The sequence below is a fragment of the Oxyura jamaicensis genome, chromosome 1 (genome assembly GCF_011077185.1).
Source record: "Oxyura jamaicensis isolate SHBP4307 breed ruddy duck chromosome 1, BPBGC_Ojam_1.0, whole genome shotgun sequence".
Taxonomy (NCBI): Eukaryota; Metazoa; Chordata; class Aves; order Anseriformes; family Anatidae; genus Oxyura; species Oxyura jamaicensis.
This window is the reverse complement of record NC_048893.1, coordinates 174,375,320-174,446,837: the sequence shown is the minus strand read 5'-3', so window position 1 is coordinate 174,446,837 and position 71,518 is coordinate 174,375,320. Positions and strand designations below refer to the sequence as shown.

General features: G+C 46.4%; 1 protein-coding gene and 1 long non-coding RNA gene across 4 annotated transcripts in view; both read left to right on the top strand.

The window, feature by feature from the left end:
- TSC22D1 (TSC22 domain family member 1) overlaps positions 1-1,233 on the top strand; it is an 86,047-nt gene extending 84,814 nt beyond the window's left edge. For all 3 annotated transcript variants that reach the window (XM_035322506.1, XM_035322509.1, XM_035322516.1), the window contains one exon: positions 1-1,233. This exon is cut by the window's left edge and continues 205 nt beyond it. In XM_035322506.1, the coding sequence (XP_035178397.1) occupies positions 1-56 (56 nt within the window). In that variant the 3' untranslated portion in view covers positions 57-1,233.
- A 31,965-nt stretch (positions 1,234-33,198) lies between these two features.
- LOC118164763 lies at positions 33,199-34,877 on the top strand. Its single transcript, XR_004749662.1, has 2 exons — positions 33,199-33,870; positions 34,323-34,877. It is a non-coding gene; the product is annotated as an uncharacterized LOC118164763 (long non-coding RNA).
- The last annotated feature ends 36,641 nt before the right edge of the window (positions 34,878-71,518 follow it).

Below are 71,518 nucleotides of genomic sequence, written 5' to 3'. Positions count from 1 at the left end.
CGACGCAGCAGCAGCCCGCCCAGCCGGCATCACAGGGATCAGGGCCTTCAGCGTAGCTGCCCGTGGCGTCGCTATCATGACTGCCGGCCCCTGGACTGCCTGGAGCAAGAAGGACTATAGCGGGAATCTGCCTGACATCCATTTCAGCACGCGTCACAGCCTGGACTGAGGACTCCGTGCCCTGCACGCATCACTACGAGAGGCTTCCCGCCCGCCCACCGCCATGTTACGCGCTCATCTCTCCCTTTCTTCCCTCCCTTCCCCCTTTGGCTTGAAGGAGTCTTTGTTCTTAGGTTGGTTTAATAAAATAAACTTCTTCCAGAGAATTAGCACAAGTACACTGGGGACTGGAGCAGCTTCTGCAAATGGCTGAGGAACGAAGCTGCATGCCTGAATATTTTTTTTTGGTTTGTTTTTAAATCTTCCACTCATCCAGTGATGCTACTGATACAAGTGCTTTTCAAGCTTGGAACGCGTGAAGAAATAGACTGGAGTTTAAAAAAGAAAGGCAATGGCTCAATCCCCATAGAGCACCGGGGTTCCAAAGTGAGGACTGGTGCATAGGATCTGAGAGGAAGAGGGAGAAAGGTAAACTCAGTGTTTAACACTTAATTGTCACCTGAAACCTTAAGTGCAAATACTTGCACCGTTTTCTGCAGCAGTGGACAGGTGCATAAAGCTGTATTATATATAGAAGGCAGGTAGGTGACACACAGTTGGGTCATAGGATAATTACAATGAAGGTTATTTGCCTACTGTACATTTGTGTATTTAGTGTAATTACTTTGTAAAATAGAAAAACTGTAACTATTTAGTTTGTACAGATTGAAGTTTAGTTGTTTCATTGGCTGATCTGAAAAAGTTTGGAAAGTCTTTTTTTTTTTTTTATGCTACATAAATAAGAATGCACCTACGCAACTGTTCAGAATTTGGCAGATTTATGCTGTTTGTGTAACTTCTGAAGTTCCCTGGCTGCTGATTATCTTGAAGTAAATCTTTGTTCATTGTAGTTTGGTTTAAGACAGGAAAAACCACTCCAAAAATTATTATCAAACCCTGCTAGCAAAGAATTAAAAAAAAAAAAAAATTGGATTTCCCAGTATGGATTTTTGCATATGATCTGTATAGTAGTATGCATATGTTTTTGTGCATGTTCTCTAAACAGTTGTAACACGTCAATGTATTTAACTGTTGCACTTGTCAACTTTCAATAAAGCATACAATGTTGATAAATCACTGTTTGCATATTGTAATGATGTCAGCTGCGGTCACTTCAACATGTTGCAATTGGGCTCTGTGAGCTGAGAGATGAGGAAGTGGTGTGGAAGTGCCAGGAGCACCACCGGGTGCTTTTTGTAGCTTGTGAGTAGAAGAGCAGGAGCACGGACCCAGCAGCGAGCTGCAGCAACATGCTTTCTGAAGCTTTTGGTGCTTAGACCGGGCTGAAACGTTGGATGGCCGAGAATACCTCGCTTTCACACCCACAGCTCTCAGCTTGATTGTTTTTCTGCAAGTTGAATTTGTGCAAACTTGGTATTAATTGTGCCTTGTGGGATAGTGGAGTAGAGTTTCCAAGTTCTTCGTGGAGATGAAAGCACTTTCAGTTTGGAAAAAACGTTTATATCCTCTTCAGTAATCATAATTAAAATATAGCTGAGCCAAAACCTACAAAGCTACCGGTGAAAGGCTTGTAGGTAACAGCAAGACAACAGCCTGCAACTGGGGTAGCAAAGGGCTTTGCAGTTTTACAGTGGATCCTGGGTACTACAGTATTCCCAACTGATGAAATGAAATATGAGTCCTTTACAGACTGGTAGGACAGTACTTTGCCATTGAAAGCACCACCCTAAAAAACAAGTGCAGGAATTTGACTTAAAATGTGAAGGTTAATTATAAAGTTGTTACGGAGTCTTTTGCAGGATAGCATGTAGTGAGTATTGGTGAACATCAGAGGTACAGTTCCTGGGGAACAGGGTTACTGTGGATAAATGTGTGTAGCAGAGAAAACAAGAGGGCTGTGGGCTCAGAGGCGGGAGAGACTTGTCTTTCTGTGATTTAGAATTAAAGAACTAAATCTTGCTTTTGGGTTCAGATCATGCAGCAGTTCAGGCACTGCTGGGCTGTGTTACGGCACACGTAGCTGCGTTCCTTACCCTTGCTGGGATTAGTATATCAAAGCAAGTGCCTATGTCCCTGTGGGAATGTGAACTTTAATTTGTAGTTTGCATTCTCAAGGTTTCAGTATATAATTTAAAAGTATCCTTAATGAGGAAACAACAGAGAGAGAAGCTAGATTTTTTTTATTATTATTTTTTTTTAATGGATTAAGCTAAAATTAGAAATTGATGATAGCCTTTGTGGCAGAACAGCACTTGAATTATCTGGGCCTGACAAAAGGAATGCTAATTTTGGTGCTTTGTAAGTGGCTTAATTGTCTCCAGTTGCCTTTATATTCTGAATGTCTCTTTAGCACTTCCAGGCCGCAATGTTGAGTGTATAAAAAGCCAATGTTAACGTGCAGATAAGCTTTTTCACCCACTTCGCTCACCCAAATTTGCAAATAATTGTTTTATGTTTAAAAACGAGATTGACCTCTGGATTGATTTCTTCTTTGTTTAGAGAACAGCCTGAGCATGTCCTAAATCCAGGACTGTTTTTCAAACTGTTCTTTAAGACAGCGTCTGGGAGTTTGAAGGCTTTAGGTTAGGTAATACATCGATAATTTTAGCATGCTGTGCTTCAGTGTTGGCAAATCCTGTCATTTACTCCTTGGTGAAGTACTGTTTTAATCGCTTTTAAACCAGGGAGCCAGCTTTTGGAGCTGTTTATTAAATTGCTAAAGTTAGGCAGAGAAACTTTGTTGCTGAGGTTATTTTAGCAATCCCGCTGTCAAAACTGAAGGCTCCCTCTGTGAAACAGACTGAAATTGACCAAAATTTCACTTGGGACCAAAACAAAGGGTAGGCATTTCAGCTTGGTGTGCTGTAATACTTCTGGAATGAATTGTTTTGATTTTTGCTTTTGTTCTATAACAAATCATTTTTCAGAGCACTTTAAATCAAATGGCTTCAATAGCCAAGAGTACCATTTTTTTTTCCCCACTAGATTTTTTTTTGTTGTTGTTAAGAATTCTGAAACGCTCAGGCTTTCGTCCACAGTGAGAATCAAATTAAATGTAATCTGTCAGGCTTCCTAATCTCTGCCTATCTGCCGCTCAGTGACTCTTCAGGCTATATTCAAAGTGTTTGTCATTTACCTTCTTGACATTTAGCCGCACACTTGCTTTATTTTTAACAGCACCATGATGAACTGATGTAAGTGAATTATCGCGGAGCACAACTTGCTGTTTTTCTCTAATTGCTTTTAAAAAAAAAAAAAAAAGGCAAATAATTCTCAGGCAAGTCCAGCTTGTCCAAAATGAGGGCTTTGTAAATAGCTGGGGAAGAGAAATAGGCTTCCATTATGTGTCTGAAAACTGTCCGGAGAGCATCCAGACGAAACCTCCCAGCAGCAGCGCAGTAAGCGCAGGGTCTTAGAGATGCCTCTCCCTCATTCTTACGGAACAAATCCGTGCCTGGAAGGCAGCTTCCCCTCTTTCAACTAGAGAAGGAGCCCAGCGAGGCTATTTGGGAATGACCACCCTTGAATTCTGTAGCTCCATGGTGCGTGTATGGAGTTTAATACAAAAAATATATCTATTCTTTGTGGGGTAGAATAGCAGTACTTGAGCTCACTGACCGAAGGCATGCTCGCTTAGCTTAATGTAGCGTCTTGAGTAGTAGCAGTTGGCATCTGAGATGTTGAAATACTTCTTGCTTTTCTCTTTGGGATGACACATTTTAACTTTCTGGAGAGTTTTCTGCTGGGGTGGACCTGAAACAAATTGCAAGTCTGAGGCTGGAAGCTGGAAGTTCACCCAACTCAGTCCCTCTGGTCAGTGTAACTTCAGATGTGCGAAACTGAGCCGAGGCCGGCTGCTGGAGGGAGGTCCTGGGAAGTCTGGAACAAGCTCAGGAGTTTTAAATGCATGTTTGAGGATACTCGGAGAAACGCTTGCCGCTTTTCCTGCGATGAGTAAGCAGGGCTCTTCCTACTGCATTTACTTTGTGCTGAGCTAGGCCAACAAACAACATGTTTGAAAATCCCATGGCAAGGAGTTTCCAGCAGACACTGGCAACTGCCCTCCTGAATCAGGGTCCAATTTCCAACAGGAGCAAGGCCAAGCTCAACAATGAAGTTAAAAGCCAAACCATGAATAAACTAACTTCCTTACATTGTAAATACATCGGAAAAGGGCAGCAGTTCAAAAGGGAAAATGAGCAAACCTCCAAGGACTTTCCTTGAAGCTCAGTCCCAGGTTGTTGTTGTTGTTCATCGAGATGCCCCCGGGAGAGTTGTGCAAGGCCAAGAGGCGAGAGAAAGTTCAAGTAGGACGTGGCCGAGAGGCCCCCAGAACGTAGTATGACTTCGGTTTGTGTACAGCCAGCTGTGGAAGGGGAGTGCAGTCCTCTGAAACCGTGTTCCTGAGCTGAGCCAGGTTTTTAGGTCATCTTGAAGTTTAGCTTTGATTCTTCAGCTGCGTTGGGTGGGGGTGGTATTTCAGTGACGCGTATGTGGTAATATGCATTGGATGTGGTTCAAGTCATCATGAGGGGAAAAAAAAACAACAACCCATAATGCTCCGATTTAGTTTTCTAGTTTGGGTGGGCTGGGAGCTGTTCTGAAGTTCTCCCTCTTGGGAGCTCTGAAGGCACCATAAGATCTCAGGAGGCTGAGATCGAGCGTGTGCAACCTCAGGGCGAATCCACCTGATTCTTGGAAGCGACAAAAGGACAGAGCAGAGAAATTGCCAGACTCCAAGAACAAAGTAAAGAACAACAAACATATCTGGCCTTCCCAACAGAAAGCGGATCTGTTGTTCATCAAGGAGTATGGGAAGGGAAGGGGATGAGTTTATGTGTGGAGCATTTAAATGACGGTCAGCTGCTTTCCAGCCCTACGTGTATTCTGTATCTCTAGGAGCTGGAAGCTGGGTGTTTGTGCTGAGCTGTCGAATCTCAAAAATAAAAAAAAAAAAAAGAGTCATAATAAAAATAAGACCTTGTTTAAAGTATCTGCCTGCTTTATGCTCCCCGTGGAGCCTGCAGTAAATGGTCATTCCTCCTTCCATTAGTTTTATTACTGAGAACAACAAGCCTGTTCTGCCTCTTTGCTGCTGCTTTAATCAAAGCTTTGCTCCCAGATAGCCATCAGAAAAGACATCTGCAATTCAATTAGATATGTGCTTAAACTCGTGATCTCCCTGAAACTGGCCGCGGCCAGAACGCCGCCACGGCCTGCAGGGGCTCTGCTCCCTGCCTCGTCCGCAGCCTTGTCCTCTTGTCCCCCTTGTTCCTGGCCTCGTCCCTGCTCCTGGGGCACTGACCCCATGGTGATGGCCTACAGAGGCTTGCAGCCAGGTCCTGTGTCTCATGGGGGGCTGTTAGGAGTTTTTCTTCCTCAGAAAGCAGGGGAGGACCTAGAAGATCACCACCATCAGGAGCCACAAAATCTGCTTTATTAGCGTACGGAGAGTGGTTGCTGCACCCTTTGCATGGGCACAAATACACAATAAATCGATGGGAACATCCGTACCAATACAAGTCTGACTCCTTCCTTCTTAAATACCTCAGTCTTCAGGCTGTAAATGCGTGTCCCCCATGCCACATGGTCTGCCTCCAGGGCCACCATTGCCTGCAGTGACCCCATGAGGTGACCGAGGGGAGGCCCAAACACCTCCTGGGCAGGCCTGACCACCAAGCGTTGGTGAGGAACAGCTCCTCTGAAAGATTTCCTTCATCTTCCATGTGAGCTCGTGCCTAGAGATGAAGGTGCCCTCCAAGTGGTGTCAGGCTGGTCCCCAGGCACGTATCACAGCCTTGAAAAATGCTCTCAAGGAGGCTGTGGAGTGCTTTAATGGTCTCCTTCAAAGTGTTTCTAAGGGCTGTTTCTAAGGCTCGCAACGTCACAAGTGAAAGCAGTCAGGAGGGAGGTTTGTGTGGGCTCCTTTTGAGAAAAGGTGCTGTTGACAAAAACCCCAAACCAGAAGAGAAGCGAAAAGCAAAGGTGGGCAGCAAGAGCGCGTGTGGCTTGCAGCTCGCTGCAAGCTGTGCTGCCTCAGGGAGCGGCTGTCTTTGGTCGGTGGGGAAGGAGGTTGAACACTTACCTGGGAGAGAAAGGAAACGGGGATCAGGGCAATGCATCTGCCCACCGTGCTGATGGATTGGGGTTGCTGTACCAGCAGATCTGGGGCAGTGTGGGGGCTGCTGTCCCCCACCACAGTGGTATACCTGGAGATCAGATGTATCTGCTTTGAATTTGGGGATGCATTTGCCATTTCCTTCAAACAGCGTCATGGCATTAATCCTCCTAACTACAGTAGGCACTGCTCCACCCAGGATTTCCCACGAAGTGCATGGTCATGCTCGGGAACAGGACTGGGGGATCATGTGGGGGTGAAAATACTCAGCAATGCCTTGGTAAGTGCTCCGCAGTCATGGCCAAAACCCTTCTCTATCCGCCCTTTACAAGGGATCCACCCTCACTGGGACAACAAAAGTGCTGAGATGAGGAGAGAAATGTAGATATTCATAGGTGGTGTAGGAAAACGTCCCCTAGCCCTTCTCCCCATCTCCATAGGCTTCAAATCCAGTTAGGAACAGTGGTGAATCAGGTTTAGTCATGTTCTTAATGAACACCAGCTCCCCTTTTAATGGGCTTTTGTAAAGGATCCGAGCCAGGACAGCCCGTTTTCTCAGGAGGCAATTACTCCTATTTACTTCCTAAGTGCCATAAATGAAGGCACTCCGGATTTCTGAGGAAGAGCAATAGCTGTATTGCCAGGGCACGCAGGGAACTGAGGCAGCTCCACCCTGTGACGGGTTACACCTAAGTCAGGGCTGGGGCTGCTCAGGTAGATCAAAGATTCAGGAAGACTGTGGAAGTGATCGTATTCTGATGTGACCTGTTGGATGCCAATACCCACGTTGGAAAAGCCATAGGTGAGCGGTGTGTTTTCTCCAGCTCTGGACTTCTACTGGCCATTGGTGCCCTTGGTAGTCTGAGAGTTTTGGGTAGCCCAGGGAAAGTGGCTTTGCCCACATTTTTGGTTGGCCTTGGTGCTGCTCTCGTCCATCCTCTTGCTTGAGGTGCTATGCCCAGCCTCGGAGGTGGTGGCAACAGCACTGGTGCTTCCACAATGGAGGTGAAAAGTAGCAGGGTGCTAAATGAAGTTGTCTGCAGGACAGTTGCATCCTTCTCTTTTTCTCAAATTTAAGGTAAGCATTTGAATTAATTGGGGAGAATGAGCAATGCAAAACAAACAAACACACACACAAAACCCAAACCACCAAACCAAATAAACAACAAACACCCTGCAGAAGGAGAGGGCAGTTCTGTAGATGGTGAGTTTTGGTGGCTCTGGTCATGAAAATCTTGCCCCAGCCCAGCTTGGGGGGAAGAGAGAGCCCAGTTCATTAATGAATTCATGGTACCTCATTCTGGAATCTCTCTGGGCTCCCCAGCGTTCACACTTACTCTCCAGCGTAGTGGTACCCCTGGAGCCCAGCAGTGGTGGTGATCAATGCTGACAGCCCACTTGTGTTGATCAGATGTTGCTTTTCCTCTCTGGTGTGCGTTGTCTGTCCCTTGCTCCCCACCCTTGACATTCTGGGTAGACTCTCGTGGCTAACGTGGTGTCCTCCACAGGTCTCCTCTCCCCTGCTTCGCCGCTGTCTCCAGCTCATTCCATTACATAAAAGGAGTAATCTCCCTCTCCCTGATCTGGAGAGGGCTTTGGGCATTGGCATCCCTTATTAGCATTGATTTTATTTGCTTTTGTGGGCAAGTCATTAGAGGAGACATCACTAAATGGGTCACTTTCATTTCTGTGCACAGTTTTACTTTCTCTCTCTCTGATGAGAGTGCAATCCTGGCAGGGCTGGGAGGCAAAGCCAGCCAAGGCAAGGCTCAGCCGAAAGCTGCCCACCCTTCGGAGATGTTGCGTGTGACCCTCACAGACATCGATTTCTGTTTTCTTCCTAAAAGGAGTGAATAGGAAAATAACCCTTACTTTTGGTCTGAACCTTCACAAAATGCAGTTTATAGCTATGATTAATTCCTTAGCTTGCCAGTGAGGCTACAGGCAACGTGGCAACACACGTATATATATCAGCTTTGATCTACGTTAGGACACCCAGGACGCACCTTCGGTGTTGCTAATTTTTGATGACCTTATCATAATGCCAGATGCATTTGATGTTCCCATTAAGGTCTGAGCTCCTGAAATTGTGTTGCCTCCAAGAGGCTTTTACCTTCTATTAACAATGAGTCAGCTTCCAGCCTTTGGTTTCCGGGGAAAAGAGTTGAAAATACCAATGAGCTGCAACGCACAGAGCCAGAACCCCCTCCCCCCCCCCCCAAAAAAAAACCAAAACACCACAACTACACAAATTATTTCTTAAGATTAAATGACACATCAGGGCCTTGATTTACGCAGATTCTGGATGCTTTTAGAGCACTGAAACTGTGTTGGAATGAAGTTTCTGCCCCCGTGCTCTGACAGTAGCACAAGCTGCCATTGCTGTTGTGTCCTCTGGTCCTGCAGTGAATTAATTAAGATTAAACAGAAATACAGGATTGGCCTTCCCTCTTCCCAGAATGGGGCTGAAGGTTTTTTTTCTTGATGGGCGACAGCTTTGCGATATTGAAGGTTATGCCAGGTCCTTAATCTTCAGTATGTTTTATCAATTTCTCTATTAAGGAACATTTTTGTACCCACGGTGTTTTGTCCTGTGACTCACTATATGCAAATATTCGAGCTGAAACACGAATCGCTTTTGTAGACTCAGTAAATGAGTAAATGATCACATTGCTCAGGATCGTAAAAAGAAATTCAATCTTAAGGAAGGAATAAAGGTTGTATTTTATTTTATTTTTTTTTTCCCCAGAAAATTGGAAGAGGAAAATATCTGCTTGCTTTTAGCTGTGCGGACAGGTGGGGAGGAACAGCTTCAACCTGGTGTGTCACAGTAGTGCAGCTGTACCCAACCTCACAAGGCTAGGCTCTGCTTTTGCCTCCGAAGCGATGGCATTCGTTCATTCACCCCCAGAGGCTCTCTGGAGTGCTTTTATTCTAGTGTCTGCAGTGTGGGCATTGCACCTTGGTGGCTTCCCACTGTGCCACCAGTGGCGAGGGCAGATCTGAGTGTGACCCTGCTGACCGCAGGTTTTCCTATATCTCAGGCTGAGTTTTGCAGCGAAGGGTCGAGAGAAAGCACTGACTTCTTTTGTTCTCTGGAAACCCACCAGCTAAATCAAGGAGATGGAAAAATAGCAGCAGCCATTTCCAACAGCAATTACCAGCCGCAGGAACAATCCCATCCCGAGTCCCCTCCATGTGCTGTGGCCTTTGCAGAACTACAGCAGGAGTGTATCGAATGAGACGAGCTATTATTTGAAGAAATAGACCTTTTCCTCCCCCATAAAGCTGCTACCTGTCTCTAGCCTGCCAGGAGACTTGGTTCATCCTGAGTGTCCCAAAATGTGTGTTCAGGGAGGTTTCCAAGAGGACAATCCCTCGGACAGCTGCATTCTACCATCAGCAGGATGATTAAGCAAAACAACCCAACCCTGTAATTACACGTAGGCATTTCTCATGTACCGTGGTAAGTCTGGCAACTGCTAATAAAGGTCTGTATTCACATGGGACTGCTCCATCTGGAAAATGGCTGTGTAGGCAGCCTGTTTCTTCAAACCACGCAAATAGAGAGGCAGAATATACTGCACCTTGCTGCTCCGACAGATGCAGCCCGGCCAGGCTAAAACAAAGGGCGCTGCTGGAGCAGCTAAATACGAAGCTCTTCCTCCACTGTTTGCTTAGTGGGGGCAAGGCACTTCAAAGAGGAGCAGTGGAATAATAGCCCAGTCCTCGCGGAGATGCCTTTGGTTCTTGGAAAGGCACAAACGTTGTATGAAAAGCTGTTCTAAGAATAGATATGGCAAATGACACATTCGGGACCTGGTTACTGCGCGGTGTACTTCGGCATGGTAACAGGAATGCTGTTAAATGCTGCTGTTAGGGATCACAGCTATCTAGCCAACAGGGGGGTTTATGAAGCTTGTGAGATGCTGGGATGGGTTGGATTCAGGTGATCTCTGCTGTGTTTCAGAGCAGACGCTACTGGCCAGATTGGGCGAGTGCAGGGCAGAGACCTGCTGGCCTCCCGGTGCTGTATTTTGTCTGTATTATTTCTGTGATGGCTATTACACCTTGGCCATGCCTGATCCTCCCTAGTTTTGGAAACCAGGTAGGATTAGGAGCTCCTAGATGGGAGCTGAGGTACATGGGGTGGCCTGGGTGCTGAACTGTACTTCTCCAAATGGTGCATGGACTCTGTTTATAGAATCACAGAATGGTTTGGGTTGGAAGGGACCTTACAGATCATATAATTCCACCCCCCTGCCATGGGCAGGGACACCTCCCACCAGACCAGGTTGCCCAAAGCCCCATCCAGCCTGGCCTTGAACACCTCCAGGGATGGGGCATCCACAGCTTCTCTGGGCAGCCTGTGCCAGGGCTTCACCACCCTCTGAGTGAAGAATTTCTTCCTTATATACAATCTAAATCTACCTTCTTTCAATTTAAAACCATTGCCCCTCACCCTGTCATTAAAGGTAGTGGTAACAGGTCTTTGTCTTTCTCATAAGCCCCTTTCATATATTGGAAGGCCGCCATAAGGTCTCCCTGGAACCTTCTCTTCTCCAGGCTGAACAACCCCAACTCCCCAAGCCTCTCTGCACAGGAAAGGATCTCCATCCCCTCAATCATCTTTGTGGCGCTCTTCTGGACATGCTCTAACAGCTCCATGTCTTATTCTGATCTCATCCACTCTCAGTGTACCAGAGCAAGGTCTGTTGGTAGGCATTTCTGACTTGCTGTCAAGCATCTGTTCTCTTTAGGCCACAGCTTCAAAATATTTTCGCCGGGGAAGAGACAGGCTCTCTGGGACTTGTGGCTGTCTCTTCCCAGTCATTTCCCTCTCTTGGTGAAGAGGGAAGCCCTTGGGCACATCGGGCTGTGTGGTCTCCTGGGTCATCCTGCACGCAGGGCTGTGGGGGAAAGGCAGGAGCTAATTAATAACCCCATGGAGTACTGAAGCATCACAGGCAGTAGGAAGTGCTCTGATTTTTGCCTGGAGAGGAAGGGGAAAAGGTGCTAAAAGACAAGCAGTAACAACAAACAACCTGTGGAAAGCAGGTCCTCTTTTTGGAGTGGAGAAAATGCTGAATTCTCAGCTTTCCAAAATAAGTGAACTTTGCCTAGTGCTGCTGCACTTCTGAACACAGTCTTCTGGGAAGAAAAGCATGGAAGTGGTGAATTCTGAGGCAGCCCCAGGGAATGAGACATCCGATGTGAACTCATTTCTGCTGGTTTGCAACACCCAACCCACACGTCTAGCCTCCCGGTCTGGATTTCTGTCCTTTTCCTCTCAATAATGATTTATTGTGTATTAAAATACTACCATTGAAATGGCAAAGTGTACAATACTGTGGCTTTTGTTTCCAAACAGCCTGCTTAAAAAGGGAGAAAACGAGCTCGGGCCCAGTGTTTCTCGAGCAGCCTGTGCCGTGCAGATGCTGGAGAGCCATTCTGGGGACAGCGACCTCCCGTCAGGGGAGGAAAGTAGGCCCGAATGTGAAGCGTCCTGCATTTGGCCACTGTTTGTGCTGCACATACTGACACAAAACCCCGGTGTGGTGGCCGGGGCTGCATGCTGGCTGTGCTCCGTGTGTTGACGCTGCACCAGCATGGCTTTAGTGCTACAAAGGCTTCCCGTGACGAAACACCCAAAGCCCAGTACTCCCTGTGGTCTCTTTGTGACCCTGGGCTGTGGGATGCAGGGCCTTCAACCCGAGCCTGGCTCCGAGGCATGTTTGGAGATGTTGTTATCCGGGGAACCAAGGACTTTCTCTCGGAAGGGTTGAGTGCTGTTCCTCGAATGACGCATCTGGGGTGTGGGATGCGGTGGTTTGCACGGCCACTGCCACAGAAAACCTCACTGCTGCAGTGGGATGCAACCTTTGTCTGACTTCTCTGACCGAGTCACCCGTGTTTCCTCACAATCGTTGTATAGCTGAGAACTGAACTTTGGGCATCTGTACCTCGCCACCTCTTTCAGGGTGAGATAGCTTGCAGGTTTGAAGACGGGCTCTCCTTGCCCACGTTTCCTGCTACCAGTCTGTGCCCGCAGAGGACAGCCAGCCTCTTCAGCTGTGCCTGCCCCCAGAGAAAGCTGGAATGGCAGGCACAGAGAAGACCTGCTTTCTGGGGGAGGAAGAGGAGCTGGTCACCTTCACCAGCTCCCCATGCATCTCCCATGTCTGGGGCCACATGTCCACGCTCACGCGCAATCCTGTGCCCAGGTGCTTGGTGCTGTACAGAGGGGCAGACGAGATGTACAAGGCTACGGAAGAGCCCCTTTCCTTGTCAGCATGCAAATTGAGACAGAAACGACAACGTGCATGTTTATTTTCTCAGCGTGCAGCTTCAGTGTTTGTGTTGTTGCGAAGCCGTGGGCTCTCTGCGGAGAGAAAGCGTGGTGGCATCAAAGGAGAATGTGTGTACGAGGCCCGGTGGGAAGCGCCGTGTTTGGGAAACTCTGATGAAGTAATCCTGGAGCAATTAATTTATTTAGCAATGACAAAAAAGCCAGCAGGTGATCCTTTTGTTCTCTGACAGGGACAACAATCTTTTGTGCGTAAAAAGGCTTTCAGGAAAAGCTTTTTAAGTCGACTCCATCAGAATTTTTTCAATGCAGCGTTTTTGACAGAAGATACCGATTTGTTGAAAAGGATTACAAAAAAATGGTCAAAATGCTAACAAAAAGTCACGGTCACATAGCAGGAAGATATAAAAGGCATTTTCAATTCATAAATTGTTCATTTTAAAAAAATCTGGGATTTCACAATGATATTCTGAATGTTATGTATTTTTTAGGGATTTTTTTTTTTAAAGAAAAACATTACTGCTGACATGTCATGAAATCATCACAGTGCATAATAACATCTTATCGTTTCTAGCTCAGAGTGTTGCCTGTTTGTTGTAGGGAAACAGTTTGGCACCCGATCAAAGTGTCTCCTGCCCGTCTTGTAAAAAAAAATAATGTCAAACTTCCACTACAACACAGACAGGAGACACTTTGATCTAGAAAAGAAAATATGTTAGTGTTTACTAAGTGGCAGATGGTTTTAATAGTTTTAAAATGAAACAGGATAAAGAAACAAAACGGCACAATATTCTTATCTAATGCACAGTACTAATGAAATGCCACAACATGAATATAAGGCAGGTACAAGGCGAAGTGAAGGTAGGAAAGAGCATTTCTGGAGGGCGCCTTTCCCGGATGTGACTAGGTTGAAGCCCAGTGAGCAGGTCCTCGCACAGGGCATCTGGAAGAGGATCTGGGAGAACTTAACCACAGGCGTTGGGAAATGTTGCTCCTCACCTTTGAAACGGGACGGGGTGTTTTTCTGAAGGCCTGCAGCGGACGGGGTCTCCATGGGGCTGCTCCTGGAGCAGGGCTGGGAGCCACTTGCTTTGGGGTTTGTTTAAGAAGGGAGATGAGGTCCACTTGCTTTGGGGTTTCTTTAGAAAGAGAGATGAGGTCCAACAAGGGTGACTCTTGCAGCTGGCTCATTTAACATTAAAAAAAATGTAATCTACATGAGCAAGAATGTATATTTGGTGAATACATTTCTTGAGCAAAAAGGAAAACCAAAAGAGCTGCCCAGTGTGGCGTTTATGAGCATGAACTTGAGGTCATTAACCGTGGTACCCTGGGATCCGTGCCAGTAAGTCCTGAACCAGCGGACTGACTCAAACCATCAGGCACCAGCTCCGGGGGAAGAGGGTGCAGACGTCACAGGGTTGTGCACGAGCATTCGTTTGTAACAACAATAATATTTCTGAAAGCTCTGGCGTCAAACAGAAGGGTGTTGGAGTACACACTCAGTGTACAGTGTCCAGAAACAAACGCTCACAGAAGGGGTTGAGCTGCTGCCATTCCCAGGTCAGGCTGGGGCAGTCCCCAAGAGGAGGAGATGATATTTATGCCCTCAAAACCAAGGGTGCCAAAGCCTACAGTCTCTCCATCGGGAGAGGTAGATGCCACAGGGGGATGTTGAGCTGCACAAGGGCCTGATCCTGCCATCCTGCTGCGTGCCAGGATGCTGGGAGCCTGCCCCCACAGCCTGCAGGGTGCCTGAAACCTCTTTGTCGTGGGACTCCTTACATGTGGCTTTGCCAGGGAGCAAGGAGGGTTTTGCAGAAAGCGAGCCCATGGCTCGCAGAGGGTTACCACAGGAGGAAGTGCTGGGAGGAGGAAAGGCAGATTTCAAGCCCAGCATCAGCCAAAAAGCTGAGACTGAAGGAAGCTGCGCTGGAAAGGAAGAAAATAGAGGGGATTTGAATAGATCTGAGCCTGCTGAGAGGGATGAAGAGGGAGAAAAGCACCACAGGAACTAAACCGTTCCAGCTTCTTTCCGCAGGCAGAGCAAGGAGAATTCGTCACAGGAAACAGAGAAAGGGGCTGTGAAGGAGACAAGAAGGGCCACGGGGAGGAGGACACATCCAGGGGTGCTCCCAGCCTCCAGCCAGGCGCCAGACAAACCTGAGGCAAGCTGAGATAGGAGCGTGTCTGGCTAACATGCCTGGCTCCTGCGGTCCCTGCGTGTGCCGTGCTCTCTGTGAGCATCTGGGAGAAAGATGTTCCCCGGCCCGTGACTCAGAACATGCTGTAAGAGCTGTCAATCCCTCCCTTCCTGTGATAGCTGGATTAGCAAATTAAATAATAATAATAATAATAAAGGAAGGAGGGAAGCCACTGGATTCCCCAACCTGCCCCAGCTCGTTGAGATGGGCTTCAGTGGCCCACCACAGCCCAGGAAGATGAGGACACCTTCGGAGTGGTGGCATTGTGCTTCCACAGGCTGGCTTTCCTTCCCAGACACGATGCAAGCCTTAGTGTAACCCTGAGTGGGATGTATGGGCTTTAGCTGCAGATGTTTAACAATGAGCTACAGCTGAGCCCGTCACCCCCCCAAAATCCCCTTGATGGCCAGCAGAGAGGAGACATCTCTCCCCAGATCTGGATTACTTGGACCCAAAAAGAGTGCCCAGGAGCTTAAGCAGGGATGCTGTGAGTCAGGATGCCCTGCAGAGAAAATCTGAGGGAAACAAGATGATTGCTTGGAAACGTGCAAAGACAGTTTACTAGTAAATCTGCGAGGTTAATGAGGCTGTAGAGCAACACAGGTTGTGTTTGTGACCTTTGGTATTGAGGAAAGACATACAAAAACTGGCTCAAACCCACAGAAGGCTGACACGTGTAACTTTTGGGGTCACAAAGGGCTCTCCATGGGCATAGGTGAGGGGGGGGAGGATGGGAGATGTAGTGACAGGTGCTGAACGAAACAAAGGGAGGGAATTGCTCCAGGGGCAGATGAGGAGCAGTGGCCTGAAACTGCAGGGGAAAAGTCAATCAATCAGGTTAGACTCAGACTTCAAGCTTTTGGCAGGCCGGGTGGTTCTCAAGTCACCCACAGAAGTCAAGAAGTTTATGAGAACTAGGTGGTGACTTGTCCTGCAAAACACAGGGGTCGGCCAGTGTCATCTCAGTAGGCTTCACCATCTGTACCATAAGCTTCGTGCCCCTCATCCCCACACGCAGCCCCAGGACATGCCCGTGAGGGTGGCTGGGGTCCTGGGCTGGCTGCAGACACCACAGCATGGCCATTTGTAAGGGCAAGGGCCCCAGGTGAAGCTGGCTGGGACTGCATGGAGCTCGACCTGCGCTTCAGAAAGGTTTTCCACAGGTAGGAAGTGTTTTGTCTAAACACAGCCCCCCCCGGCTGTTTTGCTCAAGAGTGAAGTCTGACTTTCTGAGAGGCAGAACTAAACAGAGGTAATTATCAGTGCTGTGTTTTCGAGATGGGCCTCAAGATAATGAAAGTAATTCTGTTTCCCATGTGAAATTCCCATGTAACTCGCCGACAGCTGAGTGCAAATGGCAAACACCACTCGGGGGGTTCAATACCACAAATGTTTTTGTGCAGAAATCAATGCACTGATGGAGGCATCACTCATGGCTGGAAAAACTGAGTCAGCTCCCGCCCAAAAACCTAGCTGTGAGTTTTAGGAAATGTGGCTGTGTGCCTTTGACTTCTTTAAGGTGCAACATGCTCCGCTTCCACCTGCATCCTTTCCGTCTTTCATGCTCCAGGTGCTCTGGGCTGGATTTTGTACCACTTGTCCATGCAGGACCACGGTGGTGGCCCTGGCACTGCCACCTCCACCAGTGGTGTGATGAATGTGTGGGGAGGTGGTGTGGGAGGTTGCTTTTGCTCTCCCTGCCTGAGGATGCTCGGAACGACTGCATGGATTGTCTCGGGGAGGACCTTTGGAGGTCATCATGATGTATCAGGTATGCCTGTTTCTTCTTTGTTGAGGATCACAGTCAAAAAAAAAAAAGACAAAAAGCTCGCAGAAGACCAAGTACAGCTGTTAAAAATGAGGACTAAGCACAGAACCCAGCTTTGTTGAGCCCATGCAACTCTAGGAGGTAGTGAAGGGACAGACTTGCTAAAGGATTTATGCCAGCACAGTTGTTCTGCTATAAAACCATGATGTATCCAGCACCACTACTGGACTGCACGGAAAACAAATGTCTTCAAAATGTGCTTCAAAATGCGATTTTGAAAGGTGGAGCATGTTGGGAAGGTTATGTAGGTGCCAATATGGTGCAGCCTGGAAAGCTGGCCAAGTTCATCCCAGTTAGAAGCATCTTCTCCCAAACGTGGCAGTACGCGTGCAAACTAAAATCAAACCACAGGAGCAAATTTTTGTCGCACCCATCCAAATGCCTTGGACCTCCGTGGAGCTCCGAGAGCTGTCTCAGATGGAGGCAGAGACAGAGACCCTCCCGCAGCTGCCCAGGAGCAGAGGCCCACTGCAGTTAAAGCTTCCACATGGTTGAAGCTTGGGATGGAAAGGTACCAAAATGAGTGTTTTTCTTGTTTGTTTGTTTTCTGGAGCTTTTTGCTAAGCAACCAGCGCAGGTTTTGGAGCTATGTTAGGCTGGTGGTTGCTCTCCCCTCCCTGCCCACCCCTCAGAAGCTCGTACCTGGTCTGCGGGCAGCTAAACCAGCAGCTAGGTCCTGCCGGGGACTTCTCCTGTGGCCTTGAAAATATGGGTGGGGAGAGGGCAAAAAGGAGATTTCAGTTGTTAGTGCTCTTCTGCCCTTCTAGCTCATTTAAAAACAGAGGCAGAAAGACAAGATAAGGAACTCTGTGGTTTCAACTTCTAACCTCAAGCAGCAAACACTCCTCAAAAACAGTTTACTATGCGGTCACGTTGCTTCAGAGAAAGGATAAGGAGCCCAACTGAAGAAAAAGCAAGCAACCAACAATATGGTAATTGGAAAATAGTGTTTAGTCACAGAGGAGCTGTAAATACAATAGGGGATGCTCCGAGATCTGAAAGCTTCAATGGTTCAGTGGAGTTTCTCTCCCAGGAGGTTTCTATATTTTTTTTCCTCTCGCTGAGCTGCCTCACTCACTATCGATACAGGCACCTCCTGCCGACTCCTACTCCCAGCAAACAGCGAAATTGTTAAACCCTCCTCCCTCCCTCACATGCCATTAATTTCGTTCTTTCTTCAGCCCGCGCCAGGAATATATTTATGTGGACTTCGCTAAGATGTTGCAACCTCTATTCAGTTTATTTCAATTCATACAAGGAAGCAGGGCAAGGCAGGGTGCTGAAGCTGGGGAGGAACACAGAAAGGAGAAGTTCAGAAATTTATGGCCATTTCGGACTTTCATTTTCACGTGTACCACCAGCACGGTACTCACAGAGCAGGTTGAAGATTGAAAACAATAAGGAAGCATTAACTACCAATACTTTTTGGTATTGTTCAGTATATATTTAAAGTTTCCAATACTTTATTAAATATTAGTTAAGAATTAATATTAATCAAGAATTAATGTATTTGGCATGAATTAACATAATTAGTATAACAGTTACAACTCCACAGAAATAAAAACAAAGCACAAATGTTCTGTAAATGCAGATGCTGCCAGGACTGAGCTAGCAGCTTTCATAAACTGATACCCGTTGGACTTAAAGGCTACGTAAGAGGCTGCCTCCTTTCCCCCTGTGTCTAAAGAGTAACAGAATTCCTAGTCTGGCTTCCCTTTTTTTCCCCTTTCTTTCCATTTTTCCTTTGGGTGATGCTAGCCCCTACTTTTTCTCCCCTCCATCTCCCCCCAGGGACGGGGCTCCCGGGGCAGGTCCCTGCCACACCCCTGGACCACGGCACGGGGTGACATTCAGCAGCCCCCTTTGACCCGACGGGACAGCAGGCAGAGGAGGCACAAAGGTGACAAAAAAAGGAAACCTTTGTGCCGCTGGGGATGACTCCTGCTATTAGTCCCAGATGCTCAGAGCAGAAACGCTGCTTTGCACATCAGCAAGAGGCAGGAGCAAAGGAGAAAAACAAGATTCATTCCATTTAAAGCCAACATGAAAAGGAAAAAAAAAAAAAAAAAAAAAAAGCACCCTCAGGTTTTGTTATCAGAAGGGTGGTGGGATGCAGGAACACTGCATTTCCAATGGGTTTACAGCATTTGGATTTTTGACTTGCATTTTGTGGAAGGAAAACAAACGCCACGGGCTGGAAAACATCAAGAGCTGCAGTGTATTTCCCTTTAGAGGAGCATTTCAGGTCATCCCCGGAGCCGTGAGGGCGATACAACAGGGAAGCTAGATGGTGGCCAAAGGTCGCTGGGGAGAAACCCTGCTGCTGGGGGGCTTTGCTCGAGTAGCCCCCAGGGGACAGCACCCACATGCTTGTCCTTGTGAGCTCCTCTGCCTTGCCCATGGCTTCAATGAGCAGCAGGAGAAAAACAGACACGGGGTGTGTGTATATGTAAATACATAGAAAGACATACACACTTATGTGCCTTTTTTTTAATTTTATTTTATTATTTTTTTTTTTTCCAGGGTGGGGTCTGACACTTCCTCTGCAGGTTTCGCTGGGGCAGATGTACACTTTGCAGAGAACAAACAGCTTTTTCCCTCCCTTTCAAAGCAGGTGCCAGGGAGAAGGTATCGAGCTGAGACACCTTCCCTGCTCCGGCTGCAGGAGAGCATGCCTGCAGGTGTCCCCCAGGGACTGCGGTATTTATTTTTATTATAATAACCCTGGCTATTTATGTCATGTTATTTTATGTTATTTTACATTATTTTATGTTATGGTATTTTATTTAATTTTAATTTTTATTTTATATTTCATCTCGTCCGTCTCGTGGCACATCACCACCCTCTGATGGGCACTGCTTATTCCAGGGCCCCATGAGTAGGCAATAAGCCTATTGCGAAGGGCTTTAAAAATCAATCTGCCAGCCTCCGGGCTCCTTTCCTGCAGGCTCCTAGCATCTGACTTCGCTTTTGTGGCTGCTGCTGAGCCCTGAGCCTCATGTTTGGTGGACACCAAACACAGGACCTGCTTCTTGACCGTCATCGGCCTGTGCAGAGCCCACATGAACTAGGACTCCCCACCCACCCAGACCCCAATTTTACAGTTATCTGTTGCATTTCACCTGCCCTTTCGCTGACCACTTGCAGTTCCCACAGTGTGTCCTTGCCCTCAGATAACTTCTTATCAGCAGCAGGTTCTGCATCCTCACCCCTCACCCTTTCCCCAGGCCACTTAGGAAGATGCCCAGCAGCCGAGGGTGCTGTGCAGACCCCGTGGAAGATCCCTGCCATCACACCTCCCTGGTGAGAACCAGCTGTTTACTCCTGACCTCCATTTCCCGTTTTTCAGCCCATTATCTGTACGTAGCAGGACCCACTTTCTTATTTATGCCTGGATGGCTGTGATCCTGAGGAGATCTCTGCAGTGTGACCTCATCCTGAGCAGCTCAGGAGCTGCTGGGACCATGGGCCAAGCCTTGAGACAGCTGTAGATGTGCCTGCAGGTCCAGAGCCACCCCGCCTGGCTTTGAACACCTCCCTCAGGTGCCTTCAGCGGGAGAACATGAGCTCTAAGTCCCCTCTGGAGCCAAAGGGAGAGAGGGGCACCTCTGGGCCTTCCAAGGGGCCGATCTTTGCCCTTCATCTAACCGGGGGTCCTAAGGCTGACAGGGCTGAATAGCAAATGGCTGAAAACACAGCTTGTCAGGAGTCTACAGGCACACATATGCACATGTGCTGCTGGGACCAGCGTGGCTTCTGAAGAAGCCCAGGTGATGTTGTGGTTGGGATGGGGCTCAGGCCTTTATGGACTCGGCACGAGAAGCCTGTGCAGCACCTCTAATGGCATCCGACTTCTCTTCACGTAGCACATACCGGACAAACACGGCTTGTTTCTCTTCGCTCAGCTCCGGACGACGAAAATAACATGAAATGGCAACAATTCTCTTATTGTTTCACTTAATGATCATTTTCTTCTCCCTCCTCTCGCTGCCCCTGTGAGGGACATTTTGGCAGTTTGCAAACACCCCCCTGTTCACATTCAGTGAGTGTTACTGCAGGCATTTCTTTCATGTGACAGCTTGCAAAAAGGGATGTGAAAGCTTTCCTTCTTGTCTTCCTGGCCTTTCCCTCCATCATCTGACCCTCATGAATGCTATCCAGCAAACAGTTTGCCTTTCTTGCATGGTAAGATCTGGAAATAATTGCCTGCCACAGCACTTATTTCCATCAGTGAATAAGCTTGTGTAATCACACTGTGGTCTTTGCTCCACAGCTCATTTTCTTAACTCAGAAATGTGTTTTTATTCTTTTGCACCATTGCATATATTCTGTTTATCCCCACATTTCACCGTTGCCAATAAAGTAGGAAAATAAGGGATAATCACCACTTAAATGCTTTCAAACCAATGCCATGTGTGGGGAAAAAAAAATCCCAAACCAAGGAAAAAGTCCTAGCATCCTCGAAAGAATGTGCATGGATTGTGCCCCAGCCGAAATACCCAGTTTGTCTGATGGATCATATTAAACTCAGGGTCCTGACAACCTGACAAGCCACCTTTTGTTTCATCCCATCTCCAGCCACAGATCAAAGGTTGGCTCGGATCAGCGGCTCAGTAGTTACAGTTCTTCCTGATCACTTGTTTGTGTTTGATATAGCAAGCCCCGGGAGCAGGGAATGTCATAATTTTGTGCCAGTGTAAAGCTCCGAGGAGATTACTGATAACGATGATACACACACACATAATGAGCAGAGGCCGTAGTCAAACACGAGAACAACTGCTATCTTGATGGGGCTTGTTATCTTAAATTAAGAAAAAAACAGTTCTGGGGGGCGGATTTTACCTTTTTAATTTCCTGAAAATACAAGGGTCAAAGTGCTTCTTTTAAAATATGTGCCCTGAGAAGTGAACCTCGTTGGAGAAAAGGAAAGAGCTGTGAATTATGTGTGTGCTTTCTTTGGTTCATCCCAGGGACTGGCCATGGAAAACTAAACTGGCCACCACCAGAACATCATTTTCTTCACCCAGTGGACCCCAAACCAGGTGATCTGAGTGTCCCACCTACACCAGCGATGTTCCTGTGTCCTGGGATGGCCCCAGGGAATGATGTGGGTGTCCCAGCACACATCGCGTAGAGGTTGTTTCTACCTCCCCCCAGTTCCAAATCCAGGGGGTCTCAGGTGCATCTGCCCCACTTTCACACCTCTCAGCAGTGCTAGTGCAGGTTTTGTTAAAAACAAAGGAAGCCCAACACACAGCTCAGTGCCCAAGCCACTTCTTTAGAAATGTCTGGGCAAGCTTCTTCCATATTTATCCTACCTGCTAGCTGCTTTTAGCCACTCCACTTATGCAAAGTAGAAGTAAACCCGGGTTAAGCAGCTACTTGTTTAACAGATTTAATTTTATTCACACCTTGGGAGTGATCAAAAAGCAGGATAGCAAACCTGGCCTGAATGCATACAGGCGTTAGAGGTAAATGCGAAATCTTGATTACACAGAAATTGATGAGACTTTTCCTAAGAATTTCTCACCCACTGGCAACAGACCCACTGGCACCAGTCCTGGCATGAGACTCAACGTCAAGCCACAGTCCTAAGGCTGATCTCCCCAGGTGCTGGAGTTCAGCTGAATGACTGAAGCTGACAACTTCCAAGGATGAGGCTCTGCAAAGCAGATTTTCTCTATTAGCTGGCATTAACGTGAAGCCAAAGGAGTTATTCCCAGTATATAGTGGTTTAATTAAAATTAGCTGGATCATCCATTAGTGGAAATTAGCAAAGGGGAAAACGTCAGGGAGCTCCTTGCAGAGAAATGTGGGCAGCAGTAGGCTTCCCAGCTCCCTGGCTGGGCTAATGAGGTCTGCCACAGGGGCTGGCTCCTGTGGCACAGACATGGGGCAATAAAGTGTGGTCTGGGGCTGTGCTCCCAGGGAAACCCGCCTGCCATGCTCCCACGTCTGGGCTCGAGGCTTCTCCAGGTTAATAATAAACACAACCCACTGAAAGTGATATACAGGACACGTTTATTACCGTGTCCTTTAGAAGCAATTTCCTTTCTGCTCTGTTTTCTCACAGGCAGTGTAATTACCGAGTTAAGGAGAACACGGGGAAAAAAAAAAAAAAGTTTCCAGATTTGATCCTTCCCAGATGAAATGACAAAATTAATGAACCGGTGTATTCTCTTCAGAGATGTAAGGATATATACCTTGGGGGTAACAGCTGCATTTCAGCAAGTCTTCGAGTGAAGGGCCACAGTGAAGACAGCTCCATGTAGGTACAGCTTAGCAACAGCAGACTTTAAAATAATGACACCCAAGCCATTGCTTTGTGCCTATGTGGAGGGCAGGCATTGTGGCATACCCAGCTATGCTCTGCAAAACAAGCCCGGCCACTGCTGTTCTTCACATCCCCGAATGCTATTTATTTATAGAAAAATAGATATCGAGACAAAATCTTAATGCTGTTGAAGCAAGTTGGCCATTCACTTTGCTAGAAGTAGGATTTCCCAAGCACACTGCCTTGTCGTGGGTTGTGCAGGGGGAAATGCTGTGCATTTTGTGTTGTGTGTCCTTCTGTCCTGCTCTGCAGCAACATCGCCAGAGGTCTGTTTAACTTGGGGCCAGAAAAAAATCCCTCTACTGCAAATTGCTCACCAGCAGGTGCCCTAAGTCGTCTTAAGAGTCTCAAAAGCCAGAAGGCTGAGAGAAGTGTAAGTGAAGGTGTCCAGGCTGAAAAGCACAGGGAAAAGGCTGTAAGATTTCTCTGGACCAATGTGCCCAGTGAGAAATAGTTTCCATGCATGCTTTCAGCCTCTTCTGCTTGGAAAGAAAGGACACAGCCTTGAGGCACGATCCCTACAATGGGCTCTATGTAAGATGCTGCGTATAAGCATTTGTCAAGCTGCAGTGAGTGCAGGACAGCGTGGCGACGTGTCCTCATTCAGCAGCGCTTCCCATGGGCAATGGATCATGCTGGGAACTGGGCAGGCCACTGCTCGACGCTGGCAGACAGAAGCAATCCGAGGTGTCTGTGCTTTAACCTCTAAAGCCCCAAATGATTTGCCTTCTGACATCCTCAGAGGGCCTGCATCAAGTCTCTCTGACCATAGGGAGCAGGATCTGGGGGTTAAAGCATCCCCTGGAAAGTGCTCCCTGCTCCCCTTTTGCTCATAGCTTTGGAAGCTTTCAGGGAATGCTGCACAAAACTTGCATGTAGAGCTGCTAGGCAGGCAAGGGCCGTCCTTCAGCACAGCCAGCACAAGGGACGACCCCTCGAGCAGGAGGATCACAACCCCTCGGAGGGGTCAAACCCCTCTTCCCTATGGGGCACGTTCCCAGCTGGGTTTTTGGGGGCCACCGTCTGGTGGGGCTGGTCATGAAAGCTGCCCCCACTAGGGTGGGCATTGGGAAGCCCCAGGAGTGCTCTGTAGCTCCAAAATCCCTGGCATATAAACTTTTTTTTTTTGGCCAAACCAGCCTGTCCATCAGTCTGGTGCACAACTTGTGCTTTTCGCCAAGCCGCTGCGGTGGGGTTGGCGTGGATGGGGACGTTTACTGCAGCCGAGAGATGGGTACCCTGGGGTTGGTGATGCTGGGATATCCCCGCGCCGTGGGTCAAACATAAAGAAGTAATTATGGCTTAATCCTTCCGAGGCAGAAGTTAGGGGTCGGATTGCAGCTGGTGTAAATCAGCACAGCTCTGCTGGGGTCAATGGAACAAACCCCGCTTGTGCCAGCGCAGGCTCTGGCCTGGTGCCTCCCATTGTGCGCAGTCACAAACACCGCCGAGTGCCATGAAATTAGAAGGCAAGCTTAATAAAATCATATTTTGCATTGTCCTCAGCACAGGCAGGCTGGGAATGGCACCGCAGCCACGTATTGCCAGTGGCTCCAGCCCGCGTTGTTTTCGAGTCTCACCAGTGTGTGCGGAAATTAATATTAATACGGCTACATGGTGAAAAGTATTATTCTCAGCACTGTTCATTAATTTAGCCTTATAGCTAAACAATTCACTTCATTTAGCCTTATAGTATTTATTTTAATTCACACAGGGCACTTTCGACTACTTCGCAAGCTGAGCTGCTCTCTAGGCAGTCTTCCTGGGAGCGCAGGAGCTGGTGCCCAGCAGGGGCTTGCTCGTGTGCTGTCCCTCGGGGTCATGTACTAGCCTACTCCTCTTTCGCTAAACAAGAAAATGTGATTTTCTAAAAGCCAGTCATTTGCTGCCTGGGGTTTAGGTGCCTCCCTAAAAATTGTAATTAAATTTTGCATGTTCTATCTCAAACCCACTTGGTGTGATGTTGCTTGGGAAAGGTGTGATTACCTTAAAAACAGTAACAGCATATTTGGTGTTTAATCATATTACACTTCTGAGTTGCAACAGAAGCAACTTAGTGGTCCAACCGAACACTGGAGCTGAAAGAAAGCAAATTACATTTTACTACTTGGGAGTGTAATAGCCTTTATTCTTGCAATTACTCACCTACGTCTTCTCAGATTAGAGTTAATTACTGAAAAAGATAAGCTGTTCTTGCTTTCACTGCTCCAGCTCGGGCAATGCTGGATCAGTATGACACGGTGCATGTTCACTGCCCTTAGAAAGACATATTCTCAAGTGAAAATTGACAGAACAATTTCAGCAGACATAAAACCATCACCTGAATTTGCACAAGGGCCTGCAGATGCTGCTGCCGCAGAGTAAGTTTTTGCTCTGTTTTCTGCAAAGATGAATCGAGAGCGTGATGTTGTCTTAGAGACTGTGAGTGCATCAGTCCCCTCATGACTAATGCTTCAGTTTTATGGCCGTGGCAGACCCAAGGTGGCTCACTCTGCCCTTCCCTGAGCAGAGGGAGCCTCGCTAGTCCAGGTGGATGACAGCAGAAACCTTCATAGGCACACTTGGGATCTGTTAAGGGGTTGTCTGGCATCTGTGGATCCCGGTTTAATTTTTCTTAAGTTGGTTAAAGACTTTCCAAATGGAGGGGTTTCCAAGCAGCCCATGCTCAGACTTTGTCCCATGCACCACAGAGAACAACTTCATAGCTCAAGCTGGAAGAACCTGGGGTCTTCTTGTCGTGCTGGGTGAGAAGGGCATTCAGTGTCTGGGCCGCCAGGTCTGAACGGCGTGAATGATCCCAGCAGGTGTGTGAAGCTGAACCATGAATTCCTTCAGCAGGATTAATATCTGGACTTCAAGGAGTTATTCTGGCTTCTTCTGCCTGGACTTCTGGGTTGTTCTGGTGCTGGCTGCTCCAATCTGTCCGCCTCTGCCTTGGCCCATAAAGGTGTAGAGCAGAGCCCAGCTTTGTAAAACGCTTCGCTACTACAGGTGGGCCGTGCTCCCCAAGCATTTCTAAATGTCCTCACATCAACGTGCCTGGCTTCCCTCCCGTCCTCGTTTAAATCCCCCTTGAACACTCGCTCCTTCCTAGAGGCCTATAAATGCTAACCTATGTCAAGATAATGTCATTATCGCTACCGTCTATGGAGTAACTCATCAAGTGCTGAAATAAATCACTTTCCCTGGGGATTACTGCCTAAAAGCCAAATGTAATCAGTAAAGCTCGGGTTTGACAAGGCTGTCACAGATAGAATTCATTTACTAATGAGTTGCAGCCCGAAGTCCACATCGGTAATGTGTCTGTGGTTTTAATGAAACATTACAGAGACCTTCTTCTTAGCATTTGTTGCTTGTTAGATATGCTCTTTGTCAGATACGTCTTCCCACTCGATGGGAAAGTTTTTTTCCTCCTCTTCCCCTGGCAGAACAATAGGGCTGCGAAGGCTGCCCTGCTAAATACTGTTTTCTAAAATAATTTTTGTTCCTTTTGGGATAATGTACCCCTCCTGCCTAACCCAACACGCCAGCTCAACCTTTGCCTGGCCATGGAGCGACGCTTCTTCCCTTTGCAGCGATTTTTATAAAATAGTTTCTCCTGACAACTGCTGAGAGAAAAATAAAGGTGCTCTCCACTTACCCTGCTATCAGGAGAAAACTTGAATCATCGATAAGGATGGTCTCCTGGCAACCAGATGCAGACTACAGCCATAATAACAGCACTCTGGGAGTAAATCACTTAGTCTGGTGCACGCCAAGCCCCGCGCTCCAATTAACGGCGAATTCATATCAGCTCCATTGTCTGGCAGACACACGGTAACAGCCCTGGAGTGATCCTAGAGCACCATTTTGGGCAGCACGATGAAACTCGACTACATTCGGGTCGCCCAAAGACTAATCGTGTTCAAGAGGTTTGGCAGATGTCCTAAAGGATTCAGTAGAAAACCAACATTTTTTACCTTTATGCACCCTATAGAATGCTATAGCGAATTCTGCTCATGGAAGACTCCTAGAAGCTACAAAAATGAGATTCACTGTTGTAGGTTTTTGAATATTTTGCCTAACTTTCCCCATAGAAAAATAACTTAAATGCCATAAAGCGGAGAGTTCATTATGGCGCGGCATTTTTATGAAGAAAACTCATTCTCTGCAAGAGAATCATCTACTACATCATTGTTCTGCTGAAATGTAAGCAAAGGTCAAAAAGGATGAAAAATGATGTTTTTCAGTAGGTAATAGGTTAACCTGTGAAAAATACCTTCCCCTGTCACAGCTCACTACCTAAATCCATCACTCCTCAGCTCTGCTCCTTACTGTGAATCTCCTTTTCTCACCTGCTCCTCGTTTGGAAATGGGAGATCAGGGTTTCCACAGGGGAAGGAGGCATCCTCAGTGGCTTTTTTGTGTCCTTTTAAGTGGCATGCTAAGGAGTCCCCATAATTTCTCCGGGCTTAGTTGTAAAACGGGGGTGGAAATATCACAGATGCCCTTGCTTTGTCTGATTTTCCTAGCTAGTGTCTGGCACAGCGATAGTGCTGAACACCATTGGAACCAAATACTTGCAAGGCCATGCTAGAGGGGTTGTAAAGCTGGAGGGCTCAGCAAACAGAGGTGGAAATCATTAGCTGCATGACCATTAGTGCAAAGTGAGTCAGGGCAGACACATGGAGGCTTGATGAGAAGCCAGAGGTTTCAAAAGGAGGATTTTGGATACCTGCAAGGATCTCACTTAATCCCAAAGAATTCTCCAGGATGCCAAGGGAGCTAAAACAAAGAAATGGGTGTATAAATGCACTTTTATTCCTCCCAGATTTATGTATTCCTCACGCTTTCTGGTTAAAGAACTTATTTTTGGTTACAAACCAAGGTGGTGAGGATATAGGGTGCTTCAGGTCCTAAAAGGAAGGAGTCTGAGGAATGTTTGCAGTTGTGCAGAGATTATTTCATGGCAGCTTTCACATGGCCATATGAAGAAAAACTACTTAGCATTGCCCATAAACAGCAGGGAGCAAAGGACACAGGCAAGCCCATCCAAATGCCACCCATGAACCCAAGGATGATAAATTCTTCAGCCGAGACTCAAGAAGGAGCTCATGAGAGTAACTTCCCCGTCACTTCGGTGGCTGTACATGGGTCATAGAATCCAGCCTGGAGGTGGGTTTGGGCCCTGGGCCACCTCCTGCCCTGCTCTCTGCTAGGAGGAACTCTTGAGGGTAAGAGCAGGTGGTGTTCCTAGGCGTATGGAAGTGGAGGACCTGTAGGAGGTGCTGGGATAAGACACCCATTAGAGACCAGCTCTGCTGTCCCAAACCCACCGTGGTGATGCAAACCCATGCAAAGAGTGGCTGGTAGTTTTGGGATTCACCTGCCCACGTGCAGTCTGCCATGGAGGCACAGGACCAAAACACCAAATAGCATCTGGGCTGCAGAGAGGGAGGCCACAAGGAGAGGAAGCTCTCACCCCTACTCCCCCATTGCAGTTGCCTGTGTTATTAATTACCTGCAGGGAGGGAATTCACAAGTGCAGACATAAGAGATCTCTGGGGTCTCTGCAGCTCTTGCAAAAGCAGAGTTAAAAAGCCCAGAACATCCTTCTCAGGGCAGCTTTGGAGGTTTCTCTCTCTCTCCATTTTTCCCCCCCTTAAATTTCTATGTCAGCTTCTCAGCTGTACTTGCATATGTGGTACACATGGAGGAGGAAAAAAAGAAAAAAGAAAAAAGAAAAAAGAAATGTCTGGCGCCAAACAGGGCCTGCTGCAGCTTTTAACAGTCCTCTCCACTTACTATTAAAGTGCAGCTTTGCCCAGTGAAAATGCTGCTTTATTGCTGCAAAAATACTTACCAAAGACACGGCCCTTGGAGCACAGTCCTGGTGTCAGCAGGGAAATGTGCCACAAAGCAGACGGCTCCGGCGTGGTGTGAGCGGCAGCCAGGTCGTGCTGTCCATGCTGTACCAGGGTCACTGAGCCCTGATGGTGCTGGTGCTGGTGTCCAGCATCCCTGGGGCACAGGGAGCTGGTGGATGGATGGGTTTGGGTTGTTGCGGGAGAAAGTTATGGGCTACGTGGTGTATGCGCTGAGGTTTTCCACTAAATGCCCCAAATCTCAGGATGATCCTCCCCATGGCTTGTATTTTGCATGAATTACCTGGTAAAAAGATGATCCTGGAGAAGGATGGGCACTGCTTGGCCTCACCTGTTGCACAGGGAGGGACATTGCGGGCTAAAATCTTTTTATGACCATGGCAAACTACATGTCGGTGGGATGCGAGATGCATAAATGCACAGAGGGTGTCTGGCTTGGAAATGCGTCAGGGCAGTGCTGGGCACGGCGTAAACCTGTGTTGTGTTTTAGAGGTGCCCAAGAGCTGGGACCAAGGCAGGGCTGGCAGTGGGCAGCAGGGTGTCTTAACTCTGGTTGCTGGAGTTGGCCATACCCCTAGGGAAGAGGGTTTGCTTTTCAAGAGTTCTCTTGCCTGTGCTACCCGTGGTTGTTCTCAGCAGCCATACACATCTCACCTACCTGATGGCATCCTGGGTCACCTGCAATGGCTGTCTTCCCTCTTAAACACAGCAGGAGGCTGTGAAATGCTTCGTTGCCAGAGCTCAGCCATCTAGCTGCAGAGCATCTGTGACCAATATCCATTTTAAGGCATCCTGCATGGCCGTACAGAGCTTTCCTCACCAAACAGGATGCAGAATAGATGGGAAAGGGTGCACTCTTTTTTTTTATCTTTTTCTTGTCTTCTATGTAGCTTCAGCAAGCATATTCTTGTGTTTCCCATCTCAGATATGTACACCAGTGCTTATGCTCTAACCCGCTCTGTGACATTGTCATATTCATCTTTTCCTGTAGTGACCCTTTGGTGAAGACCTGAACTTTTTATCAGCCACAGCCAACTAAGATACATTTTTTTTCTGAAGTCATTTCAAAAATGGAAAGTTAAATTTAGAAGTCACATTTCATTGGGGAACCATTAATTGCAAACCATTAAATGGTGGCAGGACTGGTAGAAATAGGGAAAGAAAATAATGAGCTTCAGGTTTTTTTTATTTTTATTTTTTATTTTTCCCAGCATTCCCAAGCTTTCAGAACATTTTGCTCATGCTCAAAGTTACCTTTCTGGGGAAAAGAGAAGGACCCCCTCTCTTCAGAACAGTCTCTGGGAAACTGAGAGATTGTACGTTCAGTCACCCCGGCCACGCTGAAATTTCTGTGGCAACCCCAGGCAGAGGCAGAGGTGAAAAATATTGGGTTGGAGTGGAAAGGAATGAGCGGCTGTTCTCGGAGCATAAGAAAATAACACAGGTGTTAAAGTGCCCACCAGCGCCAACCCAAACAAAGGGTGGTCTGGTCTTAATTTTCCTTAGAGTTACAAGGGTGTAGTTTCTAGCTACAATACAATTTCTTTTCCGTAAAAATTTAGCTTAGGAATCAAGATTTTTTTTTTTTTTTTAAATCTGAAAAATTAACAAGTCCAGAGATTTCTGGCCTCACGTGCTTGGCAAATGAGGTTGAATTTAATGACATTAGCACTGAGTGGACAAATGGGACTAATTTGCAGTATAGTGGATTCCAGATATGTAAAAAAATTGCTGGTGATAAAGATTTATGAATACTGTGTTCATGCTGATGAAGTGCCTGGTTGTTGCTACTTATAATTTAATACTAGTTCCCCTTGGATATATTTTTTTTTCCATCCTGTGGCCTTTCTGGGAGCAGGAAAAGAAGGGGAAGAGAGCAAAGGGATTTGAAGAATGCGCGCGGGGTCAGGCTCCGCATGTGCTAAAGAAATAACGAATTGTTGGAGGCCACAGATGTTGTTAAATCGCACTCAAAATGTTCAGTACTTTCGTCCCAGCTGATACCATCAAGCAGCTGTTGGGATGTTTATTAAACACCAGGATGAAGCCGGGTGAGGACAACTGCTGGCCGGGGCACCATGCTGGTGGGAGATGCTTTCCTCCCTGGGGAGCCTGGTGATGCTTGGGAAGAGGTGGCTGAGACCCTCCTACCCTCCTGAACCTCCAAATAACAGAGGAACGGAGCAGTGGGGGGATTCCCTGCCTCAGCTTCCCAAGGCAAGGAGCAAGTTCTGCTGCCAGACCCTCGGCAGGGTTTGTACCCACTCCTTGGGGGGGAAGTGATGGGAAGAGAACTGTCAATCCCCTTGACAAATCCATGGCTCTATGGGGCATGGGGACTTTCCCTTTCCCACTTGGCATACCTGTGCTGGAGCTGGACAGAGCAGCTCTCTGATAGCCCTGGCACTGCTGAGCTCCTCCTGAGGTCCATATAGTCCACAATTTCAAGGGGAGGTTTGCATCAAAATGTTTTTAAGCACTTTCATTTTTTTTTTTCCTTCTTCTCCTTTTTATTTATCTATTTACTTATTTATTTTAATGTGAAGGCTCCTCTGAACACATTTCCATCAGCAGCACATGCTGGGGAATGGCAATGATGGCTGGCTGTTGCTCCAAGCAGCACCTTGAGAGCATGGCACCCCTCCGGGCTGCTCTGCCTCCAGAAACCTCTTGCCATGGTGGGTGTGATGCCAAGCTGTTTATGGGGCATTTCTGTAGCTCCTGAAATATTCTCACTTTGAAGGAGTCCTTGTTCTTGTACCAGCGGCTGATACTCTCTTGTTCTTATCTGGCTGGTCTTTTTGTTTTTTGGTATTAATTCTGGGATCCAGCATGAGGCAGGTATTCCAAATGGACATTTCTTCAGGCTTATCAAAATTCATGGGGTGAGGGGAAGAGGGCAGAGGGAAACAAGAAATGTCAGAAGAAAGATTGATTGGGCAAGTAGTCAATTTGCTCTATGTAATGTTCCCTTTGAAATGTGGCTTTGCAGTTTCATATTGAACTATAAACAGCAGATAGCTCATGTGGCCTTCTGAAGGCTACTTTACTCACGTAACTTTGTGTTGTGTGCCTTGTGATCTGCCTCTATAAAAATCTGACGTGATTCTTAACTGTTTCCCCTGCATTTCTTGCATTTATTCTCACATATTTTTACACTTAGCGATTCTTGGCACCGTTTACTTGGGATTTTGCGTAAAAATCTTCAAGGACTGTAGCAGTTGTTTGAACAGCAACCCCAAAACATCATCGTTTATGTCTAATAGGGAGGGATTTCCCATCTTCAGAGACTGGAAGATCCTTATGTAGCATCTGGTGAAATAAAGCCCGGGAGGGAAGAAGCTAGCAAAGCAGGCAGAGACAAAGGCGAAGACAGAAATTGCCAATGCCTTTTTCCATTTATCTGTAGACAAATTCTACCACCACGCCTGCTTCATGGCTCTGTCATTTGATGAGCTGAGTTCAGGAATCTGTACTGTTAGGGTTATTTAAATACTTTGGGGATACATGCCAGTGTAGCCCAGGTGCCCAGCCCAATACAGGGTTGGATCCATCCTATACCTGCAGCATCAGGGGTAAATGCGTGGTTGACTAATTTCCCAACTCTTTCAAAATTGGGCACATGCAGAGGTTAGTATGCATGTTAAGTGGGGTATATCTCCATCTTTTCCAAAGAGACTAAGGGCAGTTTTGCAAAATAATTGTTTTTAGAAAAACTGTCTTTACTGAAAGTTCAGGAAATTCAGGAATCCTTGCTGTGCAAAATGACCTCCAACCCACCAACCCAAAAAGAACCAAGTGGAGAAAACATTCCTTTATTTTACCGAGCAAGAAAGGTGTGAAGCCAGTTGAGAAAAGCATCCTTAAATCAGATTGCAAAGGTGTTTTATACCCCTAAAGGCAAAGGTGTGTGCTTGTCAGATTCCCATCAAGATCAATAGGAGCTGCCAATGCAATGTTGTTGAAAGGTCTGCTAAGCAGAAACTTTTTTTTTTTTTTTTTTTTTTTTTTTTTCCCAAGCTGGCCTTTGAATGATCAAGAATCTAAATCCCCCTGAAAATCCCATCCCTAAGGAGCTAAGTTGCTTTTCAAAGTGGTACTTGGGAGAATAAGTCATTTTTCAGAACGCCTTCTTGAAAAATGTTGCTGTGGATCCTCTTAGCCGCTGCTTGTGGCAATAATATGTTGGCGAGGGATCGTGATATCAAAGGAAATTTGATTATCAATTAGTCGAGCATGTTCTTGGGCAGATCAAGTGCAAAGAATAATTTTATTTAGCTTGAAGTATCTGGTAAACATAAAGAGAAAAAGGGCTGTGTAGTTGGACGGGTCTTATCTCAGTATCTTTATTTACATTTTCAAAGAACACTGACGCAATAGAGCTACCAAAAGAACTGCTTTCCATCAGCCTGGGAACAGAAACAAATTAGTCTTTAATAGTGTTGTGTGAAAACTATGGCAAATGTTATGTAAAACTGTGCAAACAGAATGTTTGTGTTCTAGTTCCAGGTCATTTAGTGGGCAAAAAGAAAGAGAGACATTTTGTGTGAAATAGTCATGAAACGGCTTGTTATTATATAAGGATAGGAACTGCTAGATCAGACTAATGGTGACATGCCCAGAACCAGATGCTTCAAAGGAAAATGCAAGACATCCCAGCGTGGATAATTATGAAATGGTCTGACCATGGGGGAAATTTCTGCATAAATGACTTTAGTCCTAAAAGGCTACGTGTTTATATTTCTTCCAAGAAGGTTTCAGTGCGATTTCCCATGGACACAAGGCTTATGCAACCAGTGCGCTGCCCGGCTGTGCAAATCTCTGCCTCCCTCCCTCTCTGTCCACTCTCCTGCCTCCAGCACCTCCTGAACGCCTCTGATCTCTGCCACCTGAAGCAGAGGAGAGGAGGTCTCACAAATAGCCTACAGGTTTCATGAATATAAGCTGTTCTCAGTGGGGAAAGACAGGTAATCGTGCCAGCTCAGGGGGAGCTAACACCTCCTTAGAAACCACAGGGGAGAGGATCTTACGAGTGCTCCAGCTGTGGGAAAAGCCTCAACTGTGGCTCTCCATCAACATGAGATGCAAATCCCAGGTAACCACTGGCACTAATGGCACTGCCTCTTTTTCCTATTGATTATAACTTTGGATATCCCCAGGATCTGATGTAAATGCTTAATTCTTTGTGACTGAGCGTGTTCTTAGCTTTAACAACATCCAGGTCCAATGAACACTAAGGCAGGAGTTGAATAAGATCCTGGTAGGATGTTTCCTTTCGGTACCTGTAATCTACAGATTTCATTGTGACTTTTCCCATAAAGCAGCTGGGCTCAATTAGTGCATTATGCTCTTTATGGGCCAGTGGGCTAATTTGTAAATTAATTAGAAATAAGTTGAAGGCAGTCTCTCATCTCTTGGGAACACTAGAATTAATTGTTTCAAGGTGTTGATATCCTGCATCTTTTCCATGCTGGACTTTTTGACCCTTCAGTGGAGTAAAAAACATTTTAGAAGACTTATGTCGTTCCTCTTTTCAGGCCAGGACAGCCCATCCATTTCACATTGAACTGCTGCAGAGTCCACAGGACAGAGATGCTGAGTGTCTTCAAAGCTTGGCTGTCTTCTCAAAGACAAGAGTCACCATGAGCCACCCCGCACCAATCCATTCCTCTTGCACTGCCAGTCCCACATCTTCTACCATTGCTCATAGCCTGCACAGCAGCATGACTTAAGCAAATCCTCCTTGGAGGAGATCCATGGTAAAGTCCTTGTGATAGTAGCTGCATAGGACAGCGTTTGGATATAGTAACAAAAGTTACAATAAAAAATACTAATGTGGAAAAGTGGATCTCCTAAAGCAGAAGGAGATATGTATATGTTTCCCACACAATTCAGCTGCCAGTATAACATTGCTAATGGGGAAATTTATTCACAGATATTTAGGCAACCCCTCCAGGTAGCCTCATTTCAATTGCAAATCTCTCTCTTTACTTTTCATTAACACTTGTGCAAGGGAAGTATTGTTCCTAGGAGCACTGTTGGGAAGGCACTATGGCACACCCATCTGTGGGTTGCTTGCTTCTAAAATAAAGTAAAATGAAATCAGTGTATATTTCGTTTGGAAGTCCAAATGATTTATAAAATGAATCAACCTGTCAGGGACAGTCAGGGCTGGCAAACCATATGTCATGTCTCAGATAGTGGATTACAGAGTTCAACTGCTTAACTGCAAACCTCAAATATGTAAGAAAACAGAGTTCTGGAGTCTGATTATGCAAGACATTAATTGAACAAGTTCAGAAATTTACGCTGTGTACGTTTCTCCCCTCTATGACCTGAGCTGCATGTTCGTTCAGTTTCCTGGAGATGTGGCTTTTAGTCACTGAAGAAGAAACAAAGAAATGGAGGCCTGGTGGCCTGAGAAGAGGAGCAGCAAGATCCTGTGAATCCAAAGGGACAGAGACTCTGCTAAGTCCAAGAGAACCAGTGGCCGTTCTTACTGGTATCTTGCTGAAATGAGGCTCTGGGAATTTTGTTGGATTTCTGTGAAGCTGGAGAGCGCTATGTGTTTTTGACAGGACCACATATTCTGATGTAATACCGTGCTTCTCTGAGCAGCCATATCAACACACTATTTTCTACAACTTTTCTTTGGCCTTTAGACATTTATGTCCACGCACGCATTTTACTTCATGTTCCAATCTTCTCTGCCATGTCTACAACACATCCTTAACCCTCATTTCCACACTCGCACATAATCTACTGGAGGGGTGATTTTTTTGGCATTTGGGAATGGTGTTAACAAGGATCAGATGCTGCCATTGTTTATGAAAGAGCTAGGGTTCCTTTACCAGCTGTGGCATGCGTCGGTAGAAAAATTCCGGCAGTGTGGACATTACAGTGGAGTTCTTGTTTTTAGCAGGTGAAAAGTCAATACTCTACCTGTAACGAGATTTGCTCATGGAAAACCCCTTGAAGTTGTTTTTAGCAGCGGGACATTAGTCACCCTCAGACAGCTGCTGGCCGCTCGGTGCTTCTGGCTCACGCCGTGCCGCGCGCGAGGGCTGTTCTGAAGGCTGCACAGTGTTAACGGTGACTCTTGCCTTGCCTCAGGTGTTAGGTTTAAGCACATGGGTCCTGGTTATTTTAGGAAAACATGAGCTCATGTTCCAGGCAGCCTTCCCTCCAGTGGGAAGTGGTGCGTTGCAGTCCTTTCCTGTGCACGGGGCCGGGGCCGGTAATACACGTGCGCCTTGGGATTTCGACCAGTTGGGTAGATTGGGTGTTCTGCTTGGGTGTTCTTTGGGGGCATGGGGTGGTGGGACCATGCAGCACCAGCACGGGGCTGTGCTGTGGAGCACCTCCTAAAGTAGCATGAGATGACACATGGCCACCCAAAATGTCTTGTTACACCCAGTTGGGTGGTGGTCTTGGTGGGGATCTGAGGGTGGATTTGGAAAGTATGAAGAGGCCAGTCAGGGTATGTATGGAAAGGCAAGTATGGCTGAGGTCTGGGAAAGAGATGCTTTCTGTGTCAGACAGAGATTAGGCGAAGAGGAGACAGAGGAGAGGTGAGATCATGGAGCAAGGTCCGAGGAGTGGAATCTATGAGAGCATCAAAAGCACTGGATTAAGTCATGCTGCATGAAGGCTACGGCAGCTCCTAAAAAATGGGAAATTACAGGTGGTGAAGGAAGAAATCAGTTTAATAGACCTGAAAGCTGGCTTGCCCTCAAGGACTCTGGCTCAGAGCAATGACTTTTGCCTGATGGATGCTTGCCCATCTTCTCCACTCCATGGCTTCCCCCAGTTTCCAGCATTGGCCAAGCAGGGAGGGGACCCTTGGTCATTGCTCAAGGAGAGTGCTGGGTTTTCCAGCTGGTGGACAAGGGTAAGGAAAGCCCAGCGAGGACAGGTCTCTTGCCAGGTGTGCAGGGTTGGGGACCCATGTTGGTGCGTGGCAGGAACCAGAGGAGGGGAACCTCCAAAGGATGATGAGGTGGGTCCCTTCTCTGGGACTAGCCGTCTCTTCCCTTCCTCTGCGGCTCAGACAGAGTTCACAGAGAAGAAAGGCTGCTAATACAGACTGTCGCCACTTTATAAGCAAATGTCTTGAAATAATACATACTTAAAGCTTTTACTAATGTCATTATCATATGGCAGTCTAGGAGCGTGTATAGATTGAATCGGATAAGCAGATCTAGGAAAACTTTTTCTGACGGAGAATTCATTTAAAGGTAGCTCTGGGGGAAGAATTTGAAATTCATTTTTTTATATAGTTTTGACAAAAAAGAGCAAATATGAAAGTGTTAGAAAAGATACTGCATTTTATTTACATATCTTGTGTTTAAACACTGTGATGCTTTTCTTGGAGGATGTTCAGGGCCAGGGTGCCCTTCATTCAAAACACCTAGAAAAAGAAGTGCAACACGGAAAAACTGAAAGAAAACCACAGAAACCAGGCTGAACAGAGAGTCTTGTCTGATACAAGACTACCTGGGAGAGGAAAAGTGGTTGCTTCAGCTGTTGAATTATTCCTTTGGTTTTACTGCTAAGGCTCTCCTGAGTTGCTCCGATAGACTATGGGGTCTTAAATCTGGCCAGGGGATTCTCCTACTGCAGGGAAACCCCTGTGTGGCCTCAAGCCAAGGAAGTTGTTTAAGTGAGGTTACATTGTGTTTAGACCAGGAATGTCCCTCTGTGTAGGGCTGAAAGCATGTGGAAAGGCACAATGCCACTGAGAAGTTCCCTCCTCTGTTTCCATTTTGTGGCTTCTGCAATAATCTGTCAGAGGAACCTTATAAACCTCTAAGTAGTGGGTTTGTTAAAACACTGCTGTTATGGTAATAGTTTAATGCTGCCTCCTTTGTTATGTGTTAATGCTGCCTTCCTCTAAAGTCTACTAATAAAAGAAACTTGAACCTCAACAAGAAAGCCCTTGTAAAGTTACAAATCAAACACATTTGTGCTGTTCCTCCTGATACACAAGACACGGGTGCGGGTCTGCACAGGGGTTAGCGTCAGCTGCACACCCGCTGCTGAGCGTTTGGGTCACCTGCTCCACGCACGGGGCAGAGCTGTAAAAGGGTATTTTACACAGTTAAAAGTCTCTTAAACTGCAGGAGAAGGCAAGAAAAAGGAAGGCGCAGGGAAAGTTCAGATAAATGAGCAATAATAGCGAATATTACACCTGGAATCTGGATGGAATGATTCATCTTCTCTACCACACTTTGATCATCTCTTTAATACAACTTTTGAATCCACCCATATATTCACATAGAGGAATATATTCACAGAGAGGTTTTCTCCCTGCAGCTGAGTTCTCCAGGCTTGTTCACAGGCATGTGGAAAACTCTCCTTTCTGTTACACTCTTTAATGCTATATTTCTCCATAAATAAAATAGGAAAAGAGGGACGTGAATAATTTTCCCAAACTGGTGTGGGTGTCACCATACATACTGCAGAGGCAGCCCTGCCCTCAAAGCTCTAGACTGCTGCTATCTTCATAAGGGGGTGATGAGTGCACGTGGATAACTGTAGAGTCTGGCCATTTTTGGAGGAGGCTGTGGTATAGATGACATATTAAGAAGACTCCCAGCTTTATTTCCTATGCTTTTTAGGAACAGTTACTTCTTGGGAAGTAAATATAAGAAGAAATCTAAATGACCAGGAAGTGTAGACTGATTTCTGGAGACAGGTGCGGTGGAAAGGACAGTAAGGCTTTGGACAGACCTAGAAAATACAAAAAAATAAGCCAGCTACACCTTTCCTATTGCCAAAACACTGTGTTTTTATATAGAGAGAGTGTGAGGGTAACCTCATGGAGTTATGCAGAGGTGGTTTGGCTCGCCTGGCTTTGTCTTTACTTGCTTTTGTGCAAAAGGAAGGGCCATCCCCTGTGAACACTGTGGAGGTCAACACCTACTTAGCCACCAAATGGCAGTGGGCCACTTGGAGTCATCCTAAGGGCCAAACCCAGCTCACAAGTCCTCATCTGAGATATGTTGGTGAAGCCTGTGTGTGGCCCTGGGCCTGTTTTGGTATGAAAGTGAAGTGCTCTGATGGCACTGCTACAATTACCTCTTCCATTAAAAGCACAGGGGCTGTGAAAGGATGGGAGGGGAATAAAAGCATAGCCCCTACCTCTCCTAAATCACCTAAGTGATGCTGAACATGGGCTGCCCTGTCTGCAACTCTGACCCCCCCCCCAAAAAAAGCCTGGGGGCTGCTTACAAGCAGTGTGGTGCTGGGCCTGCACGACCAGGGCTCGCTCCCTGTGGGCCAGCCAGCTGTGTTACGACTTTCAGCCATATTTTAATCGGATTGATGGAGTGGCCGGAGATGCTGATGGGATTAGATCTCAGCATGATGACGAAGCACTCAGGATTTGCCCTCTCACTGATCCCTGCAGCACACCAGTGGGGAATGGATGCTCCGGATTTACAAGCCTTAGGAGCCCCGCTTTGAGGTGGAGCACCTCCTAGAAGACATGGCCCCAACCCAAACACATCTCACAGTCTGCAGCCAGCACTTGGTCTGACTTGGTCCGACCATTCCCCATGTATCATGCATGGTCTCGAGCACTGAGACATCAAGGTGTGGGACCCAGAGGCACTACAGGGGTGGTGGGCATTTGGCCATGCATCCCGTGAAGTGACCACACTGTGAGCATATCATTTCTCTCCACCAATTAGACTACAACCAAAATAATTTTTTGGGGGGCTGGCCGGCTCAGAGGGGATTACAGGCTGGGGACTGTGGTGGGTGTAGATCATCTGATGTTCAATGACAGCAGCGGAGCAAAGTGGGTTTGCAACAGCTATGAGTTGCACTTAAAAATGCTCCTTTTTTATTTTTTTCCCTGTGTGAAATTGAGGTAAAGCATTTCTACAGATTCCCATTGCTTTGTTTACAGCAGCAGTATCTCTAATGCTCTCTCTAATGCTGCACCATTTACAAACTGCAAGTACAATGTGAGAGTCATCTGAACTGTTATCACAAGGATGGAGAGCTCTCCAGCTTGAGCGAGCCTCGGATTTTAAGCCCTGAAAGAGCAGCTTGACACCCAGTGACCTGCCTTGTAATGTTCCTAATCCACCTCTTTATAAATACAGGCTCCGAGCGGGGCAGAGGGGGAGTGCAGCCGGGAGGATCTTGCAGCCTCGCGCACTGCTTGCGGGAAGCAGATGAAGGTGCTCACAGGCTAAGTGGATTAAGCCCGGGTAACGTCAATTCAAAAATAGGAGCCACAGCCTGACATAAAGGGCTGGGGAAGTGAGGTTATCCGACAGTGACTGGTGCTAAGCACCAGGAGGATGCTGTGCTGGAGGGCTGGAGGTGCCCAGGGGCCGCCTTCCTTCAGGACAGGTCTTCCTGGCGCTGAGCAGGATCCTCCGCAGTGGCTGGCTGCTCCCTGCCTGTCCTCCTTGCCCTCGTTTTAGCACAGCCAAGCACCTGGGCTTGGTTGGGAACGGGTCAGTGTGTGTGCCCGGCCATACGGGATGCCAGACCTTCCTCCAGAGCAAGGCGGAGCATGGAGCTGAAAATAAGTTTTAGAAACAATAATTTAAAAAATGTAGCAATGAATAATAATATTAATTAAATCTCAATTAGAATAAAAGTTAAAAACAAGGCTTAAAAATATGAGTTAAATAATAAGAATTACCAAGCCTTCCTTGTGCCTCCCCAAACTTTTTATTTTATCTTTTCTTGATGCACAGACTGATGCCCTCCAGGACAGCGGCTCTTTGTACCTTGTATTTCGTGCATCTCCAGGGCTTGCTAACCACAGCAATACCAAGGTCCACAGCTCCTACTTCTCCAAAAATCTGACATTATCAGTGTTCCTTTTCCCTTTTGCCCCATTTGTTTTCTACATGCACACTGGTGTTAAACCTGTTTTAAACAAGTGGTTGCCCTTGTAATCTGAAGCATGTGTTGATTTCATATTTGCCAACTCAAAAGCAGCTGAGTGGGCTTTTGACCAAATATTAAAGAAATGAAATCTCTTTCATCTAATAATGGTGTCAGTAATTTTAAGGTTGTAATAGTAAGCAAGGAGGATGCATAAATTAATGCACAATGTGCAGGGCAGTGACTCTTTCAGACTCTTTATCTTATCATGCTAATAAGCATATCTTGCTTTGCATTTTTTTTTCTTCTAGATTTAAATACACAAAAGAGCCCTGTTTGGTTTCACATACGTAGGGTTTGTGCTATCAAATGACATTTACAACCTTGCATCTGCCTCTTGGCCCCCAGGAAAAGTAGTTTGCCTTTTTTTTTTTTTTTTTGTCTTAATGCCACAGGAGTTAACAGCTTAGAGGATGGAAACAGGTCTGAAAGTCTCCAGGAAGATAATGCTTGGGAAGACAGGTTTAAGCCAAATAACAAAGCAGATTTCATCAGCCTTCTTGGAAACAAACTGACCGGAGACTTGTGATCCGTTTCTAAATTTGGCCTTTGCAATTTCCATGTACAGGATGTGACGAAAACAGTGGCAGTGATCTCTGGTGAATTTGGACACGCACATCAGGGGCTGAAAGCCTTTGTCTGTTATAGGTCCGAGGTAAGCAAGTAGGGTGTTGTGAACATGACTCACAACAAGTTTAATTAAGACAACAAGCATGGGAAACACAGCAGAAGGTCACAGTTCTTTCCTCAAAGTTTTGGCAACCGAAGACTTTTCCAAAAGATTTGAATGTGCTGCACTGACGCAAATATAAAAGGAGTTTTTATACTGATTCCTAAAATGCACCATTTTTGGGTGATGCTAAAATAGCCTGCACAGAAAAAACCCTGACCTAACGCATGAGCACATTAATTTGTGGCATGCCAAGCTGCAACTGATGAAAATAAAAGATGTTGTGAACATATGATAAAACTCCTACAGTCGATTTGGTCCTGCCCCAACAATGACAAATTTACTCCTGGATGAATCAGACTAAATGTGTCAGACACTTAAGTACCCACCTGCCAATGCAGAACCTGCCTGTTTCTCAGACTTTCATATGCGTGCCTTTGAGCGAGCACAGTTGTGGATGGAGCAATTTGTTCCAGAAGCTCATTATCGGAGCTTTGCCTTGCTGTGGATGCTATGTGGAGCCTCAGATTTTGACTCACGCAAGTTTCTTCCTACACCAGCTTATATGGTGGACAAATGGTCCTTATGAGTTGATAACTATGGGCACAGTGCTCTTGAAGAGAAGGTCGTGAAACCACCTCTGTGCAGAAGACAACAAAATCAGGCTGTGGGCACAGATTTAATGTTTTGTTTTCCAAATGAATTGTCTCAGGATGAACTCCATCCGTGCCAACAGCAGCCATCTGAGAGCCAAGCAGCCCATCAGATCAGTTGGGTTCCTCCTATAGAGGAGTGAGAAAAGGTAGGTAAGGATATCTGAAAGGAATACATCCCATCCTGAGCTACACATCTGCAGGAGATGAGGCAATACCATAGGTGCTTATTTCTCTCTCCAGTGAAGCCAGACAAGGGAGCCCTGGTGATTAGCACACCAGGTGATCCGACTTCTAGATGGCTAAAATTAAATTAAATGAATCCCAGGCTCAGCAAAAACACTCTACCAAAACACTCTTTCATATGCAGGTCTTGTGAAAACACGTCTTCAAGACTTTAGAGAAGCTCATGAACATATTTGAAAAGTCTATTATCAAATAAAATCCTCTTGAGGGTTTTGAAGCCCAAGAAGAGAAGATTTGTAGCGGTGTGGAAAAAAAACCCTTAGTATGTAGAATTGTTTAGCTGGGAGGGAGCTTTTCAAAACGTACAATTTTTAGGTTAACAGAGCCTCCCAATTTTCCCTGGAACCTGTGCTCTTAAATCCTCCAGAAACATTTGAAAACTCCCTATCTAAATTAAAAAGAAGTATTAAATTTATGAAACTCGGAAAGCAAAATTTGGTTTCTGCAGAGAATTTTAACTCATAGGACTTGCAAACTCTATCCCAGGATTCAGAAGTATTTTAAAATGCATCTGGATGGAAATGCCCAAAATCATAAATAATGCCACAGAGCCATTTTGCCACACGAGCCTTTGAAAATCTGTCCCTTACTTTCTACCCTTTCTCATTCCCTTTAATTAAAAGCAGCAAAAACACCAAGCAGTTGTGTTTTCTGATTGTCTGCTGGCCTCTGTGACTAAAACATGCCACTCACATAAAGCAAATGTGTGTGTTAGAGGGAAGGTTTTGCATGGCTTACTGTCTAAAATGAATGTTTTGGATCATTCTGTTTACATGTACAGATGGCTTTCTCAGAGGATTCTCCATGAACTCACAACACTATTTTATTTTATTTAAGCATCTTACTAATAATTATGAAACTAGATCAGTCTGATTTTCTCTTGAAGGGATTTTGTCACGCAATCCCAGCATTTACATGTTGTGTTTACAGACCCAAAACGTGTGCATATGGCCAGAGTGAGCTTCTGGAGAAAATAATGATGGGTAATTTTGCAGCCAGGTTCCTCAAAATCTTCAGTTGTCTGTTTTTTAGGGAACTCTGGGAAGCCCAATTGCTAACAGGGACAGAAGAGCATTGTAAATTTGGAAAATGAAGCCCACTCTATTGTGCAAAACTCTCATAACAGCAAATAATAAATAAATGCATTATATTTAATACATCCAAAAATAAATACAAAAAAAGCATCTATGGGAAAAAGCCATTCCTCCAGGACCAGGAGGAGGGAATGCTCCCAGCCATTGCAAAACGTCGACATGTTGCAGTAATATCCTCCCGCCACCTCTGTTGCAAGCTGTTGGGTTCGGGAACACCATGGTGGGATTAAACAACAGTTTCAAACAGATTAACCAAGGAATAGACATAGGCCTGGTTGCCTTGGCTGAGTTGGTGAAAGCAGTGTTTTGCTTTACCCACCTCTGCGTGGGAAAAGTTGTGGGACCTGCTGCGGGAGAGCTCTCATGAGCTTTTCTTCCCAGGTGCTTGGGGTTCAGCGTTGGGTATTTCCGCTTGAAATGAAGAATTTTGGACCCAGAGCATTTTGTCAAAGCCCAGTCACCTCATTGGCTTTGGTTACATCGCAGTGAACTCAGCATCTGGCAGGATTGCACCCAAGCAGCCCGGCTGTCTCAAGCAAACAGATTGGCGTTGACTAATTAGTGTAACGGCTATTGGCTTTGACGTCCTATGAACTCCTCTCAAAGCTCGTCTAAAACCCAAGAGCTAAAGGGCATGTGAGCACTGAAGTGAAGGGGGGCGTATCGTATTTTGCTACCAGCTTTTGAGAAAAATCCTATTCATAGCCCTTCTGGGACCACACTGGCTTCTGAAACATATTTTCTCTTGAGAGCTGGACCAGAGATGCAAGTCAGAATGACATGAGTTTTGTGAAATCTGCATTTGCAAGGGGCAGAGGGGAGAAATCTGTATAACCACAGAAAAATAGTTCAAATACCAAGGCAAGAATGCATGCGTAGAATTTGGTTTCACTCAATTTTTATTTTTCTAATTTGACTGTATGTTTTGTTGTTCTTGTTGTTGTTTCAAGGGGGAGAGGACGTTTAAGGATAAGGGGAATTCTGGATGATCAGGATAAGCAGGTCTCATCAAAATAGTGACATCTGTAGCTATGATCTGGTTGGTTTGCTCTACTGTACATTTTATTCAACACAGAATTGCAATAACTCATGATGAAAGGACTCTGAGGCTCCTACTGAGTGAAATCGGGCAAGACTCTCATTTAGATAAGGAAATTTTACCTAAGAGCTCAACGTGGACTGCAAAATCTGGTCATGAAATCCTCAGCTAAGGTGATAAGAGACCAAAATCCTTCAGACAGACAAGTAAAATAGGATTTCCGACCTCCATGGTTATTCACCTCCTACTAATGAGCTCTGGCATCTGTGGCAGAATTGTTAAAACAGTATTGATCTCCTGCAAAATTTGGTGTGTAATGGTGAATAGCAGACACACAGAGAATATCAAATTCTCCTCCCTTGCAATTTCCCAGTGGGCTGATCAGTCGGGGAATGCTGGAAATGCAGATGGCATTTCCATTTCTCCGCTTCATCCATCAAATGTCTATTTGATGGTCCATCCATCCAGTGTGACTGGGTTTCTTTTCTTCTTTTTTTTTTCCCCCTTCCCAAAGGAAAGTTATTGAATGTTGATGCAGTCATACGTTATAAAGCACAGGGTTAATGAGGGCAACTTCTTAAAACCAGGCTCTTGCTCCTGAGCAAAATGAAAGCAATTTATTTTCATGCAGTTTTAAAAACAGACAGTGCTGTTAAATATATTTGTGTTTCAGTGCACATTTTTCCTGCTCTTTCGAACCTTGTTGCCTACCCCAATGTGAGTGTTAGAGCCTGCATGTGCAGGCAGTACTGAGAGGCAATTTTCCAAGAACAGCCACAAGCACACCAGTACCACTTCATCAAAACAGAATTTTACATGGTCTTACCAGCTGACTGCACAGTTGGCCATGGTGGGTAAGAAGCCACCAGGTACACTATCAGATCCGGATCTACCTGACCCATCGGGGTTGGACCTTCCCAGGACCCTCTGTTGGGATTATCTTGCACTTGTCTCAGAAGAAAAATGAGTTTCGTTGTCCTCAGGGAAAGCGTCTGCTGCCTTTCCTTGAGGACTCCTTTGCACTCTGGAGCGGGGAACTAGGGTCAGTGAGCTTGTGTCACGCACCTGACCTCTTTGCCTCCTTTGGAAAACCTACCCAAATTTGGCCAAGCAACTAACATCTATAAAAAAAATCCATCCCTACATGATCCATGGAGACTTCTGACTCCAGGTCAGGGCTTGAGCAGCAAGCAGTAAAAATGAAGCATGAGACCATGTGCTGGGGAAAAAAAAGCAAGATATTGAATAGCTATTCATTACTCAAGCACTGGGAGCAGAGAGAGAGATATGGTGGTAAAAAATAGCGTGCAATTCTTATAATTAAAAGCTCTTTCAGGATGCATGAGTAAAGAGGAGGGTGAAGTGATATTCCACAAACAACCTTGATTTACACATTCCTTAGTTTTGAAGTGCTGGGCTGCTGCTGCACTATGGGTACAAGTGTGCTTTTTTTTAATTATTATTATTATTATTATTTTATTTTATTTTTCCTATCGCATGGCGTGGTCTGCTGCCTTTCAGCTCCCTGTACTTCTCTGGCTTTATATGATGTGGAATATTTGTGACTGCGGTGACGTGATCTCAGAGCTCTTTTCAGGGCTGTGGAAGAAATGAAATGTTGAGCTTATTGCGAGCAGTTGCTAAGAAAGAAAAAAAAATATGCTATTTTAAGCTGTTCCACAGAAGCACACACTGGCTTGATTGGTTATTGATTCCAGTTTCATTTCAGAGAAAGCACATTTTCAGCCACAAACATGTGCAGCCACATGTTGAGCTCTAAGTGTGAAAAGTGCATCAGCTGTAAGGCTCTGCTCTGAGCCCGAGCAACCCAAGTGCCAAGGACCCTCATTTCCAGCTGAAGAGCATGGCCACAGTCCCTTGAGGAAAGTCTTCCTGGCTCCTTCAGCTGTATGGAGCTTTGGATTCACTTCAGTTAGGAGCAGGTTGTGCTTTGGATCTTGCAAGCTGGGACAGGATGGGAAATTAAACAAAGCCATGGGCTGGACACTGGAGCGTGACTGTCTATGCTGTTGGACTGGTCCATGAATTATGCAGGCTTCCCAAAAAAAAGCCTAGACAGGGCAGCATGAAAAATTTAGAGGATGCCATGGGCTCTTCTGTGCAGGACGACTTTGGTGTCAGGCAACACAAATGGTCTTGTTCATTCTATGAGGAAGAGATGAGGCCAGAGACATACAGCTAGGTAATGCCTTCAGAGTGGACAAAAAGAAGAGACGTGTGAGTTGCACATTTTTTTTTTTTTTTCTGCTTTTACTCCAGCTAACCCAAAATGGAGGTTTCATGGCAATTTGCTGTTAGCCTGGGACAGGAGAAATATGGGCAGGAAGCAGCAATGCCTGTGGCCACCAGGCTTCTTGGATACTCCTTCTTCAGTTGTTAGTTGAGAATAAATAACAACAAAGTACCTCCCTGAATACATGTTTGTAGGAAGGGAGCCCTAGGTCAGGCACATTTAAAAAGGACATTCTTTTCCCCAGAAGAAAGGCAGAGTCTGTAAAAATGAACAAGGCAAAGACTTGGAAGCTGTTCGTTATTTCCTGGAGGCTTTTCCCTTTCCTTCTCTTGCAAGTCAATGTGTGCTTTGCCTGGATGAGGGAGCGTGTATATATATATGTATATATATATATTTACAGAAGTGCTGAAGATATCTTATCTTCCTTTTGTGAGGAGGTTTAGACCCCTTGAACTTTCTCCATTTCTTGGTCTGGAAGAACTGAAATGTGGTCATTTGTGTGGGCTACGAAAGACATGTATGTGCCCATTTTCAGAGGAGATTGGAGGCACATATCCCATGAAAATGAGAATAGGAAGGGATCCTGTCAGTGCCTACTGAAACTGTTGTTTCTGAAATATTCACTCTTGAACCTCATTTGTGTTGCTGATTGTATATTAGGAACAATGGGTTCAGGTCCTCACCATCCATGCCTGACAATGTGTTATTATATCCATCTGTATGTTTAGACCAGCTGGATACCTCAGCAGTTCTGTTGGTATTGGCTGACCCATGTTGAGGTCTCCTTCCTGTGTGATTTAAAATAGGAATTACAGACCTCAGACTATTCTGACCCGTGGATCTAGACAACTGTTCATGCAAAATCTGGCTACCCCCTTGTTATCAGCAGGATTCTGGCTGAACTCTGTGATGAGGACCTGCAGACCTGGGTTTTCCTTCCCTGGTTGGGAGGGAAAGGTGTGGGTTATTGCTAGAAATTTGCCCTTTATAGAAATAAATTATGGCCAAGTGTACAGCTGGATCCATGTTCCCCCCAGTTTCTCATCCCAGACCAGCCCCCAGGTTCTCATCCCAGTTTTCCTAAATATAAGATTAGCCCATCAGTCTTCCAATTAATGTTTAATCATATACATGAAGTCAAACGGCTCCAACGAGAGAGGTGTGAAGCAATTTTCCCCAACAACAGCACAAAGATGTGCAATAACTGCTGGATACCCCAAAGCCACATCAAGCCTCTTCCCTGACAGCACAATTGAGCTTGGGCCTCCTCACATTGGTGCTGTAGGATTCCAAGCAAAAGGAGATCTAAAGCAAAGGTGGCAAAATGGGGACAAATGGAACAAACTTAGTGTTTCATGTTTCTCACCACTTCTCTAACAGAAAATATGTTTCCTAAAGTAAGCCAAGACAGCATCAAAATTGTATCGTCCCATGTCCATTTCTGCTTAATGAGGCATCTTCATGTAGATCAGTTAGCACAAACACTTACTCTTTCATCCTTTCAGCAACCAGTCAACCACAAAAATATAACTGACATTTAAACTGTGCAGGAGGAGAGGCAGACGGGTTAGTGAGGCTGAAGCGAGGGCTAGTAATTCCACAGTGTAACATGAAGGCCCTCAAACAAATGCTATATGAATTAATTGAGGTTGAACTGGAAGATATGTTTTTTGCTAGAGTTAATAACAGCTGACAGCTTGACCTATTCTTGCAGTTTACCACACCAGCATCAGTCCCAGGCACTGCTTGTCTCTTCTCCTTTGCTCTCTCTGAATGCCCAGTGCTGGATTAACTTCTGAACAGTGCTGGGAAGACCCAGGAGGTCTCCCCCATCCCTGGTCCACACCACTGGGAAGACCCAGGCACACGGCAGGGTCTTCTTCTCATGGTGTTGGCTCCCCAGGATCCTTCTCCCCTGCTGTCAGAAGCTTGGAGCGAGGCCGGCAGTGTTGCTAATAGGGCGTGAGCGTGTACCGAGGCTTGCCATGTGGATATTATAGCTCGTGAGTGTTTACCAGCTGCTTCCACATCCTGGAGTGAATTTCTGTCTACAGGGGTCCATTAGGAGAATTTTCATACCATATTTATTCAGAGGGAAAAGACACTGAAATAACATGACCCTAAACCGAGTAACAAACCTGAAGACTGCAGAGCAAATTATCACAGGGAAAAGGCACTCTCTGCTCAGCGCCTGCCTGGTAACGATGCTTTCTTCCTCTTCTGTTTATTTTAACCTAATGTTTCTACACAGGTAACATAAGGCCACAGGCAACAGCATCTCTCAAGTACCCACCGACTCCAGCTGTGTTAGGTCGCTGTGGATTTCACAGTTGTTATCACCTCGTAGCTTAATGAGACACAAACCAGAGCAGCTTGAAGTCTCGGGTGATGTGTGTGTGTTTGCAATACATATTTAAGGCCCCCTTCTGAGCTGTGGATAAGAGTTGTAGGCACTGCCAGCGGAACCTGAAAACAATCCTTATTGCCACTGTCTTGAGGAGAGGAAGGGGCAAGCTGAGGGCAGCATCTCATGTGGACACCTTTCTTCTTTAATGCCAGGATTGGGCCTGCTCATCTAGGGCAGTACATGTACCAGGTTAACCATGAAAAGATATGCCAGGCTGCCAGAGCTGAAGCAGAAATTTAAGGTTTTGGCCCTGGGATGGATCTGAGCATAGCTGCAGATGCCGGGTTCTGCAGGGAAGCTGCTGATGTTGGGAATCTCATCTGTTTGGGCTGTGGTTTCCAAAACACAGCAATAACAACAACTACAATTAATAGGTTCAGCAGTGGTGGCAAGAAGGTGTTGAAGGCTTCAGAACTATAAATGAGATTCATCACACCACTCTTCAGGTGGCAAAGTCTGAGATTCCCCTTTTCATCCATGGAGAGAAAGGTTCATTTGGCTGAGCTTACAGATATATCTTAGGGTGTGATGGCTTTCCCCCTGGAGGCATCTCCCTCCCTTTCTCATTTAGAAAAATATCCTGGAAACAACTTGCTTTGACCTGGATGCATGTCCTATGGATGTAGCAAATGTGAGTCCAGATGGTTTTTACCATCCATGCGGCAAGGAGATCTACAAATGGATGTTGATCCTTGGCTTGTACAGATTATTCCTCCCATGGAGCTGGCCTTAGCTTTCCAATTTACAGCAGAAGTGCAACTGGCAGCAAGAGCAAAGCCTTCTTTTTAGTGCTTTGATCCAGGCTGTGCTGAGCAAAAACTGCTGACTTTCATGGATATTCTGGGGAACTTCCTCAGACATTTTTTACTCCTGAAGACTGATAGACAGACAGTTTCAGCCCTCTCCTGTACTTACTTGATTCCTCCTCTGACATACTAAATGGAGTTGGCTTCCTTCTCTTTGAACATATTCTCTCCTCATCCTGAGCAAAGTCAGTGCCAGAATACGAGGATAGTGGTGCAGCTCTTCATGCTCTGGTTGTCTTGACTTTCTTCCTAATGCTTTCGGCAGTATTTCAGATTCACACTTGTCCCTGGAAGCTCATTTTTATGTGGGAGTCCTACCAGCTGCTACAGCCATGCCCTGAAGCCAGCCAGGATGTCTAGGTGCTGCAGCAATATGATTATGATGATATTCATAATACTGGAGCTCTTTTTTTTTTTTTTTTTTAATATGGTCAATTCTCTGTAAGTTCTCAGCCTCTTGCAGGAGCATGTTTCTTTCTCCGAGAGGCAAAGATCTTTCCCAGCTCCCATGGATTTCCAAGAGATCTGTGGGCACTCAGCACTCCAGATTAACAAGCCCTAATTGTCTCACGTCCTCCTGCCAAAGCAGGTATTTGCGTCCCCACACTGTGCCCACATGGGAAGAGCTGCTTCCAAAAATCATCCCCTTAAAAGCCTCAACTTTGTGCTGGGGACTTCTGCAACTTGATCAGGCTTTGCATTTATTTATGGGCTAACAGAATAGTTGTATTTTAGTCAGACCCTCTATGAAGCTGAAGGAAAACAAAGCTGAACATCTCTTTCCAATGTTGCCAACTGGTCCTATTGTACAGTGGTTTTGTCAGCAAGTCATTTAAGACCCTAATCCCTTTCAGCTATTAGGGGGACTCCAGGGCAGGGTGAGACTGGAAACAGGAGTGATTTTCACTTGGATTTTCATCTTTTCTTTTCTCTAGTGCTGTAACCTGATAAAGAGGCAATGGTGTTTCACAATGTGCTTTTCCATTCACTGCTGCCTGCTTAAAATGAGGAAGGTGGAGGAGTAAGAAGAAAAGACTCTTTTAAATCCGTAGGGGAGCATTGGTGCCTGTAAGAGCTGTTCAAAGAAGTACAGCCACTTTAGCTTGTTGATCTATTTCTGCACTGTAATTTATGCTGCCATTCACGAAGTGTCAGAAAGCTATTGTAAACCATTCTGTTAACCCACGCTGCAGTCTTGAGGGGCTCCAGTCCACGGTTCTGTCAGCACTGGTGTACTGGTGGTAGGATAATAGCAGGTCTCACTCCTAGAATTTTTATTTTTATTTTTTAAGGGAGGGGGGGGTAGTTAACGCAGAAGAGCAAGAATTTTAATGATTCCCAACAGACCACCCACTTAGCTATTAGCAGTAGGAAAGCTACAGTGCATGCATCCTGGTAGAGGTGAGTTTTGAGGAGAGATGTGAAATATATGCCAGAGCTTTCACAAATGATTTCTGGAAGGTGTTTCATGGAATACCACATCGGTGAGATATCTCAGAAGAAGGTGCAGGCTGGGAAATTGCTTCTGATGAGCTGCTGGGAGAAAGGTACCATTTCTCTGGACCTTGCCACTCGTATGAGAAGGGAAGTGAGATGAAACATCATTCAGGAGGATAATGTGCTGTGAGCAACAGGGGAATAGGCAGGGCAATGGTATAACAGAAAGATGCTGAGGACAGGATCCATCTCAGCTAACATTAAACATTTAGTCATCCAGGCTCTCTTTGTGGTCAGAAGCGCATGGCACTTTGAAGGCATGATTCATCTGACCTATTTTGTGCACAAACCTACCTAGGATCAGATGAATTACTTTTAACACGTGCCAGTTTCCTCCTTCTGATTCTGAGGGGAGCTGACATACAACACAAATACAGACATCTGTATTTTAGATGCATGAAGGAAAGTGATACAAATCCTCCTTTGTGCGGGAGTGGGACTTTGAGAGAAGGAAAGCATGGCATCCTCTGAACCTGGGACAGCATCCAGTCTCCTGCACCCTTGTGTATGGGAGACACAACGAAGCAGAGTGACAGGGGGTGGCTCCTTTGCTGGAGAAGAAGCTGAGGAAGCGCCAATAAGGACCCATGGAGAAACCACATAGGGCCAGGTAACATCAAAACGATGTATTAGGATGATAGTAGTGAAGTTTGTAGAGTGTCTGAATGGGAGGACATGGGAACAAGTCAAGACAGAACATTTTGTAAAGGCATCGAAAAGGTCTGAAACATCACAGAGGCAGATTATATGGAAACATTTGTCTGTGGCCAACATATGAAAGATGAGCTAGCGTGTGGAAGAAAATATGTTTTTGGGGTTAGGTTCTGAAAAACAGCAGGAGGAAAGTATTGATGGAAACCAAGAAAAGAAGACAGGCATCAAAGGCCAACGAGCTTAGGTTCAGATATGTTGTGTTTCAATTCTCACCAAGAGATTCTAGGTAATATGGGAGATGTAGGCTGAAAAGAATAACACAAGAAAATAGAAATGAAAACATTAGTTGTAAAGTTTCATTAGTTATTATAGGATCACAGAATGGTTTGGGTTGGAAGGGACTTTAAAGATCACCCAGTTCCACCCCCTTTCCATGGGCAGGGACACCTCCCACCAGACCCGGCTGCCCAAAGCCCCATCCAGCCTGGCCTTGAACACCTCCAGGGATGGGGCATCCACAGCTTCTCTGGGCAGCCTGTGCCAGGGCCTTACCACCCTCTGAGTGAAGAATTTATTAATTATATCTAATCTAAATCTCCCCTCTTTAGTCATTAACCCTTGTCCAGGAGTACACTCCCTGACAAAACGTCCCTCCCCAGTTCTCCTGTAGGCCCCATTTAGGCACTGGAAGGCTTCTATAAAGTCTCCCTGGAGCCTTCTGTAGTGGGTTTATGTGGCAAGTTTTGGTAGCAGGGGCCATAGGGGCTGCTTCTGTGAGAAGAATCTAGAATCTGCCCCATGTTAGATAAGTGCACTGCTGCTGACCAGAGCTGAGCCAATAAATGATGTTGGTTGCACCTCTGTGAGAGCAGATTTAAGAAAGGGGAAAAAAACCTGCTGCTACACAGCAGCTGGGAGAGTGAGAGGAGTGAGGAACAGCCTTGCAGGCACCAAGGTCAGTGAAGAAGGAGGGGGAGAGGTGCTCCAGGCGCTGGAGCAGAAGTCCCCTGCGGCTGGGGAAGAGGCCCCTGGTGGAGCAGGCTGTCCCCCTGCAGCCCATGGGTCCCACATGGAGCAGATCTCCACGCTGCAGCCCGTGGAGAGGAGCCCACGCAGGAGCAGGGGTTTGGGGGGAGCTGCTGCCCATGGGGGACCCGCGCTGGAGCAGTTTGCTCCTGGGGAATGGATCCTGTGGTACGCAGCCATATGGGAGCAGTTCCCGAAGAGCTGCTGCTTGTGGGCAGCCCCCGTAGGCTCAGTTTGGGAAGGACGGCATCCCATGGGAGGGACCCCACAGGGAGCAGGGAATGAGAGTGACTGAGAGGGAGCGGTGGAGATGAAGCATTAGGGACTGACTGCAACCCCCATTCCCTGTTCCCCTGTGCTGCTTGGGGGGAGGAGGTGGAAGAGGGTGGATGGGGGGAAAGCGTTTTTGGTTTCTTTCCTTTGTTTCTCACTTCTCTAGCTTGTTAGTAATAGGCTAAAATTCTTACTATCTCCCTACTCTGAGTCTGTTTTGCCCATCATGATAATTATTGAGTGATCTCCCCATCCTTATTTCAACCCTTGAGCCCTTTGTGTCATATTTTCTCTCCCTCCTCAAAGAGGGAGGGGGAATGAGAGAGCAGCCGTGGTGGAACTCGACTGTCCATCCAAGTAAAACCACCACTCCTTCTCTTCTCCAGGCTGAACAACTCCCAACTCCCTCAGCCCATCTTCATTGGAGAGGTTCAGAGAGGCTCCAGCCCTCTGATAATCCTCACGGCCCTCCTCTGGACTTGCTCTAATAGGTCCGTGTCCTTCTTGTGCTGGAGACCCCACAGCTGAATGCAGCACTCCAGGTGGGGTCTCATGAGAGCAGCGCAGAGGGGGAGAATCACCTCCCTTGTCCTGCTGGCCACACTTCCTTTGATGCAGCCCAGGATACATCTGGTTTCTAGGCTGCAAGCTTACATTGATGGCTCATGGTGAGCTTCTCATCAATCAACACCCTCAGGTCCTTCTCAGGACTGCACTCAATTCATTCTCTGCCCAGCCTGTGTTTGTGCTTGTGATTGTCCCAAGCCCAGATGCAGCACCTTGCACTTGGCCTCGTTGAACTCATGAGGATCACACAGGCCCACCTCTCAAGCCTGCCCAGGTCCCTCTGGTTGGCATCCCTTTCCTCCAGTGTGTCAACTGCACCACTCAGCTTGGTGCCATCAGCAAACTCGTTGAGGGTGCACTCAATCCCACTGTCCATGTCACCAACAGAGATGGTAAACAGCGCTGGTCCCAATACTGGCCCCTGAGGAACACAACTTGTCATTGATCTCCACCTGGACATTGAGCCATTGACAATAACAGTTTGAGTGCAACCATCCAGACAATTCCTTACCCACCAGGTGGTCCATCCATCAAATCCATGTCTCTCCAATTTAGAGACAAGGATGTTGTGTGGGAAGAAGTGGGTTGTTTCATGAAGAATCAACATTATAACTATCAACTTAAAAAAGTGATGTTTTTTCGTTACTATTTCTCCTGAATGTGCATTCAAAAATCTCGTATCAACAATCTTAATCTTGCTGAAATGTGTATTTAGCACTGAAAAACTGGTTTTACATGGCCAAAAAGGAAAGCTTTTGAGATGACTGCAGCACAAATTTCTGCTAATGGTTGTTTAAGCTCTTTTGCCAGAAATGTCATGAATATGCTTAGAACTCCAGCGAAGGGAAGTGGTTTTGAAACTCCTAACTCTGTGTTTTCAGCCAGAATAGCCATTTGGGGTGTATTTCACATGAAGAATGGCTTCAGGGCTTGATATGTCTTCATTCTGGGTCCTGTTTTGTGCCAATGAAGTTCTCAATGTTTAGCAAATAATAATAGAAATAAGCTGTGTAAGCATAAGACAATCCTCACTTTAAAATTTTATGTGTAGAAAAATGATCTCATAGGCACATAGGGTGGATGGTTAAATGTGTGTTGGACTAAACTCAGTCTGGAGACTAAGTCTCCTAGACAATAAAAACACAAATGCTCTGCATTCCCCTCCAGCCATGCACATGCACATGAAACACGCCTTCTGGACTGAGATAGGGGTGCACATATCAAACCAGATTAAGGAGGACACCTTTGATCTGTTGTTTTCTTCTTTAACTGCAAGTTGCAGAACTTTGATCTTCATTTCCTGTTCAACATGTGCAATCCAACCCATTTCAGAAGTTTCACAGGATAAAAGAAGGGTCCATGTTGGCAGGGACCTCTAGAAGTCATCTGGGCCAGAATACCATCAGCCTTCTTAGCAGCAAGGCCCCGTTGCTGGCTCACGTTGAGCTTGGTGTCCACCAGGACCCCCAGGTCTCTTGCTGCAGAGCTACTTACCAGCTGTGTGCCCCCAGCTTGTCCTGCTGCCTGGGGTCACTCCTTCCCAGGCACAGGGCTCTGCACTTCTCCATGTTGGACTTCAGAAGGTTCTTTACAGTCCACCTTTCCAGCATATCGAAGTCCCTCTGGATGTCAGCACAGCCCTCTGGTGAGTCAGCCACTTCTCCCCATTTCACATTGTCTGTGAATTTTCTGAGGGTGCATTCTACCCCATGATCCAGATTGCTAATGAAGCTGTTAAACGTGGCTGGACCATTTCCTATTTCAAAGCAGAGACTAGGGTCAAGTTGTGGCCCTGTGCAAGATGATAAAATCAGGAATAACCATGTATGTCTTGAGTTCAAAGCTGTTAATGGAAGAGAAAAATTGGGAAATAGTCATGCCAAAGAGCAATGTGTTTTTCTCTGTATCTTAGAGTGAAGCAGGGACCAATGGAGCATTGTAAAGGCAAATCAGAAGAGCAAAACCTCTTTCTGACATTTTCCTCACCAGATGCTTTGTAGGAAAAACAAAATCTGCACCTCACAGGACGGTTAAAAGACTTAAGCCAAGCTGAAAGATTTCTTCAATTATATCAATGTAAATATTATGAGTGCAGATCTGGTCAGTTAGTAGCCCCTGATTGATGTGCGATATTAGATTCATGCCTGCCTCAGGAAAAATGATCTTCTCCTGTCATGTTATTTTTTATTCTCCTTTCTCTTTGCTACAGGACGCCTGATCAGATAGTCTGGAGGGTTAAATGCAAATTAACACAGTGCTCTCTGTTAGATATGCCTCTCAACACTGGGCAGACCAAGTGCTTCATAGACCAAGCAGACTCATGTCTGTCTGCTGGGAACTTCCACTTGTGTCAACAGCACTGGCTCTGGCACAGCTATCTGGGATTTAATAAATTAAATTCAATTAAATAAAGAAAATGCTAAAAAAGTCATTTCAGTTTTAAAAGTATTTTCCACTTTTTTACTGCAGGTAAAACCTTTTATTTTGGAGTAACAGTAAAGTAATTACAGTGCAGGCAAGACTGAAAATGGAAGAATAAGCAAGGAACATTTTGTATTTGAAAGCTGAGATCTCAATGCTGAGATGCCTTGAAATAATAGGATCTAGGTGATTCTATCTATCTATTTATCTATCTAATCTATCAATCTATCTATCTATCTATTTATCTATTTTTAAGATCAGCTTTTCCATTAGTAGGCTAATATGTTAGTCAAAGCACAGGACCCTGGAAAGCAGGTGATCTCTCTGCACCTCTGTTTTCTCAGGCGTAAATCAGAGACAGGTACATCTGCTTGTATGATAGAGTTGTTCAGGCCACCTTATTTAGAACTTGTGCCCTGAGTCCATGGAGGAACACATCTAACCTTCCTCATTTAAATTATACCAGCATTGTAAATGGTAACCTGCTTTGGAGTAAGCTACACAAGCTCACAGGATTTTTTCCTGGTGGGGCTGGTGGGGGGCAGAGGCAGAGGGAGGAGCTGGGAAGTGCTGGCTGGAGAAGAAACCGCCTCTGTGATCTCTGTGACCTGCTTTGCTGATAACTGGAAGGGGATTTTCTTAACAGAAAACCTGCGAGCTATATGAGGAGAATAATCCATTTGACCCTTGCTCTCTCTTAAGCCTTCAAGCCATCATGACATCTCATTTGTCACCGACTGCAGGACCACTTCTGGGGACTCGTGTTGATTGCAAGGCAGCCTCGACGTTGCTCCGGCCAGGAGGAGGGTGACAACCGGAGCGGGGACATCAGAGCAGGGCATGCGAGTGAGGACATAGCGATCATATTTGGGGAGGGTGAGAGCTGGTTGCAGCGAGGAAGATAAACAGGGCGTGCTTGTGCAAGTGACCTTATTTATATTAGCATGCCAAGGAGGGACCAGATGTACTGCAGCAAAGGAAGTGAGTCCGCACACATACGGGAGTGGGTCCAGCACGGCTTGGCTGGCACAGGCCCAGAAGCTGTTCTCAGGGTGACGGCTTGGGGTTTTAAGGGCAGCTGCCATCCCAAGCACTGGGTTTTTGAAGTTCCCTGAAATGTAGGCTGTGCTGAATGGGGCATGGCACTCACCAAACCCTGGCAGAAAGGGTGTTCTGCTCTGGCACCCATCACCCCTCCATGTGCGTGGTTCATTCAAAATCATAATTTGTTATTTCCAGATTTGTCTGTTGGGTTGCTCCTGGACCTAACCCGATTCTCTCTCTCTCTCTCTCTTTTTTTTTTTTTATTTTTTTTTTAATACTGTACTTGTTATTCTCTGAATATTTTGGGTGGGTAATTACCCAGTGTGTACTGTGTGCTGCAGAACCCAGGAATATTTGCTTTGGCTTTTCTTCCTGGTTAGTTAGGGTGTGCGGTTGCTGGCCGAGATCTCACAGCATTGTTTCTGACTACGTAAATGAAAATTTTAAACAAGGGAATAATGAATACAGACCAGAGAATAAGGCACATCCTGTGGCAGTTTTACACAGGCAATTTTTCTTGCTAGAATCCATGAGGGGCTCAGTGGCTGTGATTATTTACACATGCACTTAATGGCTGTCCACACACCGTTGATACAGGATAGCAGACACCTAGTAATCAGAGCCAACTGAGGTTGATGGGCGCTTTGAATCATTCCTTTTCATGTCCAGGCATCCTTTCCCTGTCCTCCTTTCTGTTTGACGATGGATGAGGAAGAAATCCTTCATTTGAAACTGCCTGAAATCCATGGCTGGGTGTAACCAGCTTCAAACACCGCCAAGAGCTAGTGTGTAGCTCCATGTGTTGCTGTTTCCGTAGCTCAGCATGTCACATCGATGGGTGGCACTTTGGAAGGCCTGGAGGATCACCATCACACATGCAGGTTTTTTTCACCCTGTGCTGAGACCCGCGATGCCAGGGCTAAAATGGCACCTAAGCTGCCAGTTTTCAAGAGCTTACCTACATTACGTGGCAGTCAGAGAAATCACTGTGCTGCTCACAAAAGCTAAACACTTCTCTTTTTCCAACTCTTTCAGCAAGATCTTGTAACTATGCCAACACAGACATGACTTCAAGAGACTGAAACTTTCACATTAAGTGATGCGATCGTGATGCTCAAGCAGCAGCTGCCAACAAAGAGTTAACAATCTATCACCTCTCAGCCTGCAAACAAATTGCTGGCAAATCTTCCTGATGCTCTTTTAAAAGTGGGGTGGGTTGAAAATGCAGCCCCTTCCCCAGTGTAACCTCTCACTGTGATTAAAATGCTTCCGGGGCTGGGCAGCTCAGGCTGCATCCTTCGGACGATTATTGCAGTGGCTCTTGCATTCCCTAACTCCTGTTAATATCACTGCTTGTCAAAGAAGATTTGTGCCTTTCCTGGAAGACAGCCGCCCATTTTTTACCAGCTAGGGGAGAAAGAGACGCCTCATCAGCTCGTGTCGGGAACAGCAACTGGCAGAGAAGAAAGGCATCCTGTTTTCTGGGGAGAAAGCACAGGAGGTGGGCGAGAGGCTGGCTCCGACTATTAACTCTGACTGTTTGCACTGTTTCTGCCCTTTTTGGATGGAATATAATCCTCAGTTTTAACCATGCACAATCCCTGCACCTCATATGGCAGTGTTTGCTGGAGGTATGAACTTCTGTGAACTGGCCAAACTGCGAGACAGATTATGTTCTGTTGACCTATATTCCCCAAGAGACATTTTCAATTAGTACAGCAATTTGCACCATTACATTTCTCCATGCCACAGCGCTGAGATGAAACTCTGGAGTCTGCGCTTTCTGGGGGGATTTTGCAGGCTCTTCCGAGCAGATAGGCATATAGAAAAATACTCACCCAAAACAAGCCTCTCCTCATGTTCTCCTATTTCATTCAAAGGCCTATCCCATTGCTCCAGAGAATCCCAAGACCTGCTCAGGGTGGTAGAGGGAGAAGCCTGGGCCGCAGGCTTACCTGCACTTGGTTGGTTGACAGCTTCTGGGGGAGATATTGGCGTGAGCCCAGCCACAAAGATGATGGACTGAAGCATCTAGTGTGAGGAGAGGCTGAGAGCTGGGTCTGCTGGGCTGAGGAGGCTCAGAGGAGACCTTATCCATTTGTGTAAGTACCTGATAGGAGCTAACTAGCAAACTTTCCTTTCTCTTCTGCCAGACTGGCCTTCCCCTGATTTGTATGCTTTTGCATTTTCCCCCCTTTTTTGCCTGTAGACAGTTCTACATTCTTTTTTTCCCACACATTTAGGACACAGTTGCCCTGTTGGTGCAATACAAGCCTATACAGAATCCCAGTCTTCCACTTCAGCTGCCCACTGTTTTATTCCCATTGTGATGCAAAATATAGAAAGTTGATTTGACCATTATTCCTTCAGCAGGTCAATGCACATTTTAAGTAAAAGGAATATATTGAGGCTAATTTCCCTTGCTTATATCAGAACCGATCTATATTACCAGTTTACGACCAAGAGTGAGACAGACCTGCATAACTGCACAGCTGATATTCTGATAAAGTTTTCCATATTATCTTCTTCCTGTGGGCCTATAAACTCTGACACCCGACAGAACCTCTTTTATTCTGTGTAGTTCTTCTGGTTACAGTAAGATGGAACATTTCTTACAAGTATCTTTTGCTATGAAAATCTTCTGGGTGTAAAAACTATTTGGTTGGTTTTGATTGTAGTTTAAATTGGGTGTTTGAAAACACAAACCATTTCTTACCTCTGTTATTTTTTCATCCTTTCTTTTCCTGCTTTTGTCACTTGGCTCTCAAGAATGTCACTTGGCTCTGAAGAAGGAATATCTGAAAATCTATTTAGAGTTCAAAATTTCTTACTCGAAATAGGAACTTTTCCAAGGCATCAGTAAACATTTGCTAACCCCCTCATTTTGTGGACATGGGGTTCACTTTGCTTGAACATTTTTAACAGTTCTAATCATATTTATTCCCTTTTTTTCATTTCCATAAACCCAGTTTTGTTGTTCAGAGGTTGTTACTATTGTTTCTGTCCTTCTTCAGCTCTCTAAGAACCTGCAGGAAATTTGGAGAACCTTTGCTCATGAAATAATAGCATTCTGGCCTTCACCCAAACAGCCCCGTGGCCAAGGATCCTCAAGTCTGTGCCTTGCCTGGGATAAACATGCCCTGGTGATGACTCAGAGCACAAACCAGTTATTGTGTTCCTGAGAGGATGGTTTACTCGCTGGATTGATAAGGTGTGGCTTCTCTGGAAAGCAATAATCAGCCACTGGGTGAGGGAGGTATTGTCCCGATTTCCTTTCCTTTATCTTTTCATTTTAAACAGAAAAATGTGTAAAGGCCAGGTGCGATGGGGCTGCAAGTTTGGGCAGGTGTTTCTGGCTTTGCTGCTGTGTTGTTGGCTCAAGGAGACTGGACCATACATTATGTTTATGGGCAGCTCTCTGACCAGCAACACTTCTCAAGCCTTTGCCAATGTGCTGCAAGCACAGCACGTGGTTTCTGGGCCCTCAGCCCTGCCATGCAGCTGGTAGAAGAGGGCTCTCCATTTCTAAAGCAATTGTGCTGTAGAATCTGATATTCACTCACACAAAACACATCTGGGAGAGGTTTCTCATCAAGACTGGTGTCCTGGTCCTGCTGGCCTGAGCACTGGCACTGACCTGGGCCTGCTTGCAGAGAGCATGGGGACATTCAGTTACGGTGTCCACATGCCAGCAAGCTATCTGTGATCCTCTTGTAGCTGATGGGGATCTGTGATTTCATTCAGTCGCACAAATATGAGCATTTAGTGCCATCTGATATGCTTCTGAGTTTCCAAGAGGGCTGGTCATTGTGACCAGGGCCAAGGGGCACCTGGGCCTACAGCTGAATTGAGCCAAGGACATCTTCATTTATGCCTGCGAGTCCTCTCCTTTTACAGGTCTGGGATATGGAAGACAAAATCCACAGCACACTTCAGGAGCCAGGCTTTCTGACCCAGATTCTCATTCCTCACCACCCTGCCGTGTCACCTAAGGGCACTCCGAACCCAGCTCAGGTGTGGCTGAGCAGAGAGGTGTGCAGACCTCGTTAGCTCCAGCAGATGTTACTCACCCGGGCATGGTGCCAGCATACTAATGAGGTGATAAGACTGCTGGACTGGATGTGGCTTGTGCTTGGGGCAGTGGCAGAAGGAGCATGTGTCTGTCGGTGAGCTCCCTGTGCAGAGCCTGGGGAGGAACCATGGGGCTGGGCTGCTGAAAGAGCCCATGTTGAACTGCGGGTGGGACATGCATGGTTCAGGTATGGTTGACCTGAAAAGATAAGGACACCTGCAACAAGATAAGGACATCGCAACAAGAACCGGTCAGATCTTGTGCTGTGGATCTGACTGGTAGCATTTCTACCATGTAGTCTTACTGTAAGTTTGTGCTGGCAGGGCAGGCAAAGCCTTCTGGCTTCAGCCAGGGCTCCTCAGGGCTGCATAAGGTGGGTAGCAGCAATTGTGCGTTCAAAGCATGCCAGGGAAACTGAGCTGGCTCACATGGGTGTTGTGAAAGGCTGGGCTTCCTATCGGTCCAGAAGAAGCACTGCTCAGCTGGACCCCAAGGGTGCATACTGCACCCTGTGGCAGCAGGCAGGCTTTGAAATAACAACACTGGCATCTCTTTGCAATTCTGCTCCTGGTAACAAAGGCACCAGAAAATTTCAGGCAGCTCAGGTGGAAAGAGAGCTAGAAAAAGTGGACTCATGTGAACCTAATGAGGTTCAACAAGGCCAAGTGCAAGGTTGATGCACCTGAGCCGGGGCAATCCCAGCCATGAGCACAGACTGGGAGAAGAGCTCACTGAGAGTAGCCCCGCAGAGAGGGACTTGAGTGGACAAGAAGCTGGACAGCAGCCAGCAGTGTGTGCTCGCAGCCCAGCAGGCCAACGGCGTCCTGGGCTGCACCGCCAGAGGGGTGGCAGCAGGGGAGGGAGGGGATTGTCCCCTCTGCTCTGCCCTCGGGAGGCCCCCCCTGGAGTGCTGCGTCCAGGGCTGGGCCCAGCACAAGGAGGGTGTGGGGCTGGGAGAGCGGGGCCAGGGGAGGGCCGTGAGGGTGGTCGGGGGGCTGGAGCACCTCTCCTGTGGAGACAGGCTGAGAGAGCTGGGGCTGTGCAGCCTGGGGAAGAGAAGGCCCAGGGGAGACCTCATGGCAACCTTAAAGGGGGCTTGTAAAAAAGACAGAAAGCAACTTTTTACACAGTCAGTGATAGAACAAGGGGGAAAGATTTAAAGCTGTAAGAGGCAAGATTCAGATTAGCAGTTAGGAGGAAATTCTTCACTCAGAGGGTGGTGAGGCGCTGGCACAGGCTGCCCAGAGAAGCTGGAGGTGTTCAAGGCCAGGCTGGATGGGGCTTTGGGCAACTTGATCTGGTGGGAGGTGTCCCTGCCCACGGTAGGGGGGTTGGAATTAGATGATCTTTAAGGTTCCTTCCAACTCAAGCCATTCTGTGATTCATAGGATTCTATGAGAGCTGTGGCTGCAGTGGTGCAAAGGAGAAGGAGGAGGTGCACGGCTCCGAGCCCCCCATGCCATGCATGTGCTGAGCTGTGCACCTCCTCTCCTGCCCAGCACGTGTAGGTCCTGCCTGTGGCATGCAGGCAGCTCAGTGAGGAGGCATTTGTTTGAGCTTATGTCCTGAATTTGTAGCAGCTCCTGCTGTAATCTTTGTTAGCTGGCTGACAGGGTATGCTCAGGGTTACAAAAGGGAAGAAAAGGACCCCAAAGGTTGCTTAGTCTGTTCCTGTTGGCAAGGCAGGATTATGTATGACAGTGCGTTTAGAGAGTCTTGCTTCTTGGTAATCACTTCTGTCACTATCCCTTTCCTGGCTGCTGCCCACGTAACAGCTGAGAGGCAGCTAATGTAATTAGCAAGTTTTAAAGAGGGACAGTACCGTTGGGCAGAAACAACAATGGCTGAAAGGCAGCTTAGCGTTTTCCATGTAAGGTCAAAACCCAAAGAATTAACAAACAGATGTCTTGAAAACTTACTGAGGCTTTAGCCGTTGGTTTCAGATAACATGTGAAAAGTAGTGATTGGGATTAGAACAAAAAGGCTCTAGGTGAGGGTTGAGCAAGAGAGATCTGCTAGAGGTGTGGTTGGAGTGGGGCTGGAGCTGGGTGTGCAGTGGAAAGTTAGGGAAGCCAAGAGATCTGTGCTGAGAGGAAGTTTGTGGTATGGGACAGAGGTGTGCATATTAGCCCCAGCCTGAACCAGAGAGTAATGTTAGGGCTAGCACAGAGCAAGAGAATGAGAACTGGCTTAACAAACTGTCTGTTAAATTCCTCCTCTCTTTATTTATTTAGTTATTTTTAGGCTGGATTACTTAAATCTGTGAGGGAACAAAAAGACCTGGAGATGAAGGGTTAAAATGTAAAAGTGTAAGAAAAATCCTCCTTTCACCCTGCTGCCATGGACTCTGTCTTGTGAGAAGGCACAGCCTGAGCTGCATAACACTGGGCACCACACCGGGAACAGTCGCCCAAATCCTTATGGCCTCATTGAGTTTCTCCCTGCCAGAAATGAGCTCAGTTGGGATCCCTGTCAGGCGATGGCTCCAGGATGGACATCAGGCAATATCAGGGAGGATGGAGTTAGTGCCAGTGAAAGAATGAGGGAGTTGTTGGAAGCGTATATACTTTCCATGGAAGAAAAAAAAAATAATGATGTGAACAGCCTAAATGGTTGCCTTTTTACTACATGTGCCTGTCTGTATGCCATCCAGGAAAGGGTGATCAATGCAGACTCCGTTGTAGTGCCAGGCACAGTGTTACAGGTGTAAAGGGTTGCTTTTTTATTTTATTTTTATTCTCTTTTTACACTTCAGCAGACTTTAATTTTATGGACATGCATATGTATTAATAAGAAGCAGCCCAGATGTGGCCACAACCAACCTGTTCATGTGCTCTGTGCTAAGAAATCCACCCCAAGTCTACATGAAGCCTGGCCTCTAGGAATCTTCTCTGTACAGACAAGAAATTTGCAGCCCATGACCTCAAACCATCAGCAGATGCCATTGTTAGCCCCCCAGATGTTTGCCTGCATCCCAAGGGTATACAAACTCAACTCATTTGCTCTCTCTTTTCTGCTTTAAATAGTAATAGGTCATCCCAGAAGCATGTTTACTTCCTTGTCCCTTCTGGACCCAAATATAGAGCAGCCCAAGCTGTTTCAAGTTTAAAATTGTATAATTAACCAGTGGGACATACTTGAAGAGCTTTGCAAAGTACAATGCACAGCTAAAACCAAATGATCATCCTTGAGTTTAAGCACATGAGTGTAGAGACCCAAAACAACCATTCACAAGATTTTTTTTTCCTTTCCTCCATCTGCGCAGGTTTTAAGGAGTCTCAATGAGTAAGGTACAAGCTCAGAAGTTTCTCCCTGTGTGAGTGTAACTGGTGCACAATGCACACTGGTATGGTAGTTATTGGAACAAACTTCTAGAAGAGGAGTAGGGAGGAGAGGGAGATAACTGTGCTTGTTCTTAGCAAAGAGAGCATTATTAGAGTCAGAGAGAGAAATAAAAGACCCTCAGTTAATAGGAGGAATTTCTTCTACTTAGAGAAACTCAAAAATACCACTCAGGGCTTTATCTTAGCCTTGTTGAGTTGGACTCTTTCCTGCATTTTATCTGAGTGATTTATTCATTCACAGCACTTTGGTGATTTCAAACTCTAATAAAATGTCTAGTTTAAATAACTTAGGCTGCTCTGAGTATCCTGGACATCATTACTCTTTGTAGATATCCCCACAGTGGTTCTTGTCAGGGGAGACACCTGAGCTAAGACACCAGCAGTTAGAAAGGGAACAACATCCTGGGCAAGAGACTTCAGTTATTCTCCTTTGAGCTGGAATTTGAGTGGAAGGGCAAACCCTCTGGAGATAGATCAAGGATTCATGCAGTGCAGAAACCTCAAGCCAGTGGATTTCTCCAGCTTACCAGTTACTAAATGGGTGCAGACAGAAAGCTCATTACTGCAGGCAAGAGTGATGAAGTGGCCCCCAAACCCCACCTCTATGGGACACAGCTTCAGAGGTGAGCTTGACAGAGGCTGAAGGGTCTGTTCCCACTGTGTGGCTGAGGCTCTGTAGGTGTTACCATACCACACATAGAAACAGTTTGTTGACATATTTTAAGTAGGAGCATCTGGAGAATGTGACACACATCAGACCACTCATTATGAGTTTCTTATATTACCTTGGCTGTTATATTATGTAAGAGAGGCAGAGTGTCCCCACATTATTATTGTAATTAAATAATATTGTGCTTTTAATTTGTACGGTTCCTTCCTTAGCATTGTTTGATACAAGCAATGATAACAGACTGGTTATTGTGAGCTATTAATAACGTATTATTTACTCACCACATGCCTTGGAGCCAAAGCAGTAAGCAATGTTGCTTCATGCTAGGTGTCCCTCCCTGAACACATAACTAAATACTTCACCTTTGATCTCTTCTTGCCTCCTGAGGCCTCACTTTGGTTTGGGCTTGCTGCTTACTGTCCCCTTCATCCCCAATTCCAGTTCCCTCTGTGTTTAAGGTGTTTGGGGTTCTGGAAGACAAAAAAACAACAACAGTTTGTTCTGCCATCTGCATTACCTCTTGATTTGTATGGAGTGGATGCTCTGGTCTGTTTTTAATTTCCACAATCTATGGTGCTTTTGAATCCAACGTGCTAAATATAGATCTAACTCGTAATAGCCAGCTTCTTTTTCATTTATGTCTCGCAAAGTTATTTTCTGCTTTTATCATTTAAGCCTAATGGATTTACATTATTAGGAGCTCTCCAGTATGTACAACTCAGTTATGGACAAGATGAGTGCCTCAAAAGTTTCCAGGAACATTTATCTGAATTAAAAGGGAAACAAAGAAAAAGAAAAAAAAAAAAAAGAAGAGAAACTTTTGCTGGCTCTGCAAAAAGGAGACCGGCGCAGTGCGGGATGGCACCTTCCCTCTCCCCTCCCTACCATTAACCTGTGTATGCTCTAAGGGCAGGGTGAACACATCCAGCACTCTGCCTAGAAAAATGAAACCCTGGAGAAAAATCAGCAGACAGCATGAAAAGCACTGGCCTGGACATCTCGTGTTGGCAGACTCCTACCAAAATTAGTTCTGGATAAGCTAGTACATCTGTAGTCAGAGCAAAGTATTCCTTTTTCTTCCTATTCCTCACACAGTTGTGCCCAAAAAATACAAGTCAGGAAAACGTTTGGGGAAACTATTAAGGAGCATGGAGGGAAAAGAGTATTTATGTATCCAGACAAATATGGAGCCATTTGAGACAAATATGAAGTCATGTGTAATAAACAGCCTGGATTTATAAGGACTAAAGCAAGCCAAGCAAAAATGATGGCTTTTAGAGACAGAACAGCCCAAACCAGCCAAGGAGAGGAATGTGGTGGATATAAAGGGCCAGGCCTGAAGGAGACATGAGGACCACTCAGCACAACTCTAGAGGCATAGCTCTGCTTTTCTCAAGCCTAATTTGATACCACTGCTCCAATGTGGTAGCTGGGAATGAGTGGGGTGTCAGTCATGTCATTTCATCTCTGGCCAGCATCTTTGTCCTTGACTATGCACAGGGGATATGAGGGAGGACTTCTTCATGATCCAGAGATTCTTCCCTGTTGACCTTGGCTGAGTTTAGGGTCTCTTTGTGCAAGAGCCTAAGCAGCATGTCTGAAGGCTCACCACAAGGTATGGACAACTGATGGCTGAACTCTCCAGGAGAAATACAAGTTGGACCCTACATCAACAGCTGCCCTTGGCACAGTGAAGTTTTACTTGGAGAAGGTCATCATGCTTAGCTTGAATATTGAAGTACTATCTGAAAAGGGGCTGAGAAGCACAGTAACCTGCCACAGAAGTCAGCATTAGTTTGAATACCTTCTTGTTCTTGGGTGCCTCTCAGAGGCAATGGTGAAAAAAAACAAGGTACTGAACGCCTTCTTTGCCCCAGTCTTCAGCTGTGTATTGGGTTTATATAGCAAGGTTTTGGTGGTGGGGATCTGCAGGGGTGGCCTCTGTGAGCAGAGCCCAGCAACTGCCCCATGTCAGATCAGAGCCTCCAGACAGCTCCAAAGGGACCTGCTGCTGGCCAGAGCCGAGCCAAGGAGCGACACTGGGTGGGCCTCTGGGAGAACACATTGAAGAAAGGGAAAAATAAATAAATAAATAACCTGCTGTGCAGCAGCAACTGGGAGAGACGAGTGGGAACCAGCCCTGCAGCCCCCAGGTCAGTGCAGCAGGAGGGCAGGAGGTGCTCCAGGCAGGCAGCAGCAGTTCCCCTGCGGGCTGTGGAGAGGCCCCTGGTGGAGCAGGCTGTCCCCCTGCAGCCCATGGGTCCCACATGGAGCAGATCTCCACGCTGCAGCCTGTGGAGGAGCCCCCGGTGGAGCAGGTGGATGTGGCCTGGAGGAGGCTGCGGCCCATGGAGAGGAGTCCACGCAGGAGCAGGGGTCTGGGGGGGAGCTGCCACCCGTGGGGGACCCATGCTGGAGCAGTTTGCTCCTGGGGGATGGACCAGAGATGGGGGATGGTACGGAGCCATGTGGGAGTAGTTCTTGAAGAGCTGCTGCCTGCGGGCAGCCCCCGTAGGCTCAGTTTGGGAAGGACGGCATCCCGTGGGAGGGACCCCACGTGGAGCAGGGGCAGAGAGGGACTGTGAAGAAGTGGTGGAGACAAAGTATTAGGGACTGACCGCAGCCCCCATTCCCCGTTCCTCTGCACTGCTTGGGGGCAGGAGGTGGAAGAGCGTGGATGCAAGGATAAGGTGTTTTTAGTTTGGTTTTAGTTTCTCACTGTTCTTGTCTGTTGGTAATAGGTAATAAATGACATTAATCTCCCTATGCTAAATCTGTTTTGCCCATGACGATAACTGTTGAGTGATCTCCCTGTCCTTATCTCAGCCCTTGAGCCCTTTCCATTGTATTTTCTCCCCCTTTCCCTTTGAGGAGGGGGAGTGAGAGAGTGGTTGTGGTAGAGCTCAGCTGAATAAAACCATCACAACCTGCAAGATAAACCTTCTGCAATCCCAGGTCCTAGAGGTCTTGGACAAGGAAAATTGTCTTCCTGGACTTCCGTAAGGGTTTTGACACTGAATCACATAAGATCCTCATAGAGAAACTGTTGAAACATGGGTGGGATGAGCAGACAGTGAGGTGGATCAAGTGCTGGCTGAATGACTGGGCCCAGAGGGTAGTGGTCAGTGGTGCAATGTGTAGTTGGAGGCCAGTAATGAGTGGAGTACCCCAGGGATCAGTACTGAGTCAAGTCCTGTTCAACATCTTCATTAGCAATCTGGACACAGACAATATGAAATGGGGAGGAGTAGCTGACTCACCAGAGGGCTGTGCTGACATCCAGAGGGACTTTGATAAGCTGGAGAGGTGGGCTTCCAAGAACCTTCTGAAGTCCAACACGGAGAAGTGCAGAGCACCAGGACAGGCTGGGGGCACCCAGCTGGTAAGCAGCTCTGCAGCAAAGGACCTGGGGGTCATGGCAGACACCAGGCTCAGCATGAGCCAGCAATGAGCCCTTGCTGCTAGGAAGGCTGATGGTGTTGTGGGCTGCATCAGGCAAAGCATCAACTGCAGGTTGAGGGAGGTGATCCTTCCACTCTGCTCAGTACTGGTGAGGCAACACCTGAGTGCTGTGTCCAGTTCTGGCCATCCCAGTACGAGAAAGACATGGACATGCTGGAAGGAGTCCAACAGAAGACCACTCAGATGATGAAGATACTGGAGCACCTCTCCTGTGAGGTCAGGAGAGCTGGGGCTGCTCAGCCTGGAGAAGAGGAGGCTCGGGGATCTCACCCAGGGCTGTGAATCCCCGCAGGGAGGGGGCAAAGAGGCCGCAGCCAGGCTCTTTTCAGGGTGCCCAGTGCCAGGCCAGGGGCAGTGGGCACCAAGGGGCAGGCAGGAGGCTCCCTCTGAGCACCAGGCAGCACTGCTGTGCTGGGCGGGCGGCTGAGCACTGGCCCAGGCTGCCCAGAGAGGCTGTGGGGAATCCTCCTGGGAGATTATCACAGGGTGCCTGGACAGGGCCCTGGACACCCTGTTCTGGGAGTCCTGGTCTGAGGAAGGGGGTCAGAACAGATGACCCCAACCTCAAACCATTCTGTGAAAGCTGTGATTCTGTCAACATGTAGTGGTTTGGTAAAGACATGTCTTTAACACTGCCTTGGGTCAGCATCCCTCTGATCATTCAAACTTCATTACTGAGAGCTCACCTGTGGTCTTCTTTGGAAAGAACAAGCTAGTTTCCTCTGAAACAAACTTCAGGTATAGCTAGAGAATAGTTCACCCCAGGCACTGCTCTCAGTACAAACTATGGGTGACACACTAAGCCTGACTGCCATACAAAACCCTATAGTATTACACTAGCACTCAGTGCATTTTGAAATACGTCCACAAGCTATGCTCAACTGTAGCAAAGAGACTGCAAGGAAGCTATTTGGCTTATTCACACTCTTCTGGTTTGCTGCTGCAAGCATCAATTTTCATGGTGGTGTCCAGAAGACCAGAGGAGAAATCTGCTGCTACTGGAAATCACAGCAGCTCTATAGGTGAAGGCTGCTGCCAACAGAACAGATGGCCAGTGAAAGGTGCAGGGCTAACTGCTGTACCCACTCAGAAATTGTTGTGCAATAAGCTGGTCCCAGCTGTATCTTGGCAAAGGAAAAAAAGCTGTGGTATGTGGGAAAGGGGCATGCATTTACTTTGAGTGCTCCAGTGAACATGTACCTCAGTGGGTGGGGATGCTCAGATATGACAACTCCAGTTAGGTTTACTCCTTCCTAGAAAGAAGTGCCAGATCACCGATGCACATAGTGAAACACTTTGCTGAAATCTGGTGAAAAGGGGTCCTGCTACAACGTTCCAGACAGTCCTCGAACCAGTTAGACTGGTGTCTCCTGTCCACTCCTGAAGTTTAGTGCTGTGCACACTGGAAAAAATGAATCCTGAATATTCAGAGACCGCTCATTTGAAATACTTTAGGATACCCCCATGGATTTATGAAAGAAGCCAAACAAAGAAAAAAAGAAAAAAGAAAAAGCAAGCAAGCAAGAAAGAAACAAAAAAATCAAGAAAGGAAAACAAGAAAGAAAAAAAAAGAGAAAAGAGAAAAGAGAAAATAAAAGAAAAAAAAAAGAAGAAAGAAAAAAAGAAAAAAGTTGTAGTGAGAACATGTCAAGAAACTAAGCTGATATGATTCTCTATGGATACATGAATTCAGTGACAGGAGACAGACTATGTTCTCTAGACCATGGTCATTTATGCCTTAACCAGTCCTCCAAATTCCAGTCCCGTGAGCCAATGGGGGAGACCACGCCCAAAAGATCCACAGGGCAGGGACTGGTGGCTGTGTCCATCACAGGTCTCCTGTGAGCCTTCTTCTTGTTCAAGGCTCCCCCAAACCAAGCAGAGTTTCCTCTGGCTGTGTGTGTATTGGAAAACCGAAAGGGGTCAGGGTATGAGCTTGAACAGCATCCCATGCTCATTTGTCCTACAAATTATGGTCACAGTTCTTGCTATGGTTTTGGCCTGGTCCAGCTTGTGCTCTTCCAGGCAATGCCTCACCATGGTTAGCAGATGGTTAACCCACTCCCAGCAGTGGTTGGGGCTTGAGAGTTATCAGCTTGGGGAATACTTGAATCTATCCTGTATCAAACCAGCCACTAAAACCTGACTGACAAAGCACTAAATCAGATCATCTTTTAGCTCCTCTTGCTTTGCCCTCCTGCTGGCTACTAATGCCTCTTTTGAGGCCAGCTATGACTTATCTGCCAGAGGGAAGTTCTTAAAAAGCTTTATGCTGAGCTAGCCTGCCTTATGTTCTCCATTAGGCAGGCTTTATTCCTCCCATGTCCAGCGTTACACCGGCAGAAGTTGGATTAGACATGTATTTCTTGGCTAAACAATGACTAAAGAAACACGATAACTATCTACAAGTATTTGATGGGTGTAAACTTCAGTGAGGAAGAGGGATTGTTTAGTGTGGTTAAAGGACTTTTATGGCCAACAGCGATTAGATTAAGCCAAACAGAGCAAAGCATAAACTGAATACCCTCCATAATACCTAGTAGGCTACAAGCACAGCTCCCGAGGGACATGGCAGGAGGAACGTCTGGGTCATTCGAAGCATTTCAGGGCACACAGCAGCATTTACTCCCT